General features: G+C 40.6%; 1 protein-coding gene across 1 annotated transcript; it reads left to right on the plus strand.

Annotated features, from left to right (window-relative positions):
• The first annotated feature begins 13,599 nt into the window (after positions 1 to 13,599).
• Positions 13,600 to 53,139, plus strand: LOC131951969 (BCAS3 microtubule associated cell migration factor-like). Its single transcript, XM_059314439.1, has 21 exons — positions 13,600 to 13,785; positions 16,725 to 16,867; positions 17,516 to 17,616; positions 18,533 to 18,669; positions 19,923 to 20,033; positions 21,167 to 21,243; positions 23,927 to 24,003; positions 24,953 to 25,036; positions 26,190 to 26,357; positions 26,511 to 26,661; positions 26,934 to 27,037; positions 30,167 to 30,260; positions 30,352 to 30,495; positions 30,780 to 31,052; positions 32,055 to 32,226; positions 32,616 to 32,716; positions 34,732 to 34,841; positions 35,551 to 35,750; positions 36,557 to 36,687; positions 37,120 to 37,299; positions 50,769 to 53,139. Exons 1-21 carry the CDS (start codon positions 13,718 to 13,720, stop codon positions 50,903 to 50,905), a joined length of 2,763 nt encoding a protein of 920 aa, XP_059170422.1. The 5' UTR covers positions 13,600 to 13,717; the 3' UTR covers positions 50,906 to 53,139.
• Positions 53,140 to 72,089: the final 18,950 nt, after the last annotated feature.

Genomic DNA, 72,089 nt, shown 5'->3' on the forward strand with positions numbered 1-72,089 from the left:
CCTACTTGTTAATTAGCTTAGTGTATGTTACCCCTCCCCTTACACACACCAAGACCACCAAATAATGACAAACTGTAGTAAGTAATTAAACCCAGGTCGATTACAAGGAGTGCTCGATTACAAGTTGACCCTACACTAAATCCTAACAGCGACATACTAAAACAATCAAACTAAATGAGTAGATTTCAATACAAAATGATGTTATATTTTTATTCTGTTTTTTTTTTTTTTGTGTATAGAAATTATCTAATCACAGTTGGTTTGTGCAAATATTTAAATCATTGATGCCTTCATTTGTTAAATGCTGATATTGATTTCAAAACAAATGTAACTTATTTTCCTGAACAAGATCCCTATAGTTCGCTGAAATTTTCTGAACCAAATGGTACATATTTTGTGTTTCTCTGGAAGGACGCTTACGACTTTTCCCACAAGATGTTTTCCTAACAGTTGTTATTCGCATTCAGCATTGCTTATTTAGTGTACAGTGAACCTTAAAATATGTGTATGGCTTCAAGTTACCAATACACTTAGAATAACCTTTCTTTAGCCATTTAGTCAGCCAGACATTCATTTTTCTAAATTATCCGTCACTCTAGCACATGCTGCAGTTTGTAGCCAATACTATTACTCATTGTATGGTGACATGTTGGTATTACCACAAAATTACATACAAGTATGTTAAAAAGTTCGTATGAAATGAATTGATAATGGCATTGATGATGATGATGTGTGTGTCTTTACACAAATTTAAAACCACTACTTCCGACACTTAGCTCATCGTCTGCTATGCCTAAAACTACTTCTTTCGACTCTCGGCCCATCGTCTGCCCGGGCTAGCCGGAGTCCCCAAATGACGTTAGAGCAAGTAATGGAAAAAACAATTAGGCTGAAATTGGTTCGTTTAAAACCTAGCCAGCGTTGTGTGTGTTCCAGACCTCTCTCGCCAGGTCTGCAAATGAACTCGTGTACGTTTCCTCGTCTGTCGGTGGCTCGCCGAGATTCAGCCAGATAAAGCCGGCAAGGCGAGCCGCTTCAATCACTTGCCGTTCTCACACACTGCCGGCCCGCTTCAAACTTTCCGGCTCCGACCTACTACAAGAGGGTTAATAAGAAAACGGACACACTTTGACAGGGGCGGCTCCGGGATGTGCAGGGGTGGGGATCTTTGGCAGACTTCTACGCGGGGGTCAAGGGAACTTAAGATGGCCAGAAAAGTTGGGCCAGGAGAGCGTTCCCAGGCCACCTTGGAGAGAGGCGGATATTTCTTTAGTTAGGACTTGACGCATCTAATTTAAAGTGATCCGCGGGTGACAGCTCCGACCATCCCGGGGCCGGGGCCATTAGACCACGTGACCCGGGTCGTGTTTGCAGACACACACGAGAAGGACGGGACGTTAATAACATACACGCCCACTTTCTCGTAACTAATTGTCCGGTGGCGGACATCAACACAAAAACAAATTCGTTCCGTGTTTTTTTTTCCGTGTTAAATTTCGAGATGTCGTTGTCATGTAGGGACGGAACTATTTAGTTACCCCGTAGATCTAAATGGGATGTATTCACGGGTTAAGTTGTATATATGTATCTATCAATCTATACACATACATGATTTAAAATAAAAACACTTATTCTTTGAGAAAATTTCCAACACAACCCCAAAAAACGACGTAAAAATAGTAAGAATATAATTAGAGAATCCAAAATGAAGCATCCCACAACGTGTTGTATTAATGGAAATTGTGTTATTTTGGATATCATGTATTGTATGGTCATCAGCCAGCTACATCTCGTTGCTACTTGAATTTAATTTAATTAGTCACTTTCATAAAACCAAAAGACTTTCATAACACCAAAAGACTTTCATAACACCAAAACACTTTCATAGCACCAAAACACTTTCATAGCACCAAAACACTTTCATAACACCAAAACACTTTCATAACACCAAAACACTTTCATAGCACCAAAACACTTTCATAGCACCAAAACACTTTCATAGTACCAAAACACTTTCATAGCACCAAAAAACTTTCATAGCACCAAACACTTTCATAACACCAAAATACTTTCATAACACCAAAACACTTTCATAGCACCAAAATACTTTCATAGCACCAAAAGACTTTCATAGCACCAAAACACTTTCATAGCACCAAAACACTTTCATAGCACCAAAACACTTTCATGGCACCAAAATACTTTCAAAGCACCAAAACACTTTCATAACACCAAAACACTTTCATGCGTAACAGTCATCAGTTAACCAAAGCTTTTGTAGAACCTAGATGTAAGGTAGGATCGTGTAATTTTAACAAGGTAAAGGGCTGCAGTTTAGATGTAGACAACGCCGTAGTTTGAGATGTTGGCAGTCTTAAGGTGACAATACGACACTACAAGAGTATCACCAGTGTTTCTTCCAGACTTTTTTTCCGGGGGGGGGGGGGGGGTAGACTTTTCTTCCGCCCCCCCCCCCCCCCCCCTGGAAGAAACTCTGAGTATGACGAGAAATACTATTTCAACATGTTACACATGTGTTCGCATGTATTTGTTATAATAAAAAAAAACAGTTCTTCAAAATATGAACAAGTAGTAATTGTAGAATAGTCAACGGTAATCCTAGTTTTGGCATCAAATCTAATCCTTACTTTTAGCCTATAGCAAAGAATGCTAACGAAAATACCAACGTTTACATATGATCACATATTTTCAGGACTTATCGAGTTTTACTTTCCAATGCATTTTTTACTTCCTGGTATACGAAGTAAAGAAGTATTGTTATCGTGTTAATGAAATTTCATATATAAATATTATATAAGAATTGGTAGTTTTTCAGCGATTTTCGATAACCGGAAGTTTAACTTATTCTACTTTCAATTTTTTGAAATCCTTTAACTTGAGTACTGTTTCGAACCCTCAGGCAGATGAGGCTCGTTAGCTGGGGACAGTCACTCTTCTAGGAGAGACAACTCCAAAATTAAACAACTGCTGCCTTGTAGTTTGTTCTTGGTTGGACAAAGGCTATGGAAGCAAACCCAAAAAGAAAAGCAGGCTGAAATCGGAGTCAATGGCCTCAATGGCGCATAACCAGTTGACACGCACAGCTTAATTTTGTTGGAGGCGTGGTCGAGTCGGCAAAAAGCTCATGGTTGATAAATTCGAACAAAGTCTCGAGTTCAAACCCACTGGCAGATAAATCTCGATCCCATTCAACACTAATAATTAAGAACAAAGAAGAGGAAAGAAGAAGAGTACTGTTTCAGATAGTTAAATGAAATTTCACATGTAAGTAAAAGATCTAATTCTCTGCCTTCTATCAAATTTCGAGTAATTTCAGTTAACCGGAAGTAGTAATTTGCGCTATTTCCGATTTCTCAAAAAATGCAAGTGAATGTATAAAGTATTAATAATATTCCGCACTATTATACACATATTGTTTGGGGTTCACTTGGTGCGCAATTCTTTTTTTTTTACGAGATTCTATTCGATTTTAAAAAGTTTAAGTAATTAAAAATGGATAAAAAATCTGTCTATTTCCCGAGTTGCCATCCCCCGTAGTCTTACATAAGAATATTCGAGAAAGTTTAGGGGAGATCACTCCCGGTTTATTTTTATTTTTTTTGTCGAACTAATAACGTTTGACTTTAGTGATATTTAGATCCATAGGTCATGTTTTATTATGTTTAAAATGTCTTCAAAGTTAGGTCTTTTATTTGTAAAGATGTTGGTAGACGGTGTGTGACAATATGGTTAAATATAGTATCAAAATCATGTGATTTATATTTGAGGTATTAGTGGATGGTGTGTGCTGTATGTTATTAAAGTCGGGCCATTTATTTGTGAGGTGTTGGTAGGTGGTGTGTGACAGTATGTTTAAGTATATCATCAAAGTCGGGCCATCAAAGTCGGGCCATCAAAGTCGGGCCATTTATTCGCCTGTAAAAAGCTCAAAGAGTGAGCTCTCATCACGCTAAAAACGATCACACGTGAGAGCTGTCATCGCTCGGCAGTGTTGGAGGGCCATTCCATTCTTCACCTGGTGCGGCAGATAGAGCACGTCTCTCGACGGTTGCGTCATTAAAAGGGAATCAAATCGTTGACGGGCCGGGCTTTAGTGGGGGGGGGGGGGGGGGGGGACAGGCCGACGCGAGAGGCGGTTACAACATTGCGGCTGTTACAAACGGTCTCAGGTTTTTACGGTTGCACCTTTGTTACGTTTTGACAATGAGGACGGTGCTAGATTTGAGATGCGCGGTTTGATGTCTTGTTTGTTTTTTAGGTAACCATGGTTACAATGATCCGCCGTATTCTATAACCGTGCTAGAGGAGGTCCAAAATGTAAAACTAAATGGTAGTGTCCAGACAGTATTTTGAAAAGGTGATTTGCAACAGTTGGTGGTTCAATAAACGCCCCATGTGTTTAAATCATGTGTTCAAGTCCTTAATGTATGTGTGAATCATGTGTTCAGGCTTCCACCCCCCCCCCTACCCCGCTCCTCACCTGTGTTTAGACCTACACATGCTGGCTACGACCCAACTCATTTCTCTGCCCGGTATTTAAAACCTCGTCTTATCTGGCAAGATCTCCCACCGTGAGCGACATGCCGGTGTGGCCAGGTTTTGTCACCCAGCCTTTAAATCACACAGCGGAAGTGAGTTCAAATGCCGGTAAATGACGGCTTGTCTGTCGCTATCAGCGCGGCTCTACTCCAACTTACAGATGGACTCTTTTTATTTACATTTTTTTTTTATTTTGGAAAATTAACATACTTTTTTTTTTCATTTTTTTAGACTGCAATCTTTGAATACCGGATTTGCATTCTGTGATATATTTATTAAAAAAATTCATGCAATTCAGCAGATTTTTGTTTCTGACAAAAATGTTTTGATTACTACAAAAGTTGTGTATGCTATGATGCCAATTTTATGGATTTCGTGAACATTCGTCTATATATATATATATATATATATATATATATATATATATATATATATATATAACACCAAATACTCAACAATATCCACCATTGTGTGTTAACATCTACCCCCTACCCCACCCCTCCTGTTCTGGAACCGTCTCTTGGTTCAGTTGGTCTGCTCATCAGTGTGATTGACGCCAGTCTAAGAAGGTTCCGTGTCGAGTTACCAAAGGGTTCAGGCGCCCGTCCCGCAGAGGGGAAGGAAACCCGACGACGATAATTAGCCCGGCTCTGTACGCGAGGGGGCGGGGGCGGGCCCCTTCACCGGCTTCCACGGCTTTACATATCTTTCTGTTTTCTGTGCAAATACAACTCACGCACAGAGCGGGAGATAACCCGTCCGCTGGGCTCTTGCCCAAAAACAACTTGAGGGCCGAGAACATGTATTTTAATACATGAATAATACAACAAGCCCGCGGCGGACATGGATGCGTTTGCCAAACCCGTGAATGAAAATCTATCTAATGTGAAATTTGAGGTCAAAACAACGGTGACGCGTTCGGCAAGACTCTCCAGATGGCCTTGCAAAACACGCGAGAGCCTGCTCGCTGGTTCCGGTGTGGCTTGTTGGCAAAACCTGGAAAACTCATTGCCTATATTGGAGTCACGAATCTTGTTAGATGCCAGCTTATGCGCTAACATTTCCTTTCACGTCGGTAGAGGGTGTTGACTTAAACAGCTCTCAAAACGAGGCTGACACGAGCAGAAGTTGAAAATGCGAGCGATGAAAAATATTAGACTCGTGGATGACACGCTGAAAATGTAGGATGACCAGGGGAGGTAAAAACTGTCCGGTCTGGATGGGGTGATTCAAATTTCAGCTTGATTATTGTTCTTTACATGAGCTTCAAATTGAAAGTAAAGACAGCAGCAGAGGTGCGCTGGTTGGCAGAGGGTTAACTCATCTCATGAAATTCTAGAAGCGGTGGGAAATCGCTTGGCTCCTGTTAGGTAACGGCACCACTGAAAAAATACTGGAAAAGTTCGGCGTTTTACTTGACTCTTACAGTCCCCGTGATATTCTCCTCAGCTTGGTGACGAGGTACAGTCAATCTTACAGCTCCAAGTCAATCCTTAATATTACAGCTCCAAGTCACTTTAATCCTACAGCTCCAAGTCACTTTAATCCTAGAGCTCCAAGTCACTTTAATCTTACAGCTCCAAGACACTTTAATCCTACAGTTCCAAGTCAATTATTAATCTTACAGCTCTAAGTCACTTTAATCTTACAGCTCCAAGTCACTTTAATCTTACAGCTCCAAGTCAATCCTTAATCTTACAGCTCAAAGTCACTTTAATCTTCAGATCCAAGTCAATCCTTTATCTTACAGCTCCAAGTCAATCCTTAATCTTACAGCTCCAAGTCACTTTAATCTTACAGCTCCAAGACACTTTAATCTTACAGCTCCAAGTCACTTTAATCTACAGCTCCAAGTCACTTTAATCTCACAGATCCAAGTCACTTTAATCTTACAGCTCCAAGTCAAGTCTTAATCTACAGCTCCAAGTCACTTTAATCTTACAGCTCCAAGTCACTTTAATCTTACAGCTCCAAGTCACTTTAATCTTACAGCTCCAAGTCAATCCTGAATCTTACAGCTCCAAGTCAAGTCTTAATCTTACAGCTCCAAGTCAATCCTTAATCTTACAGCTCCAAGTCACTTTAATCTTACAGCTCCAAGTCAATTTTTAATCTACAGCTCCAAGTCAATCCTTAATCTGATAGCTCCAAGTCACTTTAATCTTACAGCTCCAAGTCAATCCTTAATCTTACAGCTCCAAGTCACTTTAATCTTACAGCTCCAAGTCAATTTTTAATCTACAGCTCCAAGTCAATCCTTAATCTTATAGCTCCAAGTCACTTTAATCTTACAGCTCCAAGTCAATTTTTAATCTACAGCTCCAAGTCCAGACATTCTACCTTCCCCATACTCCTATGCACAAAAAACAAACAAAACAAATCACTAAACGAAGATTCAGTATCTGCTCGCAGAAATCGGAAGACCTCTATGCGCATGACAGAACTGACAATTAAAATAACACAACTTAATCATTTTTCATCGTGTCGTTTTTTAAGGAAAACATTGCAACATCATCCGATATTTATTTACCAGATGGTAAGCCACATCTGCCTTGTAATATAAGTAGTCCCAAATTATTAGCTACAATAAACAAATCGTTCATTACTCAACTATATATATAGGTGTATTTATCTTACAAGAAAATCGAGACAAAATACTTATATTTAAACAAGATATCGAGACGAAATACGTGTATGTAAACAAGACGAAATATTTGTATGAGAGTAAGGCATACAGACGATAAAAATAAGACGTAGGTTGACAAAAAAAGTTTGCTGGTAAGAAAACGACAAAATCAGAAAACACGATGTTAACTGACGCAAAAAAAAATTGCTTCAAAGTTAAAGCTTTCTGTTGGTGTAAAATTATGTGAAATTCATTTGTCAATTTAAAAAAAAACCACGTATTAAAACCACTTTAAATAATAAAACTACAAACAACTTCCAGTTTCCAGCCTAAAACATACAAAATGTCTATGTTGATTATGTCATTTTGTATGTCCTAGCCCTATTTTAATGCTTGCACATATGGAACTTGAAAATTTGAGCTAAATATCTTACAATTTTGACATTTAAGTTCAAAGACTATGTAGGCCTATAGTCGATGTCAACGGAATACAGAAACAGTATTAAGAATCTCCAGTCTCAGAGTTACGAACTCATGACTTTTGGGTTCACAAGCGCACGGTCTATCGCTCAACCACGCTCAACCACTAATATACTTTTATATTTTTAACATTTAGTTTGACTTTTTACAGTTAGCCATATAGCATACATCAACGACTTTCACATACAGTTATACAAATATATACGTTCATATTTATTAAATTTACTTATTATGGTCCAAAGATTTGGCCAATCGAAGCCTTACTTTAACCTTTGATGGTCTACCTACCAAAACAGTCACCAAACACATTTGTCAACACATTCGTCAACACTATCCTTAACACAGTCATCAAACACATTTGTGAACACAGTCATCAACACAGTCACCAAACACATTTGTCAACACATTCGTCAACACTATCCCCAACACAGTAGTTGATGACGAATGGACAACAGTATCGAAAAGTAGATACCTCCTACCCATTAGATTTCGTTCCCACGTTCGTCAACATGAGCATGCCTCAACTCTACCCGTCACGACCAGCCATTTTCATGATGATTTTTTGACAACGCCAAATCAAACTCTCAGACTTTTTGTTAAAAAAAAAGACATAACCATACAATCGTATTAAAAGGTTTGTATTTATTTTTTCCCTCTCCGCAATAACTTGACTCAAACACTTAACGGGGTCCCCTGAATCACTTCTCGCATTTGCCATTTTTCGCAATATACCCAAACATTCGCGGAATACATGGGGTAAAAAAACCTGCCGGGGTGAAATTAAGATTTGAATCATTTCTGTTTGCCGGGCTTTGACCGACGCCGTTCGGTGGCCGGCGATGCTATCAGGCCGAGTGAAGCAATATATTGAACTAGCTAGGGAGGGGCACTTCACGTCCCGGGGCCGGGGCCATTACATGTAATCACCCCGCCTATGATGGATCCGCAGACTCGCCGTCTCCAGACCTCTCTGGAAACGACATTCTCTGATGGCTTTTTCCCGCCTTGACGACCGAGGCCAAATTGAATATCTGGGACTCTGGGAAATATCTGCTGCCGGGGAAAGATAACTCTTTTACTAAATTGAAATGTGCTAAGTATCTGCATATCCGCGGCGACATTGGGGGTGGCCCCACGACTAATCTGGCTCCCGCAATCTCATCAATAACTTGTATCTCTTCAGGGTGGGGCGCTGGCCTGAGATTTCAATTCAAATCTTAGAAGATGTTTCTCCCCCATCGCCCATCGAAAGGCCAAAATTAAACAATATTGTACCTCGGTGGAGACCAATTTATCAAACACAAACTCGACCTGTGACGTCATACATCAAGAGGTAGCCACAGCAAGAGGTAGCAGAGTTTCTTCCAGGCATCTCTTCGGGGGGTGCAATCCCCCCGAAGAGAGTCTACCGCCCCCCGCCCCTCTACCCCCGAAGAAAGTCTACCTACCGCCCCCCCCCGAAAATTTCAAGTGTTCCCCGAGAAAAAAGTCTGGAAGAAACACTGAGAGGTAGCCACATCAAGAGGTAGCCTTACCAAGAGGTAGCCACATCAAGAGGTAGCCACATCAAGAGGTAGCCACATCAGGAGGTAGCCACATCAAGAGGTAGCCAGACCAAGAGGTAGTCACATCAAGAGGTAGCCACATCAAGAGGTAGCCAGACCAAGAGGTAGCCACATCAAGAGGTAGCCAGACCAAGAGGTAGCCACATCAAGAGTTAGCCAGACCAAGAGGTAGCCACATCAGGAGGTAGCCAGACCAAGAGGTAGCCACATCAAGAGGTAGCCACATCAAGAGGTAGCTACATCAGGAGGTAGCCACATCAGGAGGTAGCCACATCAAGAGGTAGCCAGACCAAGAGGTAGTCACATCAAGAGGTAGCCACATCAAGAGGTAGCCAGACCAAGAGGTAGCCACATCAAGAGGTAGCCAGACCAAGAGGTAGCCACATCAAGAGGTAGCCACATCAAGAGGTAGCCACATCAAGAGGTAGCCACATCAGGAGGTAGCCACATCAAGAGGTAGCCAGACCAAGAGGTAGTCACATCAAGAGGTAGCCACATCAAGAGGTAGCCAGACCAAGAGGTAGCCACATCAAGAGGTAGCCAGACCAAGAGGTAGCCACATCAAGAGTTAGCCAGACCAAGAGGTAGCCACATCAGGAGGTAGCCAGACCAAGAGGTAGCCACATCAAGAGGTAGCCAGACCAAGAGGTAGCCACATCAAGAGGTAGCCACATCAAGAGGTAGCCACATCAAGAGGTAGCCACATCAAGAGGTAGCCACATCAGGAGGTAGCCACATCAAGAGGTAGCCACACCAGAAGACAGATATATCAAAGAGCTGGTAGCTATAGGCACTGACATGTGAGATGACACAGCCACATTTGCAACAGGAAATACTAAACATACAATAGGGTTTATAATGCCAAACTTTTCAACACACACCAATACAGTAAACAATGAAAGATAACTATGACTATAAGTGAGGTGTGTTGAAAAAACTGTTAACATTGGTTGGTCAATCTCCAATGTCATAAGAATAATAAATACAAATATTACGATTGTGTTATTATATAGGATTAAGCTTAAATATGGATAGTGTCAACAAGTAGAAATACTTTTAACTGTCATCAAACACATTTAGATTTTTATTAACAACTGATTGATTGTATGTATGTATGTATGTATGTATGTATGTATGTATGTATGTATGTATGTATGTATGTATGTATGTATGTATGTATGTATGTATGTATGTATGTATGTATGTATGTATGTATGTATGTATGTATGTATGTATGTATGTATGTATGTATGTATGTATGTATGTATGTATGTATGTATGTATGTATGTATGTATGTATGTATGTATGTATGTATGTATGTATGTATGTATGTATGTATGTATGTATGTATGTATGTATGTATGTATGTATGTATGTATGTATGTATGTATGTATGTATGTATGTATGTATGTATGTATGTATGTATGTATGTATGTATGTATGTATGTATGTATGTATGTATGTATGTATGTATGTATGTATGTATGTATGTATGTATGTATGTATGTATGTATGTATGTATGTATGTATGTATGTATGTATGTATGTATGTATGTATGTATGTATGTATGTATGTATGTATGTATGTATGTATGTATGTATGTATGTATGTATGTATGTATGTATGTATGTATGTATGTATGTATGTATGTATGTATGTATGTATGTATGTATGTATGTATGTATGTATGTATGTATGTATGTATGTATGTATGTATGTATGTATGTATGTATGTATGTATGTATGTATGTATGTATGTATGTATGTATGTATGTATGTATGTATGTATGTATGTATGTATGTATGTATGTATGTATGTATGTATGTATGTATGTATGTATGTATGTATGTATGTATGTATGTATGTATGTATGTATGTATGTATGTATGTATGTATGTATGTATGTATGTATGTATGTATGTATGTATGTATGTATGTATGTATGTATGTATGTATGTATGTATGTATGTATGTATGTATGTATGTATGTATGTATGTATGTATGTATGTATGTATGTATGTATGTATGTATGTATGTATGTATGTATGTATGTATGTATGTATGTATGTATGTATGTATGTATGTATGTATGTATGTATGTATGTATGTATGTATGTATGTATGTATGTATGTATGTATGTATGTATGTATGTATGTATGTATGTATGTATGTATGTATGTATGTATGTATGTATGTATGTATGTATGTATGTATGTATGTATGTATGTATGTATGTATGTATGTATGTATGTATGTATGTATGTATGTATGTATGTATGTATGTATGTATGTATGTATGTATGTATGTATGTATGTATGTATGTATGTATGTATGTATGTATGTATGTATGTATGTATGTATGTATGTATGTATGTATGTATGTATGTATGTATGTATGTATGTATGTATGTATGTATGTATGTATGTATGTATGTATGTATGTATGTATGTATGTATGTATGTATGTATGTATGTATGTATGTATGTATGTATGTATGTATGTATGTATGTATGTATGTATGTATGTATGTATGTATGTATGTATGTATGTATGTATGTATGTATGTATGTATGTATGTATGTATGTATGTATGTATGTATGTATGTATGTATGTATGTATGTATGTATGTATGTATGTATGTATGTATGTATGTATGTATGTATGTATGTATGTATGTATGTATGTATGTATGTATGTATGTATGTATGTATGTATGTATGTATGTATGTATGTATGTATGTATGTATGTATGTATGTATGTATGTATGTATGTATGTATGTATGTATGTATGTATGTATGTATGTATGTATGTATGTATGTATGTATGTATGTGTGTATGTATGTTTGTATGTGTGTATGTGTGTGTGTATGTGTGTGTGTTTGTGTAAAAGCTATTAGTATTTTATAGTATTTTATATAGTAATTTATAAAAAGTACAATAATTCAGTTAAGTTAGCCTTACGTTAGAGCTCAAAGCACACTTAATTGTTCTCGCAGTTTGATTTGTGTTAAGCTTGAAATAAATCGGTGCGGTAAAGTGGGTACAATTACGATCTCTAGATTCTGTGTGGTGTGTGGTATTCTATAATACACCTACTCCCTGCTTGATGTGTGAAAAGCTACAGATCAATTGCCCGCATCAAATCTTGATCTCGACAACACTGATTTGAACAATCGATCACCGATCTGATTAGCTGTCAACTATCCAGGTTACCTCACCTGTGATCGCACCCGTATTACGTGACAGACTGCCCTATCGTGAGCACCTGGCCCGTGGGTGCCTGGCCAAGAGAGCACGTGAGCAGCCAAAGACTCGCACGGCAGGGGGGAACGTGTCGTCGGAAATTGGATCGCTCACACCGAGCATGTGTCTGGGGCATGAGTGTGTTGTATGACAGATGTATGACAGATGCATGACAGATCTCACAGCGCGGACTTGCGACATTGTTGCCTCAATCATCTCATTAAAAAAAAAACGTGACCAAGAAAAAATCGAAATCATAGTTGTATAAGATGTGGGTGTAGTTTGAGCAATAAAATTTGAGTGCCTCGACCTCTCCCACAGCGCAGGTCAAGTTAAATTCGTCTGCCGTGGCGACAGCACATTCAAGGATCCGCACTTGTGTGACAAGAATTTTATGGTTATCTTTTCTCATTAACTCATGTGATGCTACATCATAATTAAAGTTTTAATTTTTCCTGCTTGTTGTGGAAGTTTTTACATTAAACTTTATTACTGAAAAGAATTGTTTGTTGATTTTGTTTTAAATATTTATTTTTCTATCAGTGGCGAACCAGGTTTTTTTTAGTAACACAAATACGTTTTTCCTACCAACATGCCGCAAGAAAAAAACACGTTCAAAGGGGAATAACCATACTTTTTATTTAGAGTTAAAAGCTTACATTTTTATATCCCTTTACTTTGACAGTTTAATTTTTATACTGAGCTATTTTTTTTTTCTAATTTTTTTTTTAAAGAAATGGTAGCCTTTTGGATACTGATTTTTTTTTTTTTTTTTTTTTTTTTTTTTTTTTTTTTTGCAAATAAATCAACTATTCATAAAAGAGAACTTAATTAAGGCATAAGGGCATACTCTAATATAAATAATATAAATCTAGAATCTAGATTATTGTTGGTAATTTGTTAAATATCTTACTTGGTGTATCCATTGCACATATATTTTAATCCATTCCATTTCATTAGTATCTTAATATTAAATTGCAGCAATTCATAAACAAAAAATATAAATAGTCTTCCGATTATTTTGAAAAGAAGTAACCAACCAGTGGATTTTTTAAAATTAAAATATGGTAGAGTACTCTCCCCTATTAGGTAGCTCTTCAGCTGTCAGCTGAAATAATAATACATGACGTCAACATCCTATGCTGAAGTAAACAAATCGTTTTTATTGTTTGGTAGTTTCAGCTATTTCAGTCTTGTCAAGAATTTCTTGATGCGTGGATTTAGTATCAATTATGGCTGCCGAGTCGCCAAGAAAAGGCACCAAATACCTGTGCAATGTTATCAGACCACATCCATTTAGGTAAAAATAAACTACTCTCAGTGATCGAGATTGTCTCAGACTCAGTGTCACTGGCAAGTCTCAATGAAGCATTCACTTCATTAAATCATTAAATCTGAAATCTAGTTATAGTTAATCTAGTAAATCAACTTCCCTTCATTTCCATCATCGTTTGGTTTGACATTTAGTTTTAAATTTTTTAAATTTGTTCTTTTAGAATTTAAAAAAAAAAAATATTAGGCCTAGGCATTAGGATGATTAGGTAGGCCTATTAGTAGTATTTCTCTCTAACTTGGATGCGTGGTCGGTTGCTAACAACAATATGGCGCCCGGACCGGACGTCTGATTTCCGGTGATTTTTCGGCCAAATTCCAGAGACCTTCAACTAATTACATTTAAAAATGTTTACCACGCGCAAAATGGCGGGATTTCCGTGTCATAACAACAAACCATAAGTGGCAGGGTTAGATATGCCAGAAAAGCATTTTAAAATTTGGTTTGGAGAACGGAGGCTAAATTCAAAAGTTGGTTTCATTAAAATTAATAGAATTTAAAAAATATCAACAGTGTAGGTACAGAAATGAGCGAGAACGTAAAGCATTATTAGTTTTATCAGTCTATGAAAAAAGAAATCAAATATTGTGAGCTGTTTTTTTATAAGACCGGCGTCCGTATCACAACCAATTTATTTTTATTTTTTAAAAACCACGTGACCGCTATTTGGTGATCACTAGTGAGGAACTCTTGTGCATGGAGTCTAACCTGATTTGTGGTTTTCTTTAGCTTCAAGCTTAAGAAGAGTTGTCATGGAGAGATGTGTTGGACATGGTAGTGATTGACAATAAATATTAGATTAACTAATTTAGTTCAAAACGAACTAAAAACTCCAAAGTTAGTGCCTAATGGATTAAATATGGATGTCTATTATTCAGTGGTCATGTTTAAATTGATAATTGCGTAAATTCTAGATTTAGTGAGAAAAACTACCTATTAGGGTAAAACTCCATTTTAGCGTATTTTATTCGCCGCTTCACATTCACCTCTGGTTGAGCGTATTTTATTATCAACACAACCAAAGCACACAAACAGGTTAGAAAAACACTAGGATTAGAGCTAGATATACTTTTTTTGATGAATGTGAGTTTTAATTAGAAAAGGTAAAAACAAAGCATTAGGACAGTTCGAATTGAATAGCGTGAAAAAAACCCCTTCCCGGTCGATGGTTCACCATGAGTACATTGACTTTAATTATCAGCATACGTCACAAACATACATGCATAGAGTCATAGCACATTCAATATTCCAAATTTGGATTTTTCTAAAGTTTTGACAATAGTAAATTATCAAATATGAAAACAAAAATTCATAAAGAAATATATTAATAAGCCTAATGTTTTCCTAAAGTTTTCGTGTGTTTTGGTTGTGTTTATAATAAAATACGCTCAACTGGAGGTGAACGTGAAGCGGGGAATAAAATACGCTAAAATGGAGTTTTACCGCCTATTAGAATTAGGGCCTAGGCCCAATATTATTATTATTATTAGCATTAGCCTATTAAAAAATTATTTTAAGTAGGCCTAAGGCTTTAATGGCTAATAAAATAATATAGTACAAAGTGACTCGTAGATGTAAGAAGCACTAGTGTGGCCGGCAGAAGATGCAAAACGCAAAGACCTTAATAGATGTGCAATGCCCTCAAATTAAATACTATTAATAGCTGCAAATTATGCTCAAATTATTCTTTTATTATAGTTGCAGTTGCACAGTGGGATCAAATTATTACCCTTTTAGCCTTATTCTTCTGACATAGCTAATATTAACTATTTGTACAATGTGGTCGAGCAGTTGCGATTTGGGGTGGTTGTCAAAAGTTGAGGGTTTATAGTATAGCCATAGTAAATCTAGTAAAGTTCTAGTCTAACAGTTAAGCATAAAATATTTTTTTAAAATCTATTTTAAATCCCTATTTAAATCTACTATTTAAGTATTTATCATGTTAATACCTGTTCCTCCAAGACAATACATATGCCTAAACAATAAACATTTAGATGACAAGATAGTTGTAGCGCTATGTGCATCTTCTTCCGGCTAGAATCAGCCAATGTAGTAACCAATTAGATCTACGGGGAAAGTTGGTAATTTGTATCCACTAAAGAAAAAAATATGAAACTTTTTAAGATCATAACTATGGTCCCAGAGGTCAGTTTGCAGCAAGCAAACTGTAGTGTAATGATACAAGGTGGGTTTGCAAGCCTGCCATACTGTAGTGTAATGATACTCCCTGTGACATTTTCTCTGTTTGATTGGTTTTTAATCACAAATCTAGGTCATGATATCGCCTTGGCTGCCATTGTTCATTCTATTTACCTCTTATTGTTTACCCGTTGGGTTAGCTGACTGTATTGTATAGAAATATTTTTTTGAAACCACTTTTTTGTTTTTAGCATTGCCAATTTTTGTCTATTAGGTTAACAGAACTGATTCTAGACTCTATATTAGATCTAGGTATAAACCTACTGATTAATTTTTATCTCTAATATTACATTTAAAAAAAAATGATTAAGTAATAGCTGCAAATATTTCAGTTTAAAAAATTATTTTAAAATGCATTTATGTAAACACACTTGCTGTAATCTACACTGGTCGTGTACTTAGGTAATTCCCAAAAAGGTGATTGTTTTTATTGTTATTTATTCAAGAAAATAATCTATACAAAAAAACCAAATGGCTAACAGCTACCCTATTGACACAAATATGTTGACATTAGTAACTATCCAGCTGAAATTGTTTCTCCTACTAGCAGTAAGTGAACAGAAGGGTATGATTACAACTTTATTTTTTGTTTCAGCGACAAGTCTGTAGCAGAAAGTGTCTTTGATTTTATCTCCAATATTTTTGTTTCAGCGACAAGTCTGTAGCAGAAAGTGTCTTTGATTTTATCTCCAATATTTTTGTTTCAGCGACAAGTCTGTAGCAGAAAGTGTCTTTGATTTCATCTCCGATGTGGTCCCACAAGTCAGCCAAGCTTACTCTAGCTCCAGCACTAAAACAGAGGACAAGGAAAAAATTGTCTGGATCAGATTTGAACAGTCTGATATCAATGGTCAGTGGTTGGTGGTCACTTAGCTTTGTAGTGGTCAGTTGCAGAAAAGTGACTCATGCTGTTATTATTTTTTGCACAGCCTACACCATTTTTAAATCTTTTAAAAAAGTTGTTCGATAAGCAACCAAGTTTTACAAACTCTTTTTGAGTTTGTTAGTCAAAAATTGCATGTTATGTTTTACTATTGAAACATAGATTTTAAACCTTTTTTGTTATACTCACTTTTAATCTTTAATACAGTTGTAAACCATTTTAATCCCTTAATTACAGTCTTCATTAGGGTTAGATTAAGTTTTTTGTTAAAATGTTTCAAGGTTGCTTGTATATTGAGAATTTTAGTTCGTCTTAAATTGTTTAATATTACTGAGTGCAGTTATTGTACATACTAACATATTGAATGATATTACTAAGTACAGTTGTGCTTATGCATGGAAGTATGGAATGATGTGTTGACTAATGAATGTGAAGTATGGAATGATGTGTTGACTAATGAATGTGAAGTATGGAATGATGTGTTGACTAATGAATGTGAAGTATGGAATGATGTGTTGACTAATGAATGTGAAGTATGGAATGATGTGTTGACTAATGAATGTGAAGTATGGAATGATGTGTTGACTAATGAATGTGTTATTCTGGTTGTACCAGACCTCCAGTCCAACCCAAATCTACAGGGTATTGACCAGAAAGTTGTGCCGTTGTTGATTGTGCTGGGCTATGTCGATGGTGTGCAGATTTGGCAAGTTATGGTAAGACAATGTTACTTTGTTACACTTCATTAAGGTTACACTTTAACAGTTAATTGATGTTGAATTGTTATGGTGGGTTATAATAATTTTGTAAAATACTTAAATTAATGTTTATTTTAGTCATTTTGATAAGTAGCTGTAGTCCTAAACTTGGAGCGTGAATGTACACTGTTCATTTTCCCACATATTCTACTCACCATTTCCCCACATATCCTACTCACCATTTCCCCACACATCCTACTCCCCATTCCCCACACATTCTACTCACCATTTCCCCACATATTCTACTCACCATTTCCCCACATATCCTACTCACCATTTCCCCACACATCCTACTCCCCATTCCCCACACATTCTACTCACCATTTCCCCACATATTCTACTCACCATTTCCCCACATATCCTACTCACCATTTCCCCACACATCCTACTCCCCATTCCCCACACATTCTACTCACCATTTCCCCACATATTCTACTCACCATTTCCCCACATATCCTACTCACCATTTCCCCACACATCCTACTCCCCATTCCCCACACATTCTACTCACCATTTCCCCACATATTCTACTCACCATTTCCCCACATATCCTACTCACCATTTCCCCACACATCCTACTCACCATTTCCCCACATATCCTACTCACCATTTCCCCACATATCCTACTCACCATTTCCCCACACATCCTACTCCCCATTTCCCCACATATTCTACTCACCATTTCCCCACATATTCTACTCACCATTTCCCCACATATCCTACTCACCATTTCCCCACACATCCTACTCCCCATTCCCCACACATTCTACTCACCATTTCCCCACATATTCTACTCACCATTTCCCCACATATTCTACTCACCATTTCCCCACACATCCTACTCCCCATTCCCCACACATTCTACTCACCACAGCACAATGGTGAGGCTGTGGAGGTGATGTCCCTGCGTCAGGGTCCAGTCTCCTGCCTGAGGGTCCTGCCCACCCCCTGCCCTGATACAGATGACTACAAGCTAAAGAGGCCGCTGGTTGCTGTGGTGGACTCATCCAGGTCGGTGCTGATTATAGTGACTGTTTTTGTTTAATTTATGTGAAGTTCTTCCAATAAAATTTATAAATCTTGGTGCTGCTTCTAAATTATTGTTAGTGGTAATTATTTTTTTGGTTGGTGTTTTACTCAGAAATGGCTGCAGATACACCATGTTCAAGTTTCTCAAATCCCTAGGCCATTTCTAGTGTTAGTGTTAGATTTTGATAGTTTCTAATATTCGGACAAAGTTGTATTCCTTAGTACTGGTATTAAGTTTTGTAATGCTAGCAACATTGTTTTCAAAGTTGAAATGTTAAATTAAAAAAAAAAAATTGCATGCCATTATATTGTCAAACCATCAATTATACTTTATACTTACAATTTTAAAACTCTAAATGGAGTTGTTTTTTTTTAACAGTATTTATATTATTGTGTTTGTATTGTTTTAATATTTTGTCTTGCCAAACTTGTCTTTAATCCTTTGAGCCAGACAGGCCAGTAACCAGCTTCAACATTAGGCATATATGTCAGAAAAGCCGGTTTTCCGGCCCGATGATCTAGCGTCATAGTCATAAATGGGTGGTATACTGTCTTATTAAATATAATTAGAGGTGTACTGAATAAAATGGCGCATATGTATTTTAGTGCGGGATTATGATTCTAAAAATAGATTTTGGGGAAAGTTGAAAGTGAAAAGGTTTGCATTTCGTAAAATACATTGTCAAAAAAAAAATTGGTTATTTTATATTATTTTATTATTCGGTTATAATTATTATTATAATAAAAATAAATAGATAAGTTACTCTAGTTTTGTCATTATGTTTAGTAAGTAGTCTAAAATAATAATCGGTATATAAATATTTTATAAACAAGTGAACTCTTCTTCATTTGCCCCATAGACCTTCAGGTTTGAAAGGGAAACTTTCAAATATTTTATTAGTGTAAACTTTTGTTGTACAAATAATATTTTTTTTTAACCAATGCCGCCGAAATGAAAAACTGAGCCACAGCCATCGACTGTGTTCGTTTTATATACATTGTTATGTTCATACATTGCAAAAAAATAAAGAATTTTAGAATCTTGCTGAATCGTTGTTTGATAATGAGCCTTGACATCAAATGTGGTTTGATTATCTCAAACAGTTCAAAAGTTATAGGCTAAGTTAGAAACAGATAAGTGAAAATTGGTTTGGGCCTGGGAGCTGAGGAAATGGGAGAAATTAGGCTAGGGAGACGAGGGCTCAAAGGGTTTAAACATGTCTGATCTCTTTCAGTGCAGGCAACCAGTTCTGTGGGGTCAAGTTTGTGTCACTGAAGACAGCTGATGAGGTCAAGAGCAACTCTTTCAGGTCATCCGTCATACACAACATTGAGTGCAACAAAAGGTAACTGTCATACAACATAGCTTTAATACAACCTGGCTGGCATACACCATAGCTTTTATTTAACCTGTCATACAACATAGCTTTAATACAACCTGACTGGCATACACCATAGCTTTTATTTAACCTGTCATACAACATAGCTTTCATACATTTTGTCATACAACATAGCTTTCATACATTCTAACTGTCATATAACATAGCTTTCATACAACCAAATTTCCATTTTACACAACTGTAAAACAAAAAGTGATGATTTAACAAAAAAAACTACTTGTCACGTAGCTTTTCAGTTGTTTGTTGGTTAGTGGTATGGCAATGGTGTGATGTTATAAGAAATCCCCCCCCTCCCCCCTCCTCCAATTTCAATGATGTCCAAAAAGTTGTTCTCTCAAGAATTATTTCCAATATGCTTATTCAGTTACATTCATTAATAATTTTTCTTATAAGCAGTGGTTATGGCTAATTGGACAAACACCATTTTTTTTAAAAAATAGCCAATTCTATTTAAAAAAATTGTTCACTCAATACAAGTACCAGTTGGTAAATAACTTTGTTTCAATTCAAGTTCACTACCATTTTTAACAAAACTGCTATTGATTCAGCCTGATAGCAGTTTAATGTCAACTTCCTTGAGTACAGTTGGTTTCAGCTTGTTATTGTATTTGATTGTGTTGGTTACATACAATCCTGTCTATCTATCTAGGTTTATTGTGATTGTGTTGGTAACATACAATCCTGTATATCTAGGTTTAATGTGATTGTGTTGGTAATGTACAATCCTGTATATCTAGGTTTAATGTGATTGTGCTGGTTACATACAATCCTGTATATCTATCTACTTTTATTGTGATTGTGTTGATTACATACAATCCTGTATAATACTGTCTATCTATCTAGGTTTATTGTGATTGTGTTGGTAACATACAATCCTGTATATCTATCTAGGTTTATTGTGATTGTGTTGGTAACATACAATCCTGTATATCTATCTAAGTTTATTGTGATTGTGTTGGTAACATACAACCCTGTATATCTATCTAGATTTATTGTGATTGTGTTTGTAACATACCATCCTGAATATCTGTCTAGGTTTATTGTGATTGTGTTGGTAATATACAGTCCTATCTATCTAGGTTTATTGTGATTGTGTTCCAAGAGAAACTGGCTGTGTTTGATGCTTGCAGACTCAAGCAGTTGCAGTGGATTACAGGTGAGATTGTCTTTACTGGTGGCCAGTGTTTGGAGTTTGTGTTGACTGGTGGCCAGTGTTTGGAGTTTGTGTTTAGTGGTGGCCAGTGTTTGGAGTTTGTGTTTAGTGTTTGATGGCTGTGATATCAGTTAGTAGGGTAAACCCAGACCACGTTGACACTATAAAGTTGGAGTTTGTGTTTAGTGTTTGGTGACTGTGATGGCTGTGTCAGACAGAAACTGTTCTGTCCTGCCTCGTCTCAGTTGGTGTGGTAAATCCAGACTACATTGACACTGTAAAGTTGGAGTTCGTGTTTAGTGTTTGGTGACTGTGATGGCTGTGTCAGACAGAAACTGTTCTGTCCTGCCTCGTCTCAGTTGGTGTGGTAAATCCAGACTACATTGACACTGTAAAGTTGGAGTTCGTGTTTAGTGTTTGGTGACTGTGATGGCTGTGTCAGACAGAAACTGTTCTGTCCTGCCTCGTCTCAGTTGGTGTGGTAAATCCAGACTACATTGACACTGTAAAGTTGGAGTTCGTGTTTAGTGTTTGGTGACTGTGATGGCTGTGTCAGACAGATACTCTTCTGTCCTGCCTTGTCTCAGTTGGCATTGTATACCCAGACCACATTGACACTGCAAAGACTCAGCTTGTGCAGTGGCAGTACAGTATTGGCGCATCTTATTCTAGAATATTCTCTTCCTTCTGCTGTACCAGTGACTGACTTGCAACTTTTATCTGCCAGTATTTGGGACATGCTGAAGTATTTTATTTGCTCTGGTCACTGGTACCCACACTACTGATGCTGTCACATGGTCAGGCTACAGTGGAGCGAGGCTTCAGTGTCAACAAGGATGTTATGTTGGTGAATATGCAGTAAAAATCTGTGGTGGGCAAAAGGTTGATATGTGACCATGTTGCCAGTTTGGGGGGTGATGTCAACATCACTAGTGATGTGCTTATGGCAGCCGCCACATGGGAATATTGGTTGTATTTAGAAGGAAAAGCTGAAGAAGAAAGAAAATTGTCAATGAAACCCAAGAGGGATGGCAGCCTACAAGAGCTAGATGGGTTAAAACTAAAGAAAGTGTGGTTGGAAAAGAATCAGCAGCAGTAGCGTAGCGGGGGGGGGGGGGGGGCTTATGTCCCCGGGCGCCAACCTTAGGGGGCGCCAAAATGGGTTGGAAAAATAAATTGAAAGGTTGAGGGGGGTGCAAATTGAAAGTTTGAGGGGGGGGGGGGTGCAAATGGAAATCTCGAGGGGGGGGGGTGCAAATCGAAAAGTTTGTCCCCGGGCGCCGGGAAGGGTCTCTATGCCTCTGATCAGCAGATAAACTTTCTGAGAAAGCTGAATTCACCAGCATCCACAAATATCTCACTGAATCAAATGCCATGTGCCGTGCTGAATAAAGCAAACAGGAGCAACTAGTGATTCTTGCTTTGGAGGTCTACTCCAAAGTCTAAAAAATTAGTGGATTGTAAAGTGTACGAACATTCTGTATATATGTACATAAAACTGTGTATAAATCTGTACATAAGTTCTTACAAGTGTTCTCAAAGTGTTTTTGTCGTGAGTGTGCTGAAAATTTTTAGTTCCTATTAAATTTATCATTACTTTAAAATTGTGCCATTGTTTTATGCATTTTATTATGTCCTTAAATCTCTTGAAAAACTCATGGAATTTGATAATCTATTTGGTGCAGGAAACCTGTCCCAGTTTTTTGAAGTTTGTAGTTAGTGTATGCCAGAGTTTGTACTTTAAATATGATGTATGTTTGTATTTAGTCTTTTGTTCACCAGTGTTTGTAAATACCCTAACATGTGTGTATGTTGAACAGTGTTTGTAAATACCCTAAGAAGTTTTTATGTTTACCAGTGTTTGTATGTACCCTAAGGTGTTTGTATATTTACCATTGTTTGGATATATTCTTAGAAGTTTGTATGTTTATCAGTGTTTGTATGTACCCTAAGATGTTTGTATGTTGACCAGTGTTTGTATGACCCTAAGGTGTTCGTATGTTTACCATTGTTTGTATGTTGACCATTGTTTGTATGTTGACCATTGTTTGTATGACCCTAAGCTGTGTGTATGTTGACCAGTGTTTGTATGTTGACCATTGTTTGTATGTTGACCATTGTTTGTATGTTGACCAGTGTTTGTATCTACCCTAAGCTGTGTGTATGTTGACCAGTGTTTGTATGTTGACCATTGTTTGTATGTTGACCAGTGTTTGTATGTTGACCATTGTTTGTATGTTGACCAGTGTTTGTATCTACCCTAAGATGTTTGTATGTTGACCATTGTTTGTATGACCCTAAGGTGTTCGTATGTTTACCATTGTTTGTATGTACCCTAAAATGTGTATATGTTGACCATTGTTTGTGTGACATTAAGGTGTTTGTATGTTGACCAGTGTTTGTATGACCCTAAGGTGTTCGTATGATTACCATTGTTTGTATGTAGGCCTACCCTTAAATGCTTGTATGTTGACCATTGTTTGTATTATGACCCTAAGCTGTGTGTATGTTGACCAGTGTTTGTATGTTGACCAGTGTTTGTATGTTGACCATTGTTTGTATGACCCTAAGATGTTTGTATGTTGACCAGTGTTTGTAAATACCCTAAGATGTTTGTATGTTGACCATTGTTTGTATGACCCTAAGATGTTTGTATGTTGACCATTGTTTGTAATGTTTACTCCAGGCTGCTACCCATGCCCAGGCCCTAAGATCAACCCTATAGCTTTAGGAGACAGGTGGCTGGCCTATGCAGACAAAAGGGTGAGTACTATAGATGATGTTGGAAGGATAAGCCTGATGTAAACAAATGATTGGCAATATGTGTGTGAGAGATGCACTTTGCTTCATGTTTTTGCTGTCTGTATAGCTTGATTGATTCCTGCCTGGAAGTGTGCTACTAATGTGTCATCTGTTTCAGCTAATGTGTCATCTGTTTCAGCCAAGTGTGTAGCTAATGTGTCATCTGTTTCAGCCAAGTGTGTAGCTAATGTGTCATCTGTTTCAGCCAAGTGTGTCATCTGTTTCAGCCAAGTGTGTAGCTAATGTGTCATCTGTTTCAGCCAAGTGTGTAGCTAATGTGTCCATCTGGTTCAGCTAATGTGTCATCTGTTTCAGCCAAGTGTGGAGCTAATGTGTCATCTGTTTCAGCCAAGTGTTTAGCTAATGTGTCATCTGTTTCAGCCAAGTGTGTAGCTAATGTGTCATCTGTTTCAGCTAATATGTCATCTGATTCGGCTAATATATCATCTGTTTCAGCTAATGTGTCATCTGTTTCAGCTAATGTGTCATCTGTTTCAGCTAATATGTCATCTGTTTCAGCTAATGTGTCATCTGTTTCAGCTAATGTGTCATCTGTTTCAGCTAATGTGTCATCTGTTTCAGCTAATGTGTCATCTGTTTCAGCTAATGTGTCATCTGTTTCAGCTAATGTGTCATCTGTTTCAGCTAATGTTTCATCTGTTTCAGCTAATGTGTCATCTGTTTCAGCCAAGTGTGTAGCTAATGAGTCATCTGGTTCAGCTAATGTGTCCTCTGTTTCAGCTAATGTGTCATCTGTTTTCAGCTAATGTGTCATCTGTTTCAGCTAATGTGTCATCTGTTTCAGCTAATGTGTCATCTGTTTCAGCTAATGTGTCATCTGTTTCAGCTAATGTGTCATATGTTGCAGCTAATGTGTCATCTGTTTCAGCTAATGTGTCATCTGTTTCAGCTCCTGCCAGTTCACCAGTCTTGTGGTGGCATGTCAGGTGATGGGTCCCAGTCATACGCAGCAACAGTCATCAGCGCAGCTAAGGTAGGGTACACCGCATCCAACAAATCTAAGGTATTGTACACAGCATCCAACAAATCTAAGGTAGGGTACACAGCATCCAACAAATCTAAGGTAGGGTACACAACATCCAACAAATCTAAGGTAGGGTACACAACATCCAACAAATCTAAGGTAGGGTACACAACATCCAACAAATCTAAGGTAGGGTACACAGCATCCAACAAATCTAAGGTAGGGTACACAGTATCCAACAAATCTAAGGTAAGGTACACAACATCCAACAAATCTAAGGTAGGGTACACAACATCCAACAAATCTAAGGTAGGGTACACAGTATCCAACAAATCTAAGGTAAGGTACACAACATCCAACAAATCTAAGGTAGGGTACACAACATCCAACAAATCTAAGGTAGGGTACACAACATCCAACAAATCTATGGTAGGGTACACAGCATCCAACAAATCTAAGGTAGGGTACACAGTATCCAATAAATCTAAGGTAAGGTACACAACATCCAACAAATCTAAGGTAGGGTACACAACATCCAACAAATCTAAGGTAGGGTACACAACATCCAACAAATCTAAGGTAGGGTACACAGCATCCAACAAATCTAAGGTAGGGTACACAGCATCCAACAAATCTAAGGTAGGGTACACAGCATCCAACAAATCTAAGGTAGGGTACACAACATCCAACAAATATAAGGAAGGGTACACAGTATCCAACAAATCTAAGGTAGGGTACACAACATCCAACAAATATAAGGTAGGGTACACAACATCCAACAAATCTAAGGTAGGGTACACAACATCCAACAAATCTAAGGTAGGGTACACAACATCCAACAAATCTAAGGTAGTGTACAAAGCATCCAACAAATCTAAGGTAGGGTACACAGCATCCAACAAATCTAAGGTAGGGTACACAACATCCAACAAATCCTTGAAATCTTGAGGTTTATCTAATTGTTCAAACTTACACATCCTTCAAATGATGATTTCATTCAAAATGTACCTCATTATTAAGTCATTGTGATATATAAATGTATATTATTTCCAAAAACTTTGTATCAAAATAATAATTTAAAAATTAAACCTGTTTTTGAATGTCCTAATTTTTTTAAAAGCACTTGCTAGAAATGTAAAAAAATTACACTGGACATCCCCAGGGTGCCTTCAAAGGTCTGACCATGTTTGGTGAGGCCATGGTCAGCAGCGTGACAGGAAGTAAACCTGCCACCGTGGTCAAGAAACCTGACCCCTCCCCCCCTGATGAAAATGGCTTTCGCCCTGGCATAGTGTCAGTGTATGACCTGAAATCTGCCAGATCAGAGCAGGTAATTAATTTTTTTACTAATTGGATTAATTTAGTCCATCTAACACCACTTGTGTCCAGACTGCTACAAGCTACACATTATTAAACAAGTTTAAACATTTTAAAAATTGTATTCAAAGGGCAGTAATCCATTTTATTTGGTTGTCATTTCAAGGGAAGTAAGTCTGAAATCTCCCAGTTCTATGTGTCAGAGGACCCTGATGTGGAGGGGTTAATTGCCCATTTCCACGCTCATGCTAATGAACCTGTCGCTGCCATGGCCTTTGACCCCAGTGGTATTCTCCTAGTGACTGCCTGTAAATTAGGTAACTACATTTTGTTTTCTTGTTAATGAAGAAAGCCTTTGATATTTTACCAGTAGCTCACAAACTGCAAACAGTTCACAAAATCCACGGATAACCTCAGCCCACGAAGTCCATCAATCCACAACTGTCCACTCCCTCACTAAATCCACACACCACACAATCCACCAACTATATCCAGGTATATGAAAGACATGTGTCAGTGGTGGTATGTGACACCCCCTGATCTGTGTCAGTTACCTGAGATGACCTACTTCTCTCCCTGCCCTCCCCAGGTCACAACTTCCACGTGTTCAGCCTAGTCGCCCACCCCTGCTCGTCATCACTTGGTGCGGTGCACCACCTGTACACCCTGCATAGGGGGGACACAACAGCTAAGGTGAGTGGTCATTTTAGTGTAACTTAAGCACAACAGCCAAGGTGAGTGGTCATTTTAGCATACTTTAAGCAGAACAGCCAAGGTGAGTGGTCATTTTAGCATACTTTAAGCACAACAGCCAAGGTGAGTGGTCATTTTAGCGTAACTTAAGCACAACAGCCAAGGTGAGTGGTCATTTTAGCATACTTTAAGCACAACAGCCAAGGTGAGTGGTCATTTTAGCGTAACTTAAGCCCAACAGCCAAGGTGAGTGGTCATTTTAGCATACTTTAAGCACAACAGCCAAGGTGAGTGGTCATTTTAGCGTAACTTAAGCACAACAGCTAAGGTGAGTGGTCATTTTAGCATACTTTAAGCAGAACAGCCAAGGTGAGTGGTCATTTTAGCATACTTTAAGCACAACAGCCAAGGTGAGTGGTCATTTTAGCGTAACTTAAGCACAACAGCCAAGGTGAGTGGTCATTTTAGCATACTTTAACCCTTTCCCCGGCGACTGGGTGTAATCGACCCGAAGTCGCTATATTTTTGCTCATATCTCGAGTCTCGTTAAATAAATTTTTCTGGGCCTTATTCCCATCTATAAGGTGGTTGGGATGAACACATCGGAGGTTGTAACTTTTTAAAATATGCGTAAAAAATTTTTTTATGAGGGTTTGAAATTTTTTTATACGGTCCCTGGCAACTGGGTTTTACACACCCGTACACAATTTTGAATTGAAAAAATATTTATAACTTATAAACTGGCTTCTAAATATTTGTTTTTACTCATTGTGGGTTAAGTCATTGTGTTAAATTTTCAAAGTTTAACTGTAAATTAACAATCTGTAGGTATTTGAGCAACAAAAATATCAAACAGGATTGAAGTAATCAACTTTAGTAATAAAATAATAGAACAGTAGAACGTTTTAATAATTTGCACATCAGAGAGCACAGTTGTTAGATAAAATTAAAATAACTGGACATTTCCTTTTGCTGGCAGGGAACTTTAGTTTTCTTTGACAAAATATGGTCACCCTTTTAGTGGTGTTACATGAGTCACATGCCCTAAATATTTTAATTCCATACTTATCGGAATTGCTTGGTATGTATTGGATAAATCTACTCCCACCTCTAAAATCAACCAGTTGCCCAATTAGTAATGATCTCTCCAGAAACATAACACCCTGCTAAATTTGTATGGAATATCTACCATATTGGAAGCAAATATACCATGAGCCTTATGGACTGTTATTGTAATTGTTGTGAAAGTGAATATGACCCAGAAGGTTGCTGAATCTCTTCATAGAAAATTCTGCCTTCAAAAACTTCAATAATTAGAACTGAATGGACATACAACTAAATTGTTATTCTGCAGAGTGCCAGTGTCTCCTCTTGCTTTCTCTCCATCCCTGCTAATGCAGTCAAATATTGGTTGTATTATTTTTTGTATTCATGTACAGAAGAAATATTTTGAGTCAGGCTGTTTATATTTTTCCTGGGATTAGCACTTCAGGCAGTGGTCTAGTGTACTGTTACTTTGTCTTTCCTGAAAATATTTCTTTTTCTTCACTTTGCACCATCAGTCTCATTTCATTATGTGTGCCAACTGTTGACACATTATTGATAGTTGAAATGCAGTATATTGGGTAGACCTTGTCATCAGAGCTGGTTGAAACTGAACCAGGAATATCTTCTACCTCTGATACTGATGGCTGCAATTCTTCATCTTCTACCTCTGATACTGATAATTCAGACTCAAAACTTGTTGGTAATTTTCACCTGCTATACCAAAACAGGCAAATATATTCCTTTATCATTAGCCTTGAGTTTAGACAAAAGCATTCAAGACTTGTTTCTGTTGTGTTCTCAATAATGTTTATGGCTATTTATAAACCTTACTCTTAGGGTCACAACCTGTAGAACACCCACCCCACTCCCAGTTTGATCAATTCATTGCCCAGTATCAACTTTCAAGCAGCATTACTAAGTTATTTTGCCTTTTTGTCCTCATTTGTACTCCTAATGAGGTTAATGTCAAGTTACTCTAAAATGCTCCACTGTCTCTATCTACATTCCAGAGCTCCCTAAAAGAGTACAAATCACCATATATGTCCTCCCACAGGCAATCTTACCCCTGCATTTCATTAACCTATTGTAACTCTAAACTACAGTTCTGTCTCTAACTGCAAGTCAGAGCTCCAGCAAAGAGTATAAATCACTACATGTGTCCACCCACAGGTTAACTCTTGCTTGAGAATCCCATCAACCACTAGTATCATATTACAGCTCTCCTATTGACAATAACCTGTCTTGGGTTCCCCATGGCCACAATGCCCTGAATACCTTAACTGTGTCAGTATTGTTACCCACCCCACAATGAACAAAGAAAAGAATTTACTATGAGAAAGTCTTCGGGTGTAATCCACCCAGTTGCCGGGGACAGGGTACCAAATATGTTGCCGGGGAAAGGGTTAAGCACAACAGCCAAGGTGAGTGGTCATTTTAGCGTAACTTAAGCCCAACAGCCAAGGTGAGTGGTCATTTTAGCATAATTTAAGCACAACAGTCAAGGTGAGTGGTCATTTTAGCGTAACTTAAGCCCAACAGCCAAGGTGAGTCACCTAGCTAGCACAACAGCACAAATGGTAGAATGCATAGTGTCATCCATGTAATAGTGATGGTCATTGTCAGAAAAATTATTACAAAATTATCATTTGTATCAGGGGTCTCCAATCTTTTCAGCCAGAGGGCCGCATTAACTATCAAATATAAGTTCGGGGGCCAGAGTTTCTTCCAGGTATATCATTGGGGTGGCATTTTTCCTCAGCTAAATACAATAAACATTTTATTCCGTGGACTAAAAGATCTCCGACAGCCGGATGAGAGGAACTCTCGGGCCGCATCCGACCCGCGGGCTGTAGTTTGGAGACCCCTGATTTGTATTTAAAAAAAATTCTTATCTAAAAAAAAATATAAAAAATCCACGCAAATTGTATTTGTTAAGGTACTTTTAGAAGTATTCTAAGAGTATATTTTTATTTAACTTTTAGCTTAAAAAAATAAAATTAAAAATATACCTAATTTTCTGTCTTTTAAAAAGGTATTTTCATTTTTGCAATGCTGTGAACTAAATTGGTCTGTTTTATACAGGTTGTGGATATAGCCTTCACTAACGACAGTAGATGGGTGACAGTCAGCACACACAGGGGGACAACTCATGTTTTCCCTATCACTCCTTATGGTGGTGAGTTGTCTTTCTTTACTTCAAAGGGCTATAACCCAGTAATTAACAAGTTGATCTCTTGTTACCTTTCTTGATTATGTGCAATTTCCAGGGACGATCTGTGCCCGGACACATTGCCAGGCCCGTGTGGTCAACAGGGTGAGCAGGTTCCACAAGTCTGCTGGCTTGGACGAGATAGAACCTGGGGCAGCAGGCAGACACAGCCCCATACTGTCCAGTAGTCCTGGCACCTCAGGTAGGTTAAACAATACCTGCTTGTTGGCAGGTATTTCACTGCCAACACCTGGTAGATACAAAAATGCCTGCTTATCAACACATAAAGCCCCACATTCCCAACTGACATAGGTACCTGGGTTTAAATTTTATGATTTGGAAAACAGAGCTAGATAAATCAACTGAGATAGAAAAACAATTGAGCTAGTTTTATTTTTTAACTGCCTTAAGTTTTTTGTTTAACTAAGACCTCTCTTTTGCTTTCTTTTTTTTCAATAAATTATTGCCTAAATTTTTGTTCCTAAGGTCCGCAGGAGAGTTATCCCACACTGATCAGACAAAATGCCTTGCGCAACAACACTGGCAACCCACGCCTACCCCCCTATCCCCACCCCACCCCCGTGGCCCCCCTGGCTCAACTCAAACAAACCCTGTCCATCCCTGGCCTGGGTCCCCCCACAGGATCCAGCCCACGGCCAAAAAGTCCGACCCACTCTACGTCTGCTCATGACAATGTGTTTGCTGTGTGTGCAACATTCTCCACCCAGAGGCTGTGGACTGCAACCATTGATAGACGAGGTAACTGTCAATGTAACTGTTGAGATAACTGTTGAAATTGTGGAGGTAACTGTTGAAATTGTTGAGGTAAATGTTGATCTAATTGTTGAAATTGTTGAGGTAACTGTTGATCTAACTGTTGAAATTGTTGAGGTAAATGTTGATCTAACTGTTGAAATTGTTGAGGTAATTGTTTATGTAACTGTCAGTGTAATTGTTCATGTAATTGTTGAAGAAATTATTGACCTAGCTGTTGATGTAATTGTTGATGTAATTGTGGGTGTAATGTAACTGTTGAAACTGTTGAGGTAATTGTTTATGTAATTGTTGATGTAATTGTTGAGGTGATAGTTCGTGTAATTGTTGAAGAAATTATTGACCTAGCTGTTGATGTAATTGTTGATGTAATTGTTGATGTAATTGTGGGTGCAATGTAACTGTTGAAACTGTTGAGGTAATTGTTTATGTAATTGTTGATGTAATTGTTGAGGTGATAGTTCGTGTAATTGTTGAAGAAATTATTGATCTAGCTGTTGATGTAATTGTTGATGTGACTGTTGATGTGAATGTTGAGGTAAGACAAGAATCATAAGGCTATATGTGCCCTATGTGTTGTGTAAGTGTTATGACTTTAGTACTGATGTGTGTTGTCAGTGATTTGTTTCCCCAGATGGTAAGAATGATGGGGGATCTAATCCCAGGTGTGGTCAAACATTGACCAGTGAAATTTTACAGCTAAAACATGTTTGATTACATTAACTGTCCCTGTGAAATTTTACAGCTAAAACATGTTTGATTACATTAACTGTCCCTGTGAAATTTTACAGCTAAAACATGTTTGATTACATTAACTGTCCCTGTGAAATTTTACAGCTAAAACATGTTTGATTACATTAACTGTCCCTGTGAAATTTTACAGCTAAAACATGTTTGATTACATTAACTGTACCTGCCCTTTCCCCCCCCCCCCCCCCTAAAAAAAACAAAAATAAAACTAAACCATTGGCTGTACCACCTGCACAGATCACCTGAAGAAGACAGCTGTTGACTCCCTGTTTATACTGAACCAAAATGGCTGCCTGAGTGAGTACCACCTAGAGCCACGGCCCAGACAACATGCCGGCCCTGAGAAACACCTGGATGACTCACCCATTGAACTAGAGGTCAAAGGTCTCATTCAGTGGAACCTCCAGAGGTCAGTTCAGAGCTAAACTTTAGTGGAGCCTTCAGAAGCAATACCAGATATACATTTCTGAAAAACCTTTAGGGGTTTGCCTAAAGCAGCAAACTATATGTTAATTTAGGCTTCAGAGGATGAGGTCAGAGCTTATTTTTAAGGAAAAACCAAAAAAAAAGCTCACAGCTTTATTTTAACTTTATCAGTGAACTAAATTTTTCACTTGAGCGTGACTCATTTCTCACAGGTACCTAACATAAGTTAGAAAACTAGCCTTGTGCTTAATAGACACTTTAAGTTTTGATAACGTCTTTGTTCAAACCTGTGCTGTGAGGATTTTATCTTTGTGAAGCTTAACACTCACGTTGTAGTTGCTGGCTAGTGTATGACGTGTGTTTATTGTCAAGGTCACTCTCCTCACAAGAGGTCAAGCCACCCCTGGCGTCCAACAACCCCCTGATTGTGGCGTGTGAGGCCGTACAGACTCAGCAGGCGTCTTACTCCGCAGGTGAGTAGTTGAGACACCTGTCCCCACACCTGCCCCCACACCTGTCCCCACACCTTTAGTTTAGTATGTCGTACAGACTCAGCAGGCGTCTTACTCCGCAGGTGAGTAGTTGAGACACCTGCCCCCACACCTTTAGTTTAGTATGTCGTACAGACTCAGCAGGCGTCTTACTCCGCAGGTGAGTAGTTGAGACACCTGTCCCCACACCTTTAGTTTAGTATGCCGTACAGACTCAGCAGGCGTCTTACTCCGCAGGTGAGTGCTAGTTGAGACACCTGCCCCCACACCTTTAGTTTAGTATGTCGTACAGACTCAGCAGGCGTCTTACTCCGCAGGTGAGTGCTAGTTGAGACACCTGCCCCCACACCTTTAGTTTAGTATGTCGTACAGACTCAGCAGGCGTCTTACTCCGCAGGTGAGTAGTTGAGACACCTGTCCCCACACCTGCCCCCACACCTTTAGTTTAGTATGTCGTACAGACTCAGCAGGCGTCTTACTCCGCAGGTGAGTAGTTGAGACACCTGCCCCCACACCTTTAGTTTAGTATGTCGTACAGACTCAGCAGGCGTCTTACTCAGCAGGTGAGTGCTAGTTGAGACACCTGCCCCCACACCTTTAGTTTAGTATGTCGTACAGACTCAGCAGGCGTCTTACTCCGCAGGTGAGTGCTAGTTGAGACACCTGCCCCCACACCTTTAGTTTAGTATGTCGTACAGACTCAGCAGGCGTCTTACTCCGCAGGTGAGTGCTAGTTGAGACACCTGCCCCCACACCTTTAGTTTAGTATGTCGTACAGACTCAGCAGGCGTCTTACTCCGCAGGTGAGTAGTTGAGACACCTGTCCCCACACCTGCCCCCACACCTTTAGTTTAGTATGTCGTACAGACTCAGCAGGCGTCTTACTCCGCAGGTGAGTAGTTGAGACACCTGCCCCCACACCTTTAGTTTAGTATGTCGTACAGACTCAGCAGGCGTCTTACTCCGCAGGTGAGTGCTAGTTGAGACACCTGCCCCCACACCTTTAGTTTAGTATGTCGTACAGACTCAGCAGGCGTCTTACTCCGCAGGTGAGTAGTTGAGACACCTGTCCCCCACACCTGCCCCCACACCTTTAGTTTAGTATGTCGTACAGACTCAGCAGGCGTCTTACTCCGCAGGTGAGTAGTTGAGACACCTGTCCCCACACCTGCCCCCACACCTTTAGTTTAGTATGTCGTACAGACTCAGCAGGCGTCTTACTCCGCAGGTGAGTAGTTGAGACACCTGCCCCCACACCTTTAGTTTAGTATGTCGTACAGACTCAGCAGGCGTCTTACTCCGCAGGTGAGTGCTAGTTGAGACACCTACCCCCACACTAGTTTAAGTTAGGTTAGGTTAAGTTAGGTTGGGTTGGGTTAGGTTGAACCATGTAAAGCTATATTACTGTTAGGGTGAGTGTTTATTAAATGTAGATACTCATTTGTTAAATATAAATTCAGGTAAGTGTTAAGTTTGATACTCATTTGTTAAATATAAATTCAGGTAAGTGTTAAGTTTGATACTCATTTGTTAAATATAAATTAAGGTAAGTGTTAACTTAGAAACTCATTTGTTAAATATAAATTCAGGTAAGTGTTAACTTAGATACTCATTTGTTAAATTTAAAAACTAAAGGTTTGGTGTTATCCTTATGGTTAGTTTGTTTGCTTTTAGTTGCGGGTAAACTCAGTGGATGTTGGAGTTAATTATAATTAAATGTCAAGTTTAGGATTGAGTGGTGTTAGGTAAAGATTTTGTTCCAGCTGTTATATTGTTTACCAAATTTGAAAAACAGCACAAACATAGAGTGTTGTGTAGTACTTTGTGACACTAACCTATACTTTCTTACACTACCATAATCCCATGTTGATAAACAAATGAAGAATAAATAAAGTAGCAGCATCCCACCCAGCTCTGGGTAAAGCTGCAAGAAACCGAATACAAGTCAATAGGTAACAAAAACATATGGATGCTCAAAAGTTTGTGTTGTTTTATAGAAACCTCAGAGCCAGGCCCTGTAACAAGGTACGGCTCTAAAGACAGCCTGTCCAGTGACCAGGGAACCTACGGCAGTAAAGAGGATCTGGACGAGCAGTGGGTCTCACAGGTTAGTGGTGGCTCATGCAAGCCCTTGTGGTTTATCTAGTCTTCTTGTGGGGAGAACTCTTTATATTCTAAAGCCAGAGTTACCTGTTCCTGCATTTTATGGTTTAATTTGCTGTTTAGGTTTTCAGACACATAAGTTAAATTTTCTTAAAATAAGAACAGTAAAATTTCAAATTTCCTTCTGAATTATGATGGATCTCTTAGAAAGTTTTTAAAATAACAATTTTCCCATTCAGACGAAATTTTAGTAAAGAAGTGAAATGAGTCTACACTTAATGAATAAAGCTAAATGTACAGCCTCGTGTCTACAGGTAGAGATTATCACCCATGTGGGCCCCCACAGGAGGCTGTGGATGGGCCCTCAGTTCTCATTCAAGTTTGTATAGAAGTGAAATAAGTCACCACTTAATGAATAAAGCTAAATGTAGAGCCTCGTGTCTACAGGTAGAGATCATCACCCATGTGGGCCCCCACAGGAGGCTGTGGATGGGCCCCCAGTTCTCATTCAAGTTTGTATAGAAGTGAAATAAGTCACCACTTAATGAATAAAGCTAAATGTAGAGCCTCGTGTCTACAGGTAGAGATCATCACCCATGTGGGCCCCCACAGGAGGCTGTGGATGGGCCCCCAGTTCTCATTCAAGTTTGTATAGAAGTGAAATAAGTCACCACTTAATGAATAAAGCTAAATGTAGAGCCTCGTGTCTACAGGTAGAGATCATCACCCATGTGGGCCCCCACAGGAGACTGTGGATGGGCCCCCAGTTCTCATTCAAGACCTACCAGAACCCGCAGACCACCACCATCCTCTCTTCCTCCTCCTCCTCCCTCTTTTCTGGCAGCCCTGAGATGTCCGCACACGTCACCACCATGGACATACTGACTGATGACTGCGACCTGGAGAGTTTGAAGTAAGTGCTGGGTCTAACTTAACCCAAATGTTTCTGTTCAGTATCTTTTTACAGTGAAAAATAGAGTCATCTCAATCATGAGTTTAAAGTGACCATAAACTGACCTATAAAGACAGTCAACTATACATTTTATAAAGTGCTTGAATTAGGTCGACTTGCAGATGCGACAGATAGATGAAATTTGGTGATGAGATAGCTCTGGTGCTGTAGGCACCTGAAAAAATACTAGATTCTCAGAAATGTCATACTAAGTGGTTAATCAGTACTTTTACTCCTCAATTTTAATTGTTAAGGGGATGTAACTGCGTCATGAATATACATTTATAATTTCCCCCGCTCTTTGATTACACAAAAAAACGAAGTAAACAGTTGGATAAAAGAAAAATTCCTTGAAAATATATTTAAACGGTTTTCAAATAGGGATGAAAATTTATAAAAATTGACTATTTTTATAGCTAAATTTTGCCAACGTAAAGGGATATAGCTGCGTCTCAAATTTCAACTTTAAAATTTTCTCAATTCTTTGATTACACTAAAAAGTAACCGATAATAACTTGTGGCTAAAATAATAAAATCCTTTAAAATTTTATTTTCGTAATTTTCAAATAGATGTAAAAATAAACCATCTGTAATAACTAATATTTGAGCAGGTCATTTGCAAAACCTGCTTCCCATTTTTTGCTCTTATATCCTTCTTAACTAAGTGTTATAGTTTGTCTGAAACTAGGTTGCAAAGTTTTCTTTTTGGTACTTGCTATCATTTGTTTTATGCTAGTGGCTTCTTTATTCTTACTTTTGTTTCATAGACTTCACCCAAGTCGTTCCAGCCCTGTTGCCATGCCAACCACCAGGCCAGCCTACCGGAGGTCATCCACCAGTGACAGGACCACCAGCCCAGGCAGGAGCGCCAACGCTGCCCCTGTCTACATAGAAGCAGGTCAGTGACAGATATGACACAACCACATAATTCTAGAACAGAAAAATATTAATACATAGAAGCAGGTCAGTGATATATACAACACAACCACATAATTCTAGAACAGAAAAATTATGGCAGTTTCTGTCTGGCATTCATGTAATGGCATGGCCTGGTAGTAGACTGCTTGAGTTCAGATCTCTGACTTGTCCATTGGTCCATATAACCCTTATGGGCACCATAATCACGTATATTATGTGTATGTGTTCTTTAAGCAGCTATGAGCAATCCCCCTATATTATGTGTATGTGTTCTTTAGGCAGCTACAAACAGATCCCCTATATTTTGTGTATGTATTCTTTAGGCAGCTATGTACAGTACCCACCCTCTCTATTATACATATGTATTCTTTAGGCAGCTATGAGCAGTCCCCTATGTGTATGTGTTCTTCAGGCAGCTACGAGCAGTCCCCCATCCTGAGTGATGTCTTCAGTGAGTGGACAGAGTCCAACATCCTCAGACAGCCAAGAGGGAGTGAGGAGGAAGAGGATAGACTGAGGAAACAAATGGAGGAGGCCATGATAGAGTCGCCTGCCCAGGAGGGGGGCCCCAACAACATGAGGCTCACAGAAGGTAAGGGGGGGGGGGGGACGACAAACACCATGACATAGGGTAAGGGGGGGGGGGGTGACCAAACACCATGAGGCTGGCATAAGGTAAGGGGGGGGAGGGAGGACAAACACCGTGACATAAGGTAAAGGAGTTGGGAGATTGCCAGACAAAATGAGACTGACAGAACATATTTAATGGCTCTGTTTACTTGACCTAACCTTTAGGATTATTGTGTGTTGGAGTTATCTTTTGTAGTAAATCGACACCAGTGGATTAAAGAGTGTGGTTTGGGGCTATAAAAAAAATCAGCTATCTGTATTGTATTTAGTTGTAATAGTTGGAAGCCAAACATTTTTTTTTTTAATTTCTATTTAGAGGGGAAAATTAGACAAAAAGCAATTTGCAGAAACAAGGGAAGCGACTCTTGTATATTTTAATTTTCATGTATATATTCAGGGTTGTGTCCCCTATTTTCCTACCACCTACTTTCTCTGTCGCGGAAAGAAAAATCTATAAGAATTGATATTTTTGACCTTTGAAACCACAGGCACGGGAAATAATCCAGGCGTGAACGTCAATTATCGCAAATAGTGTGTTATTTCGCGAGGAAAGTTCTGGCGTTGTGAGGAAATATCCAGTCCCCCAGCCAACTGACAGTGCTAATTATCCCGGGCAGGTTGTGTAGGCCTATTGCCACTTGAACCCCTGAGTGTAAAGGTCGGGCAGGCAAACACCTCGTCTAATGAGAACACAGGTATTGACAGGTCAATTGTCACAACCTGTTCATCTGTGTCATTACCTGTATCTCAGATCTGTTGATTTTTTTATATATATAATGCGGATTTATTTATAGAAATATACGAGGAATAAACCATTGAGAAATAACTCCTTTCACTGTGCAGTTTAATGAATCATTCTCTTGCCGCGGTCGTGTTATTACTTCCCCTTGCGAAGTTTGATGCGAAGGGTAAAAAAAACGCGGCTATTTCTGTGATTATTTCCCTTGGACCGCGCTGATGAGTTTGGCGCGGTGTATCATTACAGCCGGGCCGTATAGAGCTCTCTAATTTAGGAGTTAAATGGAATATAAACAGCAAGGCGGACGGCCGGGGAGTGGCTAATGATGGGATAGCTCGTCTTCATTTCATTTCCCGGCAGTTGAACAAAAAATATTGGCCATCCTGAGTTGGGGTATTTCTGCGATAGATTTGAATTAATATGTATATTACAGGTAGATCTATGATGCTGGATGATTGGGGGACAGTTGCAGGTGTATAATAAAGATGTGGGGTTTGTTTTACAAGAAGGGAATCTTGAACTTGTTTGTGTATTATAGAGGATACTGGGGAGAGGGGGGGGTCAAGGTTAGTGGGTGGTTGGTCAACTGTCCATTTAAGATACAAGGTCAGGTGTAGGATAGTAGTCCTAAAGACTCAAGGCCTAGCCTAGAGTGGTAATGGGTGGTTAGGGTGGTGGTTGAAGGCTTATGTGGGGGGGGGGGGCTGGAGGTCGGTGCCAATGGATGTGTGGTAAGGTTGTAGATTTCTTTTTAGTTGTGTCCTTGCCACTGGTTTAATGTGGCTGGCACGCTCCTACCCCTCAAATCTCCACCCCACTCCCCCACACATTCACTCCCAAATCTCCACCCCACACCTCCACAACACCTCTAAAGAGGTTTTGTATGCGGGACATCCTTACATCACCTCTGGAAAGTTTTAGGTACAATGCTCCCACAGATTCACACACCTCTACCCACACACCCCCTCACCTCAACCCCACACTACTTAACCCTCACAACTTGACCTCACTATGCAAATTATGTTTGAAAACCCTACTCCCCACCCCTACACCCCACCCATACACCCCACCCTTACACCCCATCCATACACCTCTTACACCCCACCCATACACCCCAACTCCCCACCCACCCCTACATCCCACCCCTACCCCTACCCCACCATCACCACCCCACCCCAACACTCATCTCCACCCTCACAACACGACCCCCACCCCTCCCTTCCCCGCCTTCAGTATGACCTCCTCACGTCTCCTGCTTATCAATTAGCCTTTAATTGGCCGTCTAATTATAAAGGAGCAGCTCAATAATGAACTAGTACTGTAACCTTTATCTTTCTTTATCGATCTCCCTGCCCTGTGTTGGTGCACTCTCTAGCTGTCTATTAGTTGCACAAAGTTCTAGAAACTTTGGTTGCTTCACTCATTCCTTTCTCGCATGTTACAATATTGACTTCCTAAAACTTCTTCCCTCAAAGATGGTTGCCAAATGTATGTTGGTACCTTTTGCAATTTTTGGAGGTGGGATGGACGGTGGGCAGAGGTGTGATGATGTAGAGAAGTGCCACAGTTGAGAAAAGTAATACATAAAGATGGCTGGTGAGTAGGGGCTGGGATGGTAGGTAGGGGCTGGGATGGTAGCGATAGGCTGGTGGGAAGCGGTTGGGATGGTATTGGGAAGGGGCTGGGATGGTAGTAGCAGGCTGCTGGGTAAGGGGTGGGATGGTAGCAATAGGATGGTAGGTAGGGGCTGGGATGTTAAGCTGGTGGATAGGGGCGCTAAAAGGAATAGGATCGGAATGTGTATACTGGCGTCTCGGGTTGAGAGTGGGATTAAAATAGTGCCAGCACTAAAGGTGTCAGTGTTTGATTTGTCTCTCTGTCCAGATTGTCGCAATGTATATTTTCTTCCACCTCTATCCCTGTAGACCAATTGATTAACACGAGGTGTTACTGCCTAAGAACTTTACCTACCACCCCATCTTTACCTTTCATCCCATCTTTACCTTTCATCCCATCTTTACCTACCATCCCATCTTTACCTACCCTCCCATCTTTACCTACCATCCCATCTTTTACCTACCCTCCCATCTTTACCTACCATCCCTTTCTATCTTTACCTACCATCCCATCTTTACCTACCATCCCATCTTTACCTACCATCCCATCTTTACCTACCATCCCATCTTTACCTACCATCCCATCTTTACTTGCCACCCATCCCATCTTTACCTGCCATCCCATCTTTACCTACCATCCCATCTTTACCTACCCTCCCATCTTTACCTACCATCCCATCTTTTACCTACCCTCCCATCTTTACCTACCATCCCTTTCTATCTTTACCTACCATCCCATCTTTACCTACCATCCCATCTTTACCTACCATCCCATCTTTACCTACCATCCCATCTTTACCTACCATCCCATCTTTACCTGCCTTACCATCTTTACCTGCCATACCATCTTTACCTGCTATCACATCTTTACCTGCCACCCATCCCTTCTTTACCCACCATCCCATCTTTACCTACCATCCCATCTTTACCTACCATCCCATCTTTACCTACCATCCCATCTTTACTTGCCACCCATCCCATCTTTACCTGCCATCCCATCTTTACCCACCATCCCATCTTTACCTGCCATCCCATCTTTACCTACCATCCCATCTTTACCTACCATCCCATCTTTACCTACCATCCCATCTTTACCTGCCATCCCATCTTTACCTGCCATCCCATCTTTACTTGACGTATTCTATTTGTTATTGCCTGACATCTTTACTTACCCTCCCATCTTTACGTACCATCACATTTTTACCTGATGTTTTGTACTTGTCTCTGCCTGACGCTGGACGTGAGAAAACGACTGTATCGATTTAGTCTTGGATGAATTTTCTCAGCTCTATGTTCGCTGATGGAGCCGCTTGTACGGCCCACTTTTCGTTTCCTGGGGCCGTTGGTTTAAACTTTGGTTAATGACCTGACCTTATGTGGGCGTGGCTGTCTGACCAGTACACAGAATTAGTCGTCTTTTATCTGACCACTGGCACAATATAATACAATATCTGGAGGGTTCTCATACAATATCTGGAGGGTTCTCATACAATATCTGGAGGGTTCTCATTTGATTTGTGAAAGTTTCCTTTAAAATTTTTAGGGATCCTCTACTTTTGAGACCTTTGCATTTCTTCGGGGACCATTTAGTTCCGGTGCCTACTCGAACGTTGGGTTGCAGTCATTCTTCCTGATCTATTCGTCTTTTTGTTCTGAGTTCAGGACCATCATAATTTGTCTGCAGTTGATATAAGGACCATCATAATTTTTCTTTATTCTAAAGCCTGACTATCGTCGAGATATACTGATGACATCGCACAGCAAAATGTCAACGCATTAGCTGCGCTTAGCTGCACTTAAGCACTTACCTCTGCAGTTTAAGCTCACAAGTACAAGATTGAAAATATAAATAAACACAAAAAAGTGTTAAATTTTATAATCTTCGTCTGTGGCGTTAAAAAGCCGTTAAAATATTCGCCCAAGAGCCGACTACCGCCGCCGTGTCGCCCACTCGAGGCGAGTTGTCTTCCCCTGCTAGTTTCAATCTGTGAGTTCCTCAAGACGAAGCGAAAATAATTCGCCTCTCCCCCAACCGTTTGGGTAATGAAGATAAACGAAGTTTAGCGAGAGCGGGCAACCAGCTTACCCAATGGTGTGGGTTCCACGTCCCTTTCATCGGCCGGCCCGGGGCGAGGGGGCGCCACTTGAAGCCATTTCTGTAAACTGGCAGCGACGTCTTGCTGCCTGGGTGCTTGACTCTGGGAGCCAGGCATGCGAGTACAGCTTGGCCTTTGACCCCCGGGTTGTAAACGATTGCCCTCCGTGAACCCGCGGGTGAGTCGGTGCTCAACCGTGACGACTGCCCGTGTTTACTGACGGAGATGGTGGAGATGGCTTGAGAATCCCTGGTGGTGGTACTACAGGTCGTCTAGATGTTCTAATGGATAAGATGGTTGCGTTTTTATTATAAGGTTTAGATCGAATATGACTTCAGTCACGAAACTTCGATCATCTTCTGTGACTTTACTCCTTCTCATAACGGTTGTTATAGTATAAACCACTGCTCAGTATATCCATCCATTGATGGTTATACTGGTGGTATATCCATCCATTGATGGTTATACTGGTGGTTTATCCATCCATTGATGGTTATACTGGTGGTATATCCATCCATTGATGGTTATACTGGTGGTATATCCATCCAGTGATGGTTATACTGGTGGTATATCCATCCAGTGATGGTTATACTCCAGTGATGGTTATACTGGTGGTATATCCATCCAGTGATGGTTATACTGGTGAAATATCCATCCATTGATGGTTATACTGGTGGTATATCCATTCATTGATGGTTATACTGGTGGTATATCCATCCATTGATGGTTATACTGGTGGTATATCCATCCATTGATGGTTATACTGGTGAGAGAGCGGGTTGGTCGAGGGGTAGAGCTGTTACCCCCGGAGTTTGACTCCTGGGCTGGAGCCGACACTAGTCCAGTCAGCAGTAGTGTGGTGGTAAAACCTACAGCACCTTCACAGGCCTAGCTCAGAGAAACAGCTCAACTCTACTCACTCTAGTCGAGGTATGAACGGTCAGGTTCTCATCTCAACTCATCTGTCAGTGCTGGTCTCTACTTACAGAATATGTCAAGCTTTCTTCTTTTAAAATAAAACCCAATCCATTTAAGACATTGGCTACTGTTTAGCTGTATACAAACACTAAACACAACTAAAACTGGCGTGTCCTGATTTTACTCACAGGGTGCAGTCTTTGTGTCAAGGTCAACTAGTCTGTTGACGTCATAAGCCAACTAACTTGATGGTCATTGGGTACTTAACCTCGCTTTATAACAACAACAAAACTACTATCGCAACATACGTTTTGTGAGGTAACCTTCTCTTGTTAGAGTGGGTCAACTATGGATGGAAGTAACACCTAGGTCTACCTTTTCTATACGACACCTATAGTGCACCTTGCTGTACCTGCTGTAGACAACACCTATAATACACAAGGTTGTACCTGTTCTACCCACCCCTCTGACGTTATTGCTGCTCCTACTTGCACTATGTAACTCTGGGACGGTCTGCGAACCCAGCCGGTTGGAAGACTGCCCGTGTATGCCAGGATTGTTCGAGACTGGGCCCCCACGTCGTGGTCCGTGCCCCGAGTGCGAACACGTCACGGTTGAGTGCCCCCACACAGCCGCCATGGCCGACAGGAAAAGGGCGGCCACCACAGCGACACACCGGGCAAATCGGGACAAGATTTATGCATTACTTCCCCTGCCAGTGCACGTCAGTCTTATAATTCTACAATTAATTTATTTAACTCGCCATAAATCGACAGTTTTGCTTTGCATGTGAGAAAGGGGGAGTGGGTAGCATAATGAGTCCAAGTTGCCAACGCCATTTTCTAAGTGCCTCTTTCAAGTCGGGCTGGTCTGGTATCTGGGTGGAGTGGGGTGTAGCAGGGAAGAGATGGAGGGTTGACTGAGGTTCTTTTCTCCAACACTGCCGGGGTTTGTTGTGGCACTTCTTGGCTTAGATTCAACGTCAAGTTGGGCTGGTCTGATATCTGGGTGGAGTGGGGTGTAGCAGGGAAGAGATGGAGGGTTGACTGAGGTTCTTTTCTCCAACACTGCCGGGGTTTGTTGTGGCACTTCTTGGGTTAGATTCAACGTAAAGTCGGGCTGGGCTGGTATCTGGGTGGAGTGGGGTGTAGCAGGGAAGAGATGGAGGGTTGACTGAGGTTCTTTTCTCCAACACTGCCGGGGTTTGTTGTGGCACTTCTTGGGTTAGATTCAACGTAAAGTCGGGCTGGGCTGGTATCTGGGTGGAGTGGGGTGTAGCAGGGAAGAGATGGAGGGTTGACTGAGGTTCTTTTCTCCAACACTGCCGGGGTTTGTTGTGGCACTTCTTGGGTTAAAATCAACGTCAAGACGGTGCCGCCATGCTGGCTCTCCACTTGAGGTTTGATTCGAGTTTTTGGTGGGGTGGGGAGGGAGTTAGGGATAGAGACACCCCCCCCCCCCCGACTGTTTTATGCTGTTGGTCAAGTCGTTTGGTGCAGCGAATTGGGTGCACTACAGCCCTGCCCCTTTGTAATGTGGCTTTCATCTACCCTCGACAATCAACAGTTATTGTACCAATGGATCAACTGTTAATGGATCAATTGATCGTCAGTTATTGGTACCTAGACATGACAATTTCAGCTGCTTTAGCTCTCATTCTGATGGAGGATCTGGTTGAGATCAACGCCATGGGCTCTTGTACATTCCAATGTGAGAACCGCTTTATGATAGAATTAACTCAAAACGATTATTTTCACTATTTCACTTCAATATATATATATATATATATATATATATATATATATATATATATATATATATATATATATATATATATATATATATATATATATATATATATATATATATATATATATATATATATATATATATATATATATATATATATATATAGGCCTACACTTGCCTGGGCGCAAATATTTGAGTCTGATGCCTTGATTTAGCATCGTGAAACTCAGCGCTTTGATTCCCACACAATTACTGCCATCAGTTCTCCGACCGACCTAATAACTGTTTGACCACAAAACTGCGACATTTCGAACTCTGGCCTGCCGTTTTTGGCCCCCGCTGAAGGACAAAACATAGACATTTTGTCCGATTAAATCTCGGGCAACGGCTCCCCGGGTCCGGGCGGGGGCGTGGCGCCCTGCTCACCAGATTAACATCGTGTGTGTTTAATCTCAACTGCCCCCCTTTGGTCCAGCCCCTGTTTGATTCAGCCGTCAGTGGCCCATTTCGTGCCCTCGGCCTGGCCCATTTAATGCCCTCTGCGTGGTCTCTGGCACAACAATAAGGGCACCATCAGCGGCAGGCAGAGACAAAAAGGGGAGTTAATTACGTGCGGTGCTCTCCCTTGCCCGGCAGCCACACAAAGCTTGGCCACGAAATTGTTGCCCCTGTATCGCACATGGAAATGCCAGCTTTGTAAACCTTTCAGTGATTTCTTCTTTCGATCGCTCCCTCTTTCATCCTACTGACGCTTGTGTCATTTATGACGCTCTGTTAGTTTTATCCTTAGTGACTCTTGCCTTGAGTGACTCCCCCCTTTAGTGACTCGTATCTAACATGGTAACAAATGGAGGAACACCATCTTACACCTTACACCATTCAGAATCTGCTTGACGCTCCAATTTAAGACCTTACACCGTTAATAACGTTGGTGTCACACCGCCTAACACCGAACACCATTCAGAAGTGTAGGAGCATCTTCATCACATTGCGCCATTCATAATTTGGTGCCATGTAACACCGAACACCACTTAGTACAGTGATACACCACACTACCACCATACACCACCTATCAGACAGACACTATCCTCTATGCTAAACGTGATCTTTATTTACTTAAGTAAGATCAAGTACCAGCCGGCGTCTCCTTTGATTGCCAACAGCAATACCAACCTAGTTCCTTTCTACAGAGTAATTAATTGGTTGAATTCATGTTTTTATCGGCAATGACTAAAAATAGTGCTGACCTCTAATGAATAAAATAGTGTTGATTTCTTTATACGTTTAATGTTAGCTTCTGATGACTAAAATAGTGTTGATTTCTTTATACGTTTAATGTTAGCTTCTGATGACTAAAATAGTGTTGATTTCTTTATACGTTTATTTTTTTTTTTTTATCGAAGTGTTCTCTAACCTCGAGTGCACTGTTCAGTGGTCGACTTCTGGTACACTATAGGCGGGTGGAAGCCTCTAATTAGTGACTCCTGGTTTTACACTAGCTAATTAAGTTGATGAGAGGAGACGCATGAAATCGATGCTGAAGTGGTACGGTGATATCGCTCCCTCACACTCTGTGGCGCTGTTTCTTTCTTCACAAGTCATCTAAATCAGTCATCTATACAGTCATCTCGGGCTGTCGATATGGTCATTTAGTCATCGAAATCAGTCATCTATACAGTCATTAGTGCAGTCAACTTGAGCTGTCGATATGGTCATTCACTCTCTCAATGAACCTGTGGTCTACACATCCGTGTATATAGTCCTTTCACCCTGTCAGTCAACAGTTGACTTTTTATACAGTCATTACCACCAAATTACCCATCTTTGTAACATGTATATAGTGGCGGGGTATAAAGTAAACTCCATTGAACTTTAGCCTGCTGAGATCCGCTATTGGACTACCCGCTATCCTTCGATGGCGTCAGCATTACATTAAGGAGTCATAATTACACTTCTGCTAATGTAGCCTTTACCCTATGCTGGTTTACCATTAACCTAAGTTGGAGTCATCATGTCTATGAAAGTCACCTTTACCCAGCATAGAGTCGCCACTCCCCATTTGTTGGCGTCACCACTCCCCATATGTTGGAGTCACCACTCCCCATATGTTGGAGTCACCACTCCCCATATGTTGGAGTCACCCACCACTCCCCATATGTTGGAGTCACCACTCCCTACATGTTGGAGTCACCCACCACTCCCCATATGTTGGAGTCGCCACTCCCTTCATGTCGGAGTCACCTCTCCCCATATGTTGGAGTCACCACTCCCCATATGTTGGAGTCACCACTCCCCATATGTTGGAGTCACCACTCCCCATATGTTGGAGTCACCCACCACTCCCCATATGTTGGAGTCACCACTCCCCATATGTTGGAGTCACCACTCCCCATATGTTGGAGTCACCACTCCCCATATGTTGGAGTCACCACTCCCCATATGTTGGAGTCACCCACCACTCCCCATACGTTGGAGTCACCACTCCCCATATGTTGGAGTCACCACTCCCCATATGTTGGAGTCACCCACCACTCCCCATATGTTGGAGTCACCCACCACTCCCCATACGTTGGAGTCACCACTCCCCATATGTTGGAGTCACCACTCCCCATATGTTGGAGTCACCCACCACTCCCCATATGTTGGAGTCACCCACCACTCCCCATATGTTGGAGTCACCCACCACTCCCCATACGTTGGAGTCACCTCTCCCCATATGTCGGAGTCACCACTCCCCATATGTTGGAGTCACCACCACCCTCTGTTAAAGTCACCACTACCCTAACATGGGTGGGGTTACCACAAACCTCTACTGCCTCCATCGGGATGAGTGGGTCACTAATGGGACCCAATGAGCCGTGTTGATCCAACATGAGCCATGATGACGGCTCATCAAAGTGGCCCTGCACTCCTCGGCTGGCACCAGACTCGTGTCATTGTCTGCGGCCCATTATCCCACCCCAATGAGCCGCTGCCTGACGATTGGCCCGCTATTTTTATTTGACTGCCGCCTAGCGCCAAACCTGGCTGATTGGGTCATGCAAGGGTGGCTTCCCTTTGATAACAGTCCCGTCATAGCTCTTAGAATAGATTTTTTTAAAATTAGGTTGAATTGTGTATTGTTGGAGTGATGCTGATCTGGTTGGAGATACAGGTTGTCACCAGGGGTTGTCACTACAGGTTGTCAGTAGAGGTCAGCTTGTCTCGTGTCAGACCTGACAGTCATGGGCTGCTAAAGGACAAATTAGTCGGCATAGAAAGCCGTTGTTCTGTCACGCCTCTCTGGGCAGGGATCCGACCCTACGTCTACGGTGGAGGATGGTTGGGTGGGGGGGGGGGGGTGGCGTACGGGTACCCGCTGACACCGGACAATACCCAGGGAACGGCCGGCACGGTAGGAGAGTGATACGTCACAATCCGTTGTAGGATAAATGCATCAGATAGGAAACAGCTAACCGTGAAAAGTCTTCGCTGTTGGACATACGAGAAACAGCTCTGTGTGAATTAGTGAGTGTCTCTGTGTGAATTAGTGAGTGTCTGTGTGATATCCTTATGAAGAAAGGTCAAAACGTCACAAGTTGACCATCTGTGCAGGCCCTAAACGACGCTAACACTTGCCATAATATGTTGTAATCAGTACACCATATATGTTCTCCATGGCATACAACTACCATGTTTTCCCCACCCATCACACAATCTAAAACAAATATATTTTGCGTGTATCTAATTAAAACGTAGAAACTCACTCATATACAATCAACTGTGGTTTTAACCCAAGATGGCGGAGGGTGATCTTCTTTTCGACTGCGCATGTCTCTTGAATGACAGATGTCACATGTCTCAAGTTAATCGATGCTGATTGGTCAACAGTCCTGGCTACATGCGTACAATCACCCCATGCCCGGCACTCAGCGGGCACCGTGCCCATCAGACCTACCATTATGTTTCCTGTAAACATGACTTTACCGTCCACCATCATGCTGTGACCTTCAGCTGACCTTGTCTTGACCAGAGGACGTCTGGGTGACAAAACCGCTAACTTGTCGATTGGACGGGGGACAAGGGGTGAACTGATTGTATGGGTGGCGTACCCCCTCCCCAGCCACACACAGCCACACCCTGCTACCCTCTGTATAGAGCATGCAACAGTTTAAGTAGACATAAAGAGAAGTCTGAAGGTTTAATTGTAGGAATTGTTCTTCTCAGTCTCTGGTCCAGGCTCTATTCAACTGTCAGTGATGTCGCTAGTTGAGGGGGGGGGGGATGTTTCATGGCTTGCTGCTGGTGATAAGATCGGGGGATGTTCGTGTGTGGACGTGGGGTCAGCGTTTGGGGGTGAACTGGGTGGGAGGGTATAAACGTGGGGTTATCAGGTAGGTACGTGGGTTAGGGGCATGTTAGGACCCGGGGGTGTACTGAAAATGTGAGGGACTAGGGTTGGTCGGGTCGTGGGGTAGGGGCATGTTAGGCCGGGGGTAGGGGCATGTTAGGACCGGGGGTAGAGGCATGTTAGGCCGGGGATAGGGGCATGTTAGGCCCGGGGGTAGGGGCATGTTAGGACCAGGGGTGTACTGAAAATGTGACAGAATAGGCTTGGGACGTGGGGTAGGGGCATGTTAGGACCCGGGGGTAGGGGCATGTAAGGACCAGATGGTAGGGGCAAGTTAGGCCCGGGGGTAGGGGCATGTTGGGACCGGGGTAGGGGCATGCTAGGACCCGGGGGTAGGGGCATGTTAGGACCGGGGGTAGGGGCATGTTAGGACCAGGGATGTACTGAAAATGTGAGGGACTAGGGTTGGGTCGGGTCGTGGGGTAGGGGCATGTTAGGACCGGGGGTGTACTGAAAATGTGAGGGACTAGGGTTGGTCGGGTCGTGGGGTAGGGGCATGTTAGGCCGGGGGTAGGGGCATGTTAGGACCAGGGGTGTACTGAAAATGTGAGGGACTAGGGTTGGGTCGGGGGGTAGGGGCATGTTAGGACCAGGGGTGTACTGAAAATGTGAGGGACTAGGGTTGGGTCGGGTCTTGGTGTAGGGGCATGTTAGGACCGGGGGTATACTGAAAATGTGAGGGACTAGGGTTGGGTCGGGTCGTGGGGTAAGGGCATGTTAGGCCGGGGGTAGGGGCATGTTAGGACCGGGGGTGTACTGAAAATGTGAGGGACTAGGGTTGGGTCGGGTCGGCATAAGCACTATGTAGTGCGCGAATTGATGGCATAGGTAAGAACACAGGTGAGGGAAGGGGGTAGGACACATATAAGTACGTGCGTGACGGTTGTGTCATCTGCAGTTGTTAGATTTTACTCAAAGTGACATATATTCTAGTTCGTCCATAGTGTTTCTTAAAGGATTTAATAATTTGAGTTTTTATATATGTAAAGAAAATATGGCTGGCATCAGAAACGTTTAGGATGGACACAACTTGCATTCGTTTTTTATCCAAATATTTACCTGTCCAATTCGGGCATACATTGTTGACCCGTCGAACCACAATGACCTGTCTAACAAAACATTGACCTGTCCACCTCGACATACACAATGTTTACCTTTTGATCGTCTAGCGAAGCATTGATTTAGCCACCTCACAATGACATACACAATTTATATATTTTTAACCTGTCTAACAAAACATTAATCTGGCCACCTCCACAGATGTCTTTGACCTGTCTAACAAAACATTGATCTGGCCACCTCCACAGAATGTCTTTGACCTGTCTAACAAAACATTGATCTGGCCACCTCCACACAATGTCTTTGACCTGTCTAACAAAACATTGATCTGGCCACCTCCACAGATGTCTTTGGCCTGTCTAACAAAACATTGATCTGGCCACCTCCACACAATGTCTTTGACCTGTCTAACAAAACATTGATCTGGCCACCTCCACACAATGTCTTTGACCTGTCTAACAAAACATTGATCTGGCCACACCCCATATATGTTTTTGACTTGTCTAACAAAACATTGATCTGGCCACCTCCACACAATATCTTTGACCTGTCTAACAAAACATTGATCTGGCCACCTCCACACTTTGACCTGTCTAACAAAACATTAATCTGGCCACCTCCACAGATGTCTTTGGCCTGTCTAACAAAACATTGATCTGGCCACCTCCACACAATGTCTTTGACCTGTCTAACAAAACATTGATCTGGCCACCTCCACACAATGTCTTTGACCTGTCTAACAAAACATTGATCTGGCCACACCCCATATATGTTTTTGACTTGTCTAACAAAACATTGATCTGGCCACCTCCACACAATATCTTTGACCTGTCTAACAAAACATTAATCTGGCCACCTCCACAGATGTCTTCCACGACAGCTCCGAGAACCTGAGTAGTTCTGGCTCCAGCATCACCACCATACCGACCAAAGGTGCCGCGGAGATCCACACAGACAACAGGTACTCGGGCGGAAGTGATTCTCCCGACCTCCTCGGCTGAGCTGACCGGTAGTGACGTCATGGCACATGTGGATCAACCCATCGTTTGGAAGCATTCGGCTGTGTGGCTCTTAAGTACAAATGGTACTCATCATTGCTTTTTTTTTCTTTTTAAAGAAATATAGCAAACAAAATGTAAACTGGTTCTGAAGACTTTTTCATCAGTAATTTTTGTATCGCAGATTTCCTGTTGCTATTGACGTTGCTTCAGTGATAGACAAAAAAAAAACTTTTTCTTGATATTTAGCATCTTGGTGCCGTTTATGTCTTTGACTGAAACCACAACTTGTGGTTTGTGGTGGCTTGTCTGGTATCTTGGTCAAGCTGGTTACTACTTGCCATGTCTGTTTTAAAAAACTACAAGACTTAATGTTTGACAGGCAACAGTTGTAATGACATCTTGTTGGTGAGGTTCTGTAGGCTAATGACAAATTTCTTTTTACAGTTGTACAATTGGCTAAGTGTACACAATGTATGATTGAGATGTATCTGTTAAAAATGTTAACAAGTACTAATGATTGATAATGTGTTTTGACTTTTTAAATTGACTAAAGACACATTGTTTAAAATGTGTTTATATTATATTATGTGTTTAATTTTTAAACTGTTTAGTGTATTTTGTTTCAATTTTTAAAATATATTTTTCTTTTACCTAATAGAAATAACCAAGTCACCTATATATAAGGTTTAAAATTATCAGTAGCGTCACTAATGTTAGCTGACTCTGATGAGAGTCACCAATGTTAGCTGACTCTGAGGTCACTTATCAAGTGGAGTATGTGCTTTAACATCAGGACGATGTTATTAACATTTCATCTTTGTCTCCTCTTGGTCTATGGTCTGAAAGAGATTATGACTCTACATGACAAGTGTTAATCTTGGACCAGGCTTTTATATTTCTACATTGATATGAAAACTTGTATGTACCTGGTCAAACACTTTTACTTCATGATTCTGATAGCAGCTGTTGTTACCTTTTTAAAAGTGACATGACCATTTGTGTGATCTTTTAATAGCTATGTAATAACAGGTATAAATAGTTGTCTTAATATTTAGACCTAGCAAAGTTAGAAGGTTTCTTTTTTTAAAAAAAAGTTTTATTTTTCTTACCTTCTCAAATTGATATTTTTAAACATGATTTTTACATTCTTTCCTACTTTCTCATGTTTTAGACTATGAGAATTACAGCACATTTTCATCTAGTTAACAGATAATAAATGTGTGCATCTCAATGGTTTTCATGCTATTTATAAAGAATTCTTTGCCATATGTTTTCTATGACACAATGTATGACACATGTCATGTCTGACAGGGTGTCTACCACCATGTCTATTGTCATGTCTTACATAACACGGTGTATGGTAACATTGCTCCTGTTAAATATTTCCCTACTAGCCCCTCCCTTTACCCTTCCCGCCCCATCATAGCGGAATTTCGTGCTTAAATTTCTGAAATATTTGTATTTTAAATATGTTTATGACCATTTTTTTTACTTCCGGGTACTCTAATGAACTGGGTCGGCTCAAATAAAACTTCCAGTTCGACAGAGATTTGAACCAGGGCTTGTACGGCGATCGTACTCTCTGTTGCCAGGCTGCCATCTTGATAGGGATTTGAACCCAAGTATCTGTAGCTCACGTTTTGTGTTGTCTCCCTACCAGGATAAAGGATTGTGGATGGAAAGTCCTCTCCATCACGTAACAACCTATATTTAAAAATAGAGGTTCTGTAAATCAGAGTGGCTTGTTTATTTTATTTTCTTCTTGTAGTTATAACACTAGTCATTAGCCTGGACCCCTTCTTTCCTCCCCCCTCCCCACAACTACAGCATTATAAATAACAAAGGACTTGTAAGACTATCTAATACATAGGCTACAACATTTCCATCACAAAATCTACACGAAGAAATTTATTTTTATACATAAAAAACTGCTCATTCTTACAAAAAATCTGTCTAAAAACTTTTATTTCAGATTAAAACAAATTAATTAAAAAGATATTTCAGTTTTTTTTATTTATTTATTTTTTTAAGATTTTGCAAAGATTTGTGTAATCTTAGCGCTTAATCATCATAATCTTATCGTATTTCTAATTAAATTACTTTAAACCTGGGACTATCAAGAAAGATGTCGTGAACTACTTTTGTATTTGTTTTCACCTCTATAAACATTTTTAACCATGTATTTTTATGCTGACTATTCAGCTTGAATTAACGTCATTAAATTGATCAATGCAGTAATGTGTTGTTTGTGTGTGTTATGATCTTATCAATGCAGTAGTGTGTTGTTTGTGTGTGTCCTGATCTTATCAATGCAGTAATGTGTTATTTGTGAGTCAATAACAGAAGTTAGCCCGTCGTTCCAGTTAAGATTCAAGCTGCTCAACTTTGGATTGTGTGGAAAATTACCATATCTAGCTGATAAACAGGCACTAGACTGGAATACCCAATGGAAGATTAAAGTAGGTAGATCTAGCCAAAACAAACTTGAAATAGATCAGCTGAAATGTCACTGGCCCAAGGTGGAGGAATTACCCAAAACAGAGTAGGATGGAGAGATGTGGTTACGTTATTAGGGTCAAGAAGAGGGCCACGGGAATGGTGATTGGTGGTCATATCTAGAGTCGTTTACTAGACACAGCTACCAATTGATGGCTAAAGCAACTACACCAGACACTATAGCTACCACATCTAGCTGAAGAAATTGGGCACATCTGCCACATCTAGCTAGCCACATTTACCACACGAAGATAACCACATGCACCAGATCTAGCTACAACAACCACACATGTCAGACACGCACCTATCTAGTGCCAAATTGGCCTCTAAAAAAAAAACACCCAACCAGTGGCGTACATTATTAATTCAGTTGAGCGGGTTCCAGCCTCCCCATGACCACCCCTCAGCACCTGCCCCCCCCCCCCCCACTCTAACACCCCCCTCCCCCCTGTACCTACTCGTCCAGAAACTAGCCCCTGGCGGGGAAGGTCCAAAACGCTCGTCCTTCTTTTTAAACCGGGACGCACGTGGCACTGCCGGCATTTTCCGGCCGCGCACCCGGTGCAGAACTGGCCAGGTAGATGGAGGGCGTGCATAATTAACGAATTTCTTACGCTTGAGTGCACAATGTAAATGCCGATGTGAATAAGTGACTAGTTTAGATGCTCGAGTACAGACTTTTATTAAATGACTCATTTCATATCAAGTCAAAATTGTGAGTGGGACATTGACCAAAGCAGTCATACGAATGTAGTCTTTGTATGCAAGGGTCATTTTACCTGGCATTGATTAGCTGTCGCTACATGCTGACCAGATGTGCGTTCTTGCAGTTGTAAAATGAAAATATTTCACTGATTTTTGCGTTTTTCTATGCTTTATTGTGAAGGCAGACTAGGAAATAAAGGGTTAATTTAGTAGGACGTTAGGACTATAGAGTTAATGTAAAAGACTTGAGGACGAGTGGGTTTAAGTTTAACTTTGTTGAGACTAAATACCTTATGGGTTAACTTAGTGAGATTTGGAGTAGACTGGCTAATAAAACGTGGACATGCAGTGATAAGTTCGTGACCTTTATGTCCTCACATGTAGAGCTAGGGATACAAGTTATGTTCAACACTGTATGTTGTAACGTCTTATGTAGCCATTTTGTTTTAATAACCAATTCAAATATTTATTCAGAGAGAAAGGTTAGTTTGATTTCCCTAGACTGTCAATGCGACAAATAATAGCCGAGAAATATTTCAGTATTTGGAGTATTTCTGAGATATGTATTTTGAATGTTTTTAAAGGCTCCTGTAAAGTAAAATCTGCAGGAAGCGGTTTGAGCTAACGTTCAGCTCAGCCTAAAGAGAAACCAGCAATAAAAACTGGTACCTACAGCCAAGATGATAAAACCAGAGTCTTGCATCACGTGCTGCCTGTGTTTTGGTGACGTCATACTGCTGAGTCAAAACGTCAAGAAATTAAATTCCTGCGTCCTGCAGGCGTTAATCCTTCCTGTGATAACCCGCAGTGAAAGGGTCCAATAAAAAATAAAGGAGTTTTGAGCTAATAAAATGGTATGTAAATATGACATTATCAAATTAAAAGCACATAATCCGAGACTATTAAAATAAAATACCTAAGTCTAGAACTATTTTTTTTAAAATACCTACGACTGAGAACTCACAAGATATTGTTTTTAAAAAGTCTTCTAATGTTAAACCCAATTACGACAAATTGTATTTACTTTCTCTTGTTTGTTTTTTTTTTTTTAAATATTCACGCTATTGTTATCATTTTTAAAACTAGACAACCGTCACACTGTGGGTACAGTGTTTCTTCCAGACTTTTGCCTCCGGGGGGGGGGGGCACTTGAAATCTTCGGGGGGGGGGCGGTAAACTTTCTTCGGGGGGACGGACACTGTTAAAAGTATATATTTTCTATATAAATTATATAAAGTTCATTTCGTTCGGGGGGGGGGGGGGGGGGGTGGGCGGTAAAAGTTTTTCGGGGGGCTAAGTCCCCCCGAAGAGATGCCTGGAAGAAACTCTGTGTGGGTAGCGATACTGCTAAAATCAGAACACATAGTCAAGCATCTATCAGCCATTGGTCACATTTTGTAGACGACACGTGACCTAAGGATATCCCACCCACCCAGTTTCAAGCGCCAACTGACGTCATTTCTTTTACCCAGAATTCAAATTAACGACGGTCTTGATTTTACGGCCTAAAAAATAAGGCCCTATCACAGACACAATAAGAAAATATTGACCACTAACAGTACCTGATACAATTTTCAAATATCCTTGTTATAATTACCTTCACGCAGTCGCTGATAAAAGTTAGAGCCTTGTTGTTATAATTACCTTGTGATTATGTTGGCTGTGTTACCATACAGGGCTGATGATGAGGACTAAAGCCACATAGAAACTGGTCGAGGGGGGGGGTAGGTTGGTGAAGCCCTAATTTAGTTCTATTCTTCTGGTAGCGGCACTGAGGCTGACTACTCCGGTGGATTGTGGGCTGTCATTAAAATCTGTTGTTGTCAGTCAAATCACAAAGCTTGAATTTCATATTTAATTTTCATTTTTTTTCTGGTAACATCAGCTTTTTTGTGTTATTAAAATGTGTTTATATTTTCATCAACTCATCAGTTTTAAGGTTTAATAACTGTATTATTTTTTAAAGATTATAACATCTTTAACATGATTTTGATTATGTCAGCTGATTATTTTTTTTTAAATTTAAAAATATTTTCAAAATTAAGCGAAATCGAATATTTAACATGAGGTCATAATAGTAACAATGTTCTTTATTTGAATGATTAAAGTATTGGTCTACCTTGGTTCAACACATTTTATGTTTTGTATTGAGTGAGAAAATACATTAAGTTCTACAGTATGAAAAAAGTCGAAATACACAACAATTTGATGGATGAGCTACATCTTGTTCATACATGCAGCTAATTTATATGAATTACACATTCGCGTTTGTTAGATGTTTTTAGAGCACAAAAGTTCGTCAGGATTTAAAAGGAGAAAACAATAACTCGTCAGGATATTAGGAAATCAGACATGGCATTCTAAGATAGAAAAAAACTTGTCTTCTACAACACGGAACAGCCAGCTGTTCGATGATTTATATAAGAAGCTGGGAGTCGGTAGCAATACATCCACAACATTGATTGATACTGTGTTTAATGTTGTTTGACTTTGTAGTAGATCGTGTCTGTTTACTCGCAGTAGTACACATGTAGTAGTTGTCTAGAGTAGTACGAGTTGAGTACTTATATAGGACCTATGTGGAACATGTGTTATTCACATATAGTACTCGTATAGTAACTAAATAGTATTCGTATAGTACCTATATAGTACTCCTATTGCAATTGTATAGAATCCATGCACAATACATGCAGTACTCATTTAGTATCAATATCGTACCCAAGTAGTACTCGTGATATATCCATGTAACACTCTTACAGTACATCATCAACTCCTGAATCTGTGCTCCACATAGCGCTGTATTATGTTGTCTATGATTGTTTAACATCTGCCTGTAGGCTAACATGATTCTGTTTAACTATGAGAGGGTGGGGGAGTTGAGGTGGAGGCGGGGTGGGGGTGGGGGTGACGACTCCTCATGATAAAAAGACACGGCACCTAAAACTGATTAGCCCACGCTCGTGTCTGTTTTCTCGTGAGTTTGGGATCTAATGATGCTCATAATGAAACCTTGGCCACATGGCCACATCACCGTGGGCCACCGCACCTTGGAGGCCAGTTGTGGTGCACCGCATGGCCCCGCGTGTGAAATAAAAACACCGGACTCCAGCCGTCATGGGGTTAACATTTCCTTCATTTGTGTTAGGGTTAACATTTCTTCCATTTGTGTTAGGGTTAACATTTCCTACCGCCTCCATTTGTGTTAGGGTTAGCATTTTCTACCGCCTCCATTTGTGCTAGGGTTAACATTTTCTACCGCCCCCATTTGTGTTAGGGTTAACATTTCCTACCGCCTCCATTTGTGTTAGGGTTAACTTTTCCTACCGCCTCCATTTGTGTTAGGGTTAACATTTCCTACCGCCTCCATTTGTGTTAGGGTTAACATTTCCTACCGCCTCCATTTGTGTTAGGGTTAACTTTTCCTACCGCCTCCATTTGTGTTAGGGTTAACATTTCCTACCGCCTCCATTTGTGTTAGGGTTAACATTTCCTACCGCCTCCATTTGTGTTAGGGTTAACATTTCCTACCGCCTCCATTTGTGTTAGGGTTAACATTTCCTACCGCCTACATTTGTGTTAGGGTTAACATTTCTTCCATTTGTGTTAGGGTTAACGTTTCCTCCATTTGTGTTAAGGCTAACATTTCCTACCGCCTACATTTGTGTTAGGGTTAACATTTCCTATCGCCTACATTTGTGTTAGGGTTAACATTTCTTCCATTTGTGTTAGGGTTAACATTTCCTCCATTTGTGTTAAGGCTAACATTTCCTACCGCCTACATTTGTGTTAGGGTTAACATTTCCTCCATTTGTGTTAGGGTTAATATTTCCTCCATTTGTGTTAGGGTTAACATTTCCTCCGTTTGTGTTAGGGTTAACATTTCCTCCATTTGTGTTTGGGTTAACATTTCCTACCGCCTCCATTTGTGTTAGGGTTAACATTTCCTACCGCCTTCATTTGTGTTAGGGTTAACATTAAGTACCGCCTCCATTTGTGTCTAGGTTAGAAATTTTATATCGGCTCCACTACAAAAAAAAATTGCTCATTACTTTTTTAGGGTATTCCATATAATTATTTTAATTTTATTAAAAACAGTTCCGAGTTCAGTTTTTTTTTTTTAAATCTATTGGGTTATATTTTAATATTACCTAATTATTGCTTATTCTGCTGCATAAAAATGTTCTTACAAAAACATAAAGCGAAGATATATATTTAAACCATACTTCCATAATTCATTTGCGAAATATTTTTTGATGAACATGCGTGAAAATCTTATTGAAAAAATTTTGAGCTTGATAATAAAGTCGTCCCTAGGGCCAGTTTGAGAGACACATGGGGGGAGGGGCAGTTGAATAATTAATGACATCATCGACACCCAAGCAGAGTTTCTTCCAGGCATCTCTTCCAGGAAAAAAGAAAGTTTACCGCCCCCCCCCCCTTTACGAAAAAAATATAGGAAATATATACTTTTAACAGTGTCCGCCCCCCCACCTTACCCCACCCCTAGAAAATTTCATGTGCCCCCCCCCCCCCCCCCCCCCCCGGAGAAAAAAATCTGGAAGGAACACTACAACCAGGGTTGGTCAGGGGTTTACAGAACACGACATGGCATCAAATGACTGTTTTAAAAATATAAGACCTGATTCGGAAACTTTGATAGAGATACAACCACCGTGATTAGGATAAATTATCGCTTGTCTTCCACTTCAATACAATCTACAAATAAAGTGTGCGTATACTATTATGTAAAGAGTATATGCTTTTATTTTATATATATATATATATATATATATATATATATATATATATATATATATATATATATATATATATATATATAGAATCTATATAAAATTGCATATGAACATACTATCTAAAACTCATGTAGTAGTTCAGTGTTAGAATCTGGTCGAGGGAACCTAATAGAACAACCCCCCCCCCCCCAATGTGTTTGTTCCTCTGACAACCCAGCACGCACGTCACAGACGTTCCGTGGATGTGGCGTCTACTGTGGATGTGGCGTCTGCTCCCACATAAACTCAGCACGAGAGCTGCGTCACCCCGTCTTTAGATCGTCTGCTTTGGGTACAAGGTGGTGGGGGGGGGGGGCAAGGAGATACACGGGACCTGAGTTTAAACAGTTTCTCTAACTTCAAAGACTTTAGCAAGGGCGTGTGGATGGGGGAGGGGGGGGGGGCAACCTTCCTGTAGACGTATGGTCACGCTTACAGTGACCGGAAGTATAGGGTGTGTGGGGGGGGGGGGGGACTGGTCATCTCAGTCTTGTGGTCAGTCTACTTGACTGTCAGGTTATATAAATCAAAATCGTTCTTAAAGTTTAATTACACGTTGTTTTTTTTTCGTGGGTGCCATCAGATCTAACGATCCATAGAGCAGATGAAGTAGAGTTTATGTTTCCTGACCTAAGAAGGAATGATGTGATTAGCATTATACCCAGCCACCTTTACTTTCCCTCACTTGAATCAGGTACTCATAAGAGCTGGGTGGACTCAGAGACATCATTGCGCCCGTATCTAGATCTGATCTCTAGACTTTTGGATTAGCAGTCGATCGTATCATGCTTTCCTGTACGTTTCTCAAGATGAGCTCACCCCCACCCCACCGCCCTATTCCATCCCCACCACCCACCACCCCCGACCCTGATACTGTCCGCCATATCGGCCAGCCTGACACAAGTTATAATTACAATAATTGTTGGACAAATTTTTATGGCCGTCATCAAGACCTAATCATGATAATCTGTGTGAAAAATCAATGCAATTAATTATGTAAAAAAGTAATTATCCTCATCAGCTTTTGTAAAAACGTAACAACGCGCGCGTGAACCAAAAATCAAAAACTTCAACCCAACATTATAAGCAGAATGAAAGTCACACGGTAGGGTAGAGTTATCTCCATTGGCAGGGGTCAGCTAAAGCACCTCAATGAAGAGCCCTTGAAAGAAATTGATCTGCAGTAAACGTTTAGAGGCCCGTGATGAAAGGAGAAGTTTTAAAATGGTAGAAATGGTCATCACGTGATGCTCCCAACAACATCCGCACTGCTTCACCTTCACACACACGCACTCATACACAGACACACACGCACTCATACACAAACGCACACGCACTCATACAATAACACACACGCATTCATACACAAACACACACGCAATAATGCACAAACACACACGCACTCATACAATAACACACACGCATTCATAAACAAACACACACGCAATAATGCACAAACACACACGCACTCATACACAAACACACACGCACTCATACACAAACACACACGCGCTCATACACAAACACATACGCACTCATACACAAACACACACGTCTGCGCTAGACTATTACTCACACTATTAGGTACTTCACATCGTAGTTTGTGTAAGACATATAGGGCTCCTTGGGTAACTGTAGGACATCTAGGGTTCCTCTGGTAATTGTAGGACATCTAGGGTTCCTCGGGTAACTGTAGGACATCTAGGAATCCTTGGGTAACTGTAGGACATCTAGGGTTCCTTGGGTAACTGTAGGACATCTAGGGTTCCTCTGGTAACTGTAGGACATCTAGGGTTCCTTGGGTAACTGTAGGACATCTAGGGTTCCTTGGGTAACTGTAGGACATCTAGGGTTCCTTGGGTAACTGTAGGACATCTAGGGTTCCTTGGGTAACTGTAGGACATCTAGGGTTCCTTGGGTAACTGTGGGACATCTAGGGTTCCTTGGGTAACTGTAGGACATCTAGGGTTCCTTGGGTAACTGTAGGACATCTAGGGTTCCTTGGGTAACTGTAGGACATCTAGGGTTCCTTGGGTAACTGTGGGACATCTAGGGGTCCTTGGTTAACTGTAGGACATCTAGGGCTCATATGATACCTGGAGGGCATCTAGGGCTTGCGTACCTGTAGGACATCTAGAGCTCCTTGGGAACTGTAGGACATCTAGGGTTCCTTGGGTAACTGTAGGACATCTATGGGTTCCATGAGTGCATATAGGACTTCTAGTTCCTTCTAGAAGCGACACATACCTGATTGTGGCATATCCGTCATATGTGACATGTCCACGCGAGTTTTAAAGTTTCTATTGTTTACTGATCACTGTCATTTTTTTTTTTTTTTCTTTTAAATTTTAAAAATCTTTTATCATCTTCATTTAAACGCCATCAATAAGCTGCTAATTAACGATCCATAATTAATAACTGCTAATGCACTCACAAGAAAATCACGGCTGATTCCCATTTCAAAGTACCCTTATAACCCATCCGTTAATTCCCTTTAATATGATCTCTCTTTAAATTCCAATTCCAATCTCGTTACAGTGTGATTCTTTGCTATTCCACCCCCCCCCCCTCCACCTCATCACCCCAACCTCTCATCAACTACATCACTGTATGACTTCACAGGATATTTTTTTTTGTTTCTCTGCTATAGTGTTATTTTTAGACCCTCGAGACTCATCTGAATAACCCTCCCTCCCCTCCACCTTTACTGTCTAAATCGTTGTACAAACAGCCTCCTTGCTTGAGTAATGATACCCTCATAAATCACACACCCTGCCGCTGTCGTCAAAAGTAACCCTTTTTTTAAAGTTCTAACAGCTAATCTTAAAATGGTGCATGATTATTAATTTATATTTTTAATTGCAATTTCCAATAGTTATTCTAATCTGCTGTCTAAGAAAAAAACCGACGAGGGTGGGGCGAGGTGTTTACCCTGTAATCAGGGGGAGGGGATGAGGGAGGTTAAAGACTCGTCAAAGCCTCGTTAAGAAGTTATTGTAAACAAAAAACTGGGTCAGGCCATTACCGTAATTGTGGTGGTGGACACCCAACATCCTCGCGACAGTGCCTGAGGGTTCTAGATCGATCCTCGACCCCCCCCCCCAATCCACCCCCATCACACATGTACACATTCTTGTGATGTCATTCTTCTGACGCCACCTCATACTTTCGAATGTTTAAGTATCGTAAAAATGTAAGTCTGTTATAAGAATCCTTGTTTAAAGTATCGTACAAATCTAGGTCTAAAGTATCGTAAAATGTAGACCTAAAGTTTCGGAAAAAATGTAGCTTTAAAGTATCGTTACCATCTAGATCTAAATTATCGCAAAAGTGTATGTTTAAAGTATCGCAAAAATATAGACCTAGCATGTATTGCGTGGTTCTAAAATTGACATTAACTTTGACAAAACTCTGGCACATTACTCTAACCCAGGCCCACATTGTCTTACTCCTGTCATACTATTTACGTGACCTCTCACGTTTGACACAGTAAGTGTCGAGAAGCCAGCAAATGCTACGAAACTAAAATTAACCGTATCGAGCTCAGATATCGAGAGCCGTAATGGAGAATTGCGTGGGCCGATACCTTGGTCATTAGGGCACGATCTATCGACAGTCACTCGTTGCCTTAACGAGCAACGTGCAACTAGCAATTTAATTAATCATCATTTAAATAGTCAGACTGGGTTTGATAGTCTGCTCATAACACCCCCCTCCACCCCACTGCTGACTAAATGATTACCTTTGAATGTGACACTAATACGAAATTTAATAAAAGCTGGTCACGTGATCAAAAAACGCAGCACCATTAAATGGTAGTTCAAGTTGTAGCACAGCGGTGCTGTGAGAACCTAGCGAAGGTAATGTTTGTAAGAATACCAAGGTTTAACTTGAAAAAGGTAATCTGTGTAAGAATACCAAGGTTTAACTTGAAAAAGGTAATCTTTGTAACAATACCAAGGTTTAACTTGAAAAAGACCCTTAGGTAATCTGTGTAAGACTACTACAGTTTAACTTGAAAACCATTGAGAATCGCAGTTCTATTAAGTGATGTAGAAGTAAAGTTCACTTTTCTTAGGACAAGTCCAGCGCTCTACCGCTCGGCCACGCCATCCCTTTCTAATGAAGTAAAGAAATAGAGAACCTCGGCGTAAGACGCTATTGTGTGGTCAGCGTATTACCTGACTTCTCGTCCAGCCAATTCAGGTACTCATAATGCGGGGGAGGGTATGGGGGAGGAGGGGGTTGTCCTACCCGGCAAAACTAAATCGTGACATACGGGTTTTAGACTGAAGGTTCTACCCTCCAACTTAGCCATTTCTTGTTACAAAAAAGAGTTTTTTTTTTTTTTTTTTTTTTTTTTTTTTTTTTTTTTTTTTTACTGATGTGTAGGTTTGCCTATTGTTTCACTTTTCACTTTACAACGTCCATAAAAAGTGAGACCATTATCCCTGCCTGGCACCGCTCATTATGCCACCAATTAACTGTGACACCACCCTCACAGAAACTAGAATCACATCCCTGGCATCCGCCTCAGGTCGTAATTTCACATCTTGATGACAGTTTGTAACCTTGTAGTAATCACATTGTCAGAGTAATGACTCCGATGCCAGATCTATTTGAAGATCATCTGAGATCGGTTTCCAATAACGACTTGAGTACCCACCTCATTAGACAGTGGAATGGTACCGGCGTTTGATTCGACATTCAAAGACCTAGAAAACAATGCCATTTCTCGCTAATAAGCAAGTGGAGCGGTTCTCAAACTGTTTCTATCGATGGGACCCTTTTTTATTTTTTTTTTATTTTTTTTATGAAGACCACGCCAATCTGTATATATATAATTCTCTTATGGGAGACGTTAGAAAACAAGCTGCAAGCGCGGCTTGCAGTCCCCTCTCTTCCTCTCTATCGCTACCACCCCCCACCCCCACCCCCCTCACATGGTCAGGTGAGCTGTGGTTCACGCTAAATGTTTACAATAATCGTAGAGCCGGGTTTGGTGACGGCTATTAGGGGCAGAGAATTTAGTTTGAAACGCTTTTAAAGTTATAGGAGGTAACTAAGAGGAGGCTGCTTTCACGGGGGGGGGGGGGGGGGGGTAGTGTTTTTAAGCAAATATTTTCAGTGGCAGCATTGGTACTGTCAAATTCACAAATAATGAATTACTGAAAAGTAGAAAAAAACAACAACTAAATAGCGGCGTATGATTCACCGCGTGTCGGCTCGTATATTATAAATTATTCGAGTAAATTTGCAGATATACTTGGCATTACATTTCTGTCGTTTGTCGCTACGCAAAAGTAAGCATTGACTAAACAGGTAATAAAGAAAGAATTATGCCCCTTAAATTTAGTTGCGAGTAACGGCCCTTAGACAAAAAATAAATAAATACGGCTAATTTCCATACAAACATTACCATCAGAGTAACGTCCCTTGCTGTGTGACGTAAAGATTCGAGTATCGTCCCCTGACGCCGATCGGTCCTCTCCTGACTCCACTCCGCGCTGCTAATGTAAACAGAGAACCGCCGGGAGCTCAAAGATAGTCCTCTCTGCCAGATACAAGCTCATTACGTCCAGCTCATTTACCTTTCACGTGGGCTGTAATTAGTAACCAGCTGATTAATTTATTTCTCGCTTCTGGTTAAATGTGTTTTAAGGGGAAATAACTCCCGAGGAAAATATCAGTGGGCGTCCGGGCGCCAAATCCTTGCTGGAGTTGTCTACGCCCCTAGGAACACAGACGTAGCACAAGTCACATCGCGTTAGTCTTAAAATAGACCAGACTCCCGTGGTATTGCGCATGTGTGGAATATTCATTTTTGTTTATGTTACCCAGGAGACAGTGTTTCGGCTTTGGCTTTACACAAGGGAGACTATCGGCCCTTGAGATAGATGAAGGGAGGATACTAGTCAAATTAAAATAATTATTTCAGTTGTTTTTTTAAAGCAGCATATAAAAATGAACATCTTCTATACCGTGATGTCGTCTCCTAGTGCCGTCTGTCTTTTAAAATCTTATTATTGTGTGATGTTTCCTGAGTGTTTAGATAATGAGCACAAACATGGCTCCCCGTAGCACAAACATGGCTCCCCCTAGCACGCGCACGGCTCCCTGCAGGAGCCGGGGTGAGCCGCCGCACGTCATGTGTCCCCACCGGCGTCGTCCTTTGATGAGCAAGTTTCTAGCGGCGCTGTGTGCGCGTGCTGATGCGCGCGAGGGTTACATTTGGCGCGTGAGATGCATGCCCGGCAGAAACACATGTGACAGATAGGGTACTCACCCCGGCGCCGGGCGACCCCCCTCCCCTCTCCGTCTCCCCATAATGTCTACCCCTCTCCTCACAGTTAACGTACTCCGGCGCCCCACCCCCGGGTCTAAGCCAGCCCCTGTGACACCATGGGATAATGCGAAGCCTGGATGATTAAAGCAGAGTTTATACCAGAAGGGTTCCAGTGTATTCTTGAGGATCTCTTTGAGTCTAGACTTAATAGCCTCTTTAGAATTCCTAAATTCGAGTTAACTCCTCTATTAAATTTTTTTTATTTTTCCCCTTGCATCAGGCATCTAGCGAACCAATCTTGAAGCCCCGCTTACAATAACAACAACATAGAATTTGTGACCAGCTAGTTGGAATATTTCTTTAGTTGTTATTGTATATTTGCATATACGAGTAGATAGGTCCCTCTTCTGAAATTATGTAATCATCTTTTATTACGATCAGTTCGATTTCTAATTCCCCACCACCACCATCTCTTCAATTATAACGATTTACGTTAGTTTTATTTGAATTTTCGTAAATTATAGCTAAAGAGATGTAGTTTTACAATAAAGGACTTGCCGATGGCTGATCACAAGTTCTCTCTTCTTAATCTCTCCTTCAGTGTCTCTCATTTGGTCTCTCTCAATCTCAAACGCACTAAAACCAGCATCTCTTTCAACATCAACCTCTCTATCAAGCCTCTCTCTCTCTCTCTCTCTCTCTCTCTCTCTCGCAACCAAAAGCCTCCCTCCCAACCCCTCTCAACCCCAGCCTCTCCCTCAATCCCAACCCCTCTCAACCCCAGCCTCTCCCTCTATCCCAACCCCTCTCAACCCCAACATCTCTCTCAATCCCAACCCCTCTTAACCGCAGCCTCTCCCTCAATCCCAACCCCTCTCAATTTTCAGGCATGTTACAATCCCAGCCTCCCTGACATTCATGTATGACACCACGCCCCCCACACACACACTTACCACGCCCCCCCCCCCCCCCCCCCACCTCACACACACACACACGTTGATCCCGCTAACTATGTAGACCACCACCAGTACTCACTCCAACAGACGAGGGCCCTGGCACGGAGAATGTACTACTGCTCACAGAATGTGGGGGCCACAGGGTACAGTCACGTGACAAGATGGGGGGTGGCGGGGAGGAGGGGGTGGTGTTGCCAGTTCCTGCAGGGTAATCAAGAAGATTCTAGAAATTGTGTGAAGTTTTGGTCGAGGGTGAATGCACGTGACACAATCAAGGTCATCGTACGGCATGGGCTTGGTGTGTGGGGGGTGGGTGGGGGAGGGAGAGTGAGAGTGAGGAAGACAATGATGGAGGGTCCGTGTGAGCATAGGAGGTGTATCTACAGGAGCGAGTCACTGGGCGAGTCACTGGTGAGAGTCACAGGGGCGAGTCACAGGGGCGAGTCACTTTGGCGAGTCACATAGGCGAGTCACTTTGGCGAGTCACTGGTGAGAGTCACAGGGGCGAGTCACTGGGGCGAGTCACTGGTGAGAGTCACAGGGGAGTCACAGGAGCGAGTCACAGGAGCGAGTCACAGGGGCGAGTCACAGTGGCGAGTCACAGGAGCGAGTCACATGGGCGAGTCACAGGAGCGAGTCACTGGGCGAGTCACTGGGCGAGTCACAGGGGCGAGTCACAGGAGCGAGTCACTGGGGCGAGTCACATGGGCGAGTCACTTTGGCGAGTCACTGGTGAGAGTCACAGGGGCGAGTCACAGGGGCGAGTCACTGGGGCGAGTCACTGGTGAGAGTCACAGGGGAGTCACAGGAGCGAGTCACAGGAGCGAGTCACAGGGGCGAGTCACAGTGGCGAGTCACAGGAGCGAGTCACATGGGCGAGTCACAGGAGCGAGTCACTGGGCGAGTCACTGGGCGAGTCACAGGGGCGAGTCACAGGAGCGAGTCACTGGGCGAGTCACTGGGCGAGTCACTATGCGAGTCACAGGGGCGAGTCACTGGTGAGAGTCACAGGGGCGAGTCACATGGGCGAGTCACTTTGGCGAGTCACTGGTGAGAGTCACAGGGGCGAGTCACATGGGCGAGTCACTGGGGCGAGTCACTGGCATCAAGCAGGATTGTTACTTTGTAGTTCCTGAGCTTTGGACACTTCAGGCGCCAAATTTGAATATTCCTTGACCATATTCCCATGTCCTTGACCTGCCAGCTGACCCGTCACGTGACGTAGAATTTGACCTAGCACATGTGTTACAACGTGAGGCGCGTGTATGAGGGTGGTCGCACACCTAGATGGTCGCAGTTATCTGACGATATCTGGGGTTGTCATTCAGAGACGGCGTATAGGTTCTTGTATCTGTATCTGTCAACTTCACTCATCACTGTCTAGCATAGACTATCTACTATCTAGCATAGACTATCTACTATCTAGCATAGACTATCTACTATCTAGCATAGATCCGTATTACTACTTTAACCTAACTCATTATCCAGCACACACGTCACTGCCCCCCCCCCCCCCCCCCCATCAGATCATATGCTAATGACGCATATGTGTACATGTCATAAATATAAACTAAAGGGAAGCTACTCTAATCCATCCCTAATGTTTACAAACAATATCTTTTAACCCACCTAACTTACCCAAGCTTAGGAAGTTGACCAGAGAATCCACTACACGACAATGGTGCCATAATCCCACACTTGTCTTCTCTAGCACTAAACTGCAAGTCTCGGTCTATCTAACAACTCATGCTCCATTAATTATGATGTCAACTTGCGTAAGCAATACATACTTACCTGTGGTAGATGAAGTAGAGTTCGCCGGTTTCATATGCAGGGATACTGTGGTTAGCATTCTACCCAGCCGCCTTTATTTTCCCTAACTTGAGTAAGGTACTCATCACAGCTGGGTGAACTCAATGATGTTCTACTGACTTGACTTGTATTCGAACTCAAGACTTTTGGGTTAGCGTTCTACCTCTAGGCCACGCCGTTCCTGTTAACAACACACATTCTCTTAATTCTGTCAGCTACCCTTGCTAACAACAACCTCTCTCTCTTAATTCTGCCAGTTCTTGCATTGTTAACAACACACACTCTCTTAGTATTAAAAATACATTTCTAAACACAAAATCATAAAAAGCGAATACTTAATCGAACAGCCTAATAGAATCTAGCACTGCCGGACTATAGGGAATTTTATTTTCTTCATCTCGTTCACTTCATCTGAACCCTTCATTTTTCTACCGGCAGTGTGGGCGAGGCTAATTAACTCTTTAATTCGAGATGAATATTTCATGAAGCTAATGACTGCTAGATGCCCCTCTCGCGTCGTGTGCGAAATGCGCCACGTGAGTGCGACAGACAGACAGACAGAGAGACAGACAAGTCCCACGAGGGTCGTCTCTCTGGGTTGTTTGCTTGTCGTCTGCTGAAGCCAAAAGGTGATATCTGACGCTGTGGTAAATCATTGGCTAGTCTGAAGGTTGGATGAAGGTATTCGGTAGGTGGTGACACAGGTATGACACAGGTAGTTGGTGTATGTGCTACTGCAATACAGTAACTCAAGTCCAAGGTGTTACAAGTAGTTACCGAGTAAGGTAAATTTATAGGTGAGGATTACATTTGGTATGCTACACGAGTTTGGTTTAAAAGTAGCACTTTTGGAAAATGTAAATCTAAGTATAATAGTGTTCCAGTAGTGAGGTCATATAGGTAGGTAACCTGTTTAGTGGTAGTCACCTCCCTTTGCTAGAAACAACACATAGTCACCTCCCTTTGCTAGAAACAGCAAACAGTCGCCTACCAGTAGTATAATCACTAAACACATAGTCACCTCCCTTTAGTATAAACACTAAACACCTAGTCACCTCCCTTTGCTAGAAACACCAGCTCCCTTTAATAGAATCACTGAACTACCTATCAGTGGCGGAACTAGAAAAAAAGGGCCATCCCGCAAAGAAATTTTTTGGGCCCCATATATATATATATATATATATATATATATATATATATATATATATATATATATATATATATATATATATATATATATATATATATATATATATATAGACGAAACTATGATACATAGAATACTCATTTCGGGCTTGTTCGAGTTTAAAAAAAAAAAATTAAAAATGCTTAGTTTTTATTAAAAAGTAAAAACAAGTTACACCACTTCATTTGTGTGACTGCTATTAGATCTAGTCTGTTTTTAATTTTTTTAAATTTTTTTTTTTTGCCTCAGGCATGTAATTTTCAGCGTCAGTTGTGTGTGTTCGCTTTAGTATTACAGTTTTCATCACCGGCTTTTGAGGACTGATACAGATTTACAATTGTAATATTTCTTTCTTACTTGTAGCCTACTTTCATTCATTTAAGATGGTTTACTTTTACATAGATCTAATACAAAACGTCTAAATATAAGAAAAAAAAATAAAAAAAAAACAACCTGAAAATGCAAATGTGTAATTAAATGATGATTCAAGGGATTTTTTTCCCCTCGGCGTGGTGGGTGAGGGGGGTTTGAAAATCTCCGTTTTAATATGTTAACAATTATGCCTCCGATGGTTGCGTCAGTCGAAATAATATGAAGCATGAAAGCTGTGTATGTGTAATGGTTTCTTGCCCTATGTTTATTTTTATGTTTTTTTTTTCATTTATATTATTAGTTTTAAATACATTTCTGTTTTATGCTTTGTCATACTTTATTATATATTTTTTTAAAATAATAATTAAGAGAAGTAATTGCTTTTTAATTTGTTTAATGCAAATCTATTAAAAGATGCTTAAGAGCACACATATTTGACTATTTAAAAAAAGGGAAATAAGTCATGGAAGTGGTTTGAACGTTTGCGTATCTTTCACGCGATGGATTTATTTTCAAAAGAATTTCGCCGACAACAGCGTGTGTTTGATTGTACAAGAAAGAGGACTCGAGATGGTGTCTATAGAATAAAGATAATCCAACCTCAGCTGCAGTATTCTTTTTACAAAACAACCATGAAGTCAAAAATGAAAGAAGATTATTTTTTTTAACTGTAAAAAAATTGATTATGGTCTGCTGCGGGCCCCTAAACGTCCCGGGCCCCCCCCGCAATGCGGGGTCTGGCGGCACTGTAGTTCCGCCCCTGCTACCTATCGCATCCTGTACGCAGTAACACTAAACAGCTATTAACTAGAGTAGCATCCCCTGGGTGAAGGAAGACATTGTTCATTTGACAAACCTAGTTAGATGAAACTTGATGCATCCTTCAGTCTAGAACACGAGAAGCCAGTGGAATAGCGAGTCAAATATGATCGAACTTAACTGGAGGGAATTGTAGTAGAGACACAGATTGTTTTACAAGTAGTGACTAGTTCAAATTCGTGGTTTACTTTCTAAATGTACTATATATATATATATATATATATATATATATATATATATATATATATATATATATATATATATATATATATATATATATATATATATATATATATATATATATATATATATATATATATCGTGAACTAAGTTTATCACATCCAATGGTTTTGTCCCAATATGAAGTTCTCAGGCAAAAGGCTAGTGCAGGGGTCGGCAACCTGCGGCTCGCGAGCCGCATGCGGCTCTTTTGAAGTCATGGTGCGGCTCTCCAGATCCTTGCACATATATTGATAGTTATATTAAAAATTATTTCGTTTCCAAAATTTGCAACAAATATAATACTGTAAAGAAACTCAACTTTAAACAGGATAAAAACACTCATCAGAGATCAGTGAGAGTAGGTGAGGTAGAAAGTATACGGACAGCTGACACAACCCAAGTGCCGACTTTTTCGATTAGCGTTTAATGCGAATGTCATTTTTTTCAGAATGCATGTCCATAGCGGTTAGTAATCATTAATTTGACGTGAGTGACGTAGTTTTTAAGTGATTAGTTCCTATTGTTGAGCCGGGTACTGGACGATGGTGTACGTTGGGTTGGCAGATAAGCCTGGTGAGATCCAAAGGACAGAATGGACCGATACACGGTAATCAAACAGATATATAAGCCAGTTGAGTTTGCAGTCTCGAGGCCTGCCTGGCTAATGGGAGACACCCACTGAGCATGTGGTGCACGTAAAGAAAGAAAACGTTAACTGCTTCTAAAGTGGATTAGGATAGTCCTATGTTTTTATTTTTTGATTACTAATTTCATTATTCTAACGAAAGAAGTGCATGTCATATTTAAAGCTATTTATTTTAAATAGCAAATCAAATTTATTTACCTAATCCTAATCGAATAATAAAAAATTGGTATAAAGAAATGTTTGTGGCTCTTTAAAAAGTGGGACATTTTGAAAATTTTAACTTTTGGCTCTTCCGTCTCAAAAGGTTGCCGACCCCTGGGGAAGCCTATTTGTAAAGACAAGGGAGCTAATAGTCACCAGAATTACCGGTGGAAGGGGTACCGATGGATAGTAGATTTAGATTTGAATAGTATTGAATAATAATTTATGTTGGTTACTTCCCTTTAACAAATTAACCGAATCAAAGGGAGGCAACCTCCAACTGTATTGTCTGAAAACGTTATAAATACAAACAATTTTAAAATAATAAAATAATAAATTCTTCACTATAAAAGTAAACACGAATATTAAATTCCTTGTATAATTGTTTTTCATTCTTTTTTTACATGGAATTTAGAATTATAAATTATCTGTAGTTTAAATTGCATAACTGTTATTCCTTTTACATTTCTAATTTCTAAAGTTGTGAAATGGTCGCTTTTAAAAGGACTCAATGTTCGCAATCGTTTGGATAAATTTCTTTTGCTCGCAAATCTATATTTACATCTATATAACGTCATAGTCATAACACAAACGCCCAAGTAGTGTACCCCAGCCTCTCGCCTACAGAAAACAGCAAGGAATAAATCGTACAAAACTGTATCCACATTTTAAACGCAAACCCAAAATAAG

Source organism: Physella acuta, unplaced genomic scaffold (genome assembly GCF_028476545.2).
Source record: "Physella acuta isolate Inbredline_101_S28 unplaced genomic scaffold, ASM2847654v3 ptg000841l, whole genome shotgun sequence".
Lineage (NCBI taxonomy): Eukaryota > Metazoa > Mollusca > Gastropoda > Physidae > Physella > Physella acuta.

Excerpts from the sequence above, each read along its gene's own strand:
- LOC131951969 (XM_059314439.1), top strand. The coding sequence starts at position 13,718 with ATGGCTGCCGAGTCGCCAAGAAAAGGCACCAAATACCTGTGCAATGTT. Across the intron at positions 34,842-35,550 it reads ACGAGCAGTGGGTCTCACAG|GTAGAGATCATCACCCATGT; the intron begins GTTAGTGGTGGC and ends TCGTGTCTACAG. Across the intron at positions 37,300-50,768 it reads CAACATGAGGCTCACAGAAG|ATGTCTTCCACGACAGCTCC; the intron begins GTAAGGGGGGGG and ends CCACCTCCACAG.